Source organism: Benincasa hispida, chromosome 3 (genome assembly GCF_009727055.1).
Source record: "Benincasa hispida cultivar B227 chromosome 3, ASM972705v1, whole genome shotgun sequence".
In the NCBI taxonomy this organism is placed as follows: Eukaryota; Viridiplantae; Streptophyta; class Magnoliopsida; order Cucurbitales; family Cucurbitaceae; genus Benincasa; species Benincasa hispida.
This window is the reverse complement of record NC_052351.1, coordinates 31,137,575-31,204,839: the sequence shown is the minus strand read 5'-3', so window position 1 is coordinate 31,204,839 and position 67,265 is coordinate 31,137,575. Positions and strand designations below refer to the sequence as shown.

Genomic DNA, 67,265 nt, shown 5'->3' with positions numbered 1-67,265 from the left:
TTTTCAATTGCATCAATCTTTGCTTTGTCTACCTCCAACCCTTCTCGGGAGACCTTATGTCCCAACACTATTCCCTCCTTCACAATGAAGTGACATTTTTCCCAATTGAGCACCAGTTTCGTCTCTTCACATCTTTTCAAAATTTTCTCCAAGTTGGCCAGGCATACTTCATAAGTGTTCCCATAAATGGAGAAGTCATCCATAAATATTTCTACTGAGTCCTCGAGATAATCTGAAAAGATCGCCATCATGCACCTTTGGAACGTGCTTGGCGCATTGCAGAGGCCAAACGGCATGCGGCAAAAAGCAAATGTCCCATATGGGCAGGTGAATGTGGTATTGTCTTGGTCTTTAGGAGCTATCATGATCTGATTATACCCGTCATATCCATCCAAGAAGCAATAAAAATAGTTCCCTGCTAATCTATCCAGCATTTGGTCGATGAATGGCAAAGGGAAGTGATCTTTCTTTGTGGCCTCATTCAATTTGTTGTAGTCCATGCAGATGCGCCATCCAGTGATGGTCCTTTGCGGTATTAATTCATTGTTCTCATTTTGGACTACCGTCATTCCTCCCTTCTTCTGCACACATTGCACGGGGCTTGTCACACCCCGCTCCAAATTACCCTTTTAACCTGGATGGAATAGTGACTGCAGCAGTTACCAACCCTTTTGTAGGCACTTACTGCGTATCTAACCTGTTGAACATTCTCAAACCCTTAAAATAAACATATCATGAACACTCTGAACAATTAAATCAGAACTTAACATATTTATATTATAGGGTTTTGTAACATTGTTCGTACATTAATCTTACAATTTAGTGAGCCCCAACTGGAATACTAGTCACTAGACCGATATATGTGTACTAACTAAATACAGGTCTTCAATTAAGTTCTTTCAACCTGACTCTTCAAGTGGCAGAGTAGCAGCAACGAACTCTTTTGGGAACTGACCGCTACCTGAAAGGAAAACATTTGAAAACATGAGCTAGAAGCCCAGTAAGCGATTAACATTTAAACATAACGTTCATACATAAATTTCATATTTAAATTGAAAGCTTTTACTGAACTATAAACTTGGCAACTATTATTCATGTCATCATAACATCACATAACATTTTGTTACTTTGTTAGACTATACCTTAGTCTATTTGCCTAGAATGGCCCTTTTGCTCACTCTTTATCATCTTTACTGTATTACTACTTAAGTGGGAAGGAACCCTTTTTTGTTCTCTTCTTACAATCATAACTTGCATTTTTAGTTGAGAGAGAATCTTTACTCAATCCCTTAACATCAATTAATGGCTAAAATGGAGTGTTCTCGACACTATCATTCACAAATTTTCCCTTAATTGTACAATTCTAGTTCAAGTACCGTCATACCTTAGGTACTATTGCTCAGATACCTTCTCCGTGTCCTTCAGTATTGAGCTGCTCGGATACCTTCTCCATGTCCTTCAGTATCGAGCTATTCAGATTCTAAGGCAAGGCCTCAATACCTTTTCCATGTACTTCAGTACTGAGTTATTTATACTTACTTGCTTGCATAATCTTATCTCTTAATAACTTAGTTGCTCAACCACATTCCTTACTAACGCATCTTCATGATCATTGTAAAACATAGCATAAATATAATATTAATATGAGATGCGTTGCTACATAACTATTTGAGAATGATTATCATAAGTAGCTTTCAGTAAACATGCATTGCTAAACATTCATAAGCTTAAGCAATTTACTTAAAATATTTAAAGCATTTAGAGTCACTCACAGTCTTTGGCAATCTCCTTCATGAATATGCTTACTGTGTGTTGAACACTTAGCCAAATTCTTAGGCCTTAACTTGACTAGGTAGCAACTTCATTACCATGCGTCCAAGCCTTGCATCCATGCATTGCGTTAGACATTCAAGCCTTCCATGCGTCCAAGCCTTCAGCCCACGCCTACTGCCCATCGCATGGTCCAATGTGTAGCACTCTTTGTGTCCATCGCCCGGCTTATGTGCCCATCTGGTGGCACATCGACGCATGCCCCGTGCGTCCATCACTTGGCTTATGTGCCTATCTGGTGGCATATCGACGCATGCCCCGTGCGTCCATCACTCGGATTATGCACCCATCTGGTGGCACATCGACGCATGCTTATAGCTTCAATGTACGTTGCATGGTCTGATGCTTCTCAGTGCATCCTTGCACCCATTCAACCTCCAACGCATGCGCTCATCATCCTTGTCAANCATCTGGTGGCACATCGACGCATGCCCTGTGCGTCCATCACTCGACTTATACGCCCATCTGGTGGAACATCGACGCATGCCCTGTGCGTCCATCACTTGGCTTATGCGCCCATCTGGTGGCACATCGATGCATGTCCTGTGCATCCATCACTCGACTTATGCGCCCATCTGGTGTCACATCGATGCATGCCCTGTGCATCCATCACTCGGCTTATGCGCCCATCTGGTGTCACATCGACGCATGCCCTGTACATCCATCACTCGGCTTATGCGCCCATCTGGTGGCACATTGACACATGCCCTATGCATCCATCACTCGGCTTATGCATCCATCTGGTGGCACGCAACCTTGTACTTATAGCTTCAATGTACGTTGCATGGTCTGATGCTTCTCAGTGCATCCTTGCACCCATTCAACCTCCAACGCATGCGCTCATCATCCTTGTCAAGCCCTTAAAGCTGCTTGCTTGCTCAACACAAGCAGCTACCTGCTTGTTCAAGATTCCGGATTTAACTTTCAATTTTAATAACTAATTTTCCAGGCCTTTTCTCAAGGAATTTATTTCTACAAACATTCTCTAAATTTTCTTAGCAAACTTAATTTAAAATTTCAGCTCATAATTCCTCGTGGTTATACCGAAATCCTTAAATTATCAAGATTGGCCCAACTTATACGAGAATTTGACCTCCAGCCGGATTCTTCATATTCCAGCTCGATTCGGCTAGAATCTCCCTTCGACATATCAACCTCAACAACTAGACATATTTAGGGTTTGAATGGCTCTGAAATTACTTCATTTGCCCGAGTGAATTTCTCTAACCTTCTACTTGAAGTCGGGCTTCTTATTTTAAACTAACAATTGCATGCTTTCCTTTTAACATCAGGCTGCCACCTCATGCTCAGAGGATAATGTTAAACCTGAGTATGACCGCTGGCTTAGCTGACCAATCTCAAGATAATCTTTCCCTCTTAGCTAACAACGCAAGGGTCAGCTCCCAGGCCAACGCTTGCAACCTCATGGCCACATACCTCACTCTCAACACATTGACCAATCTAGCTAACGCATAGCTCATCTAGAGGCTTTTGCGTCCCTCCTTTGGTCATCTACTTCTAAGCCAACACATGTTCTAATGTTCTAGCCCACGCATGGCTCTTATCATATCAACCATGGGTTAAGCCTTTCTTACTTCGTTGCATACACCAAAGCATAAACTGCATAAAGCCAATGCCTAGGTTGCATAACACCAACGCATAGGCTGCATAGCGCCAATGCGTAGGTTGCACGAAACCAACGCATAGGCTTCATCCATCGCGTCCTATGCATCCAATGCGTCCAACATCGCATGCCTCCCTTGCCGCATGCCATCCATCGACGCACACCCTCCATCGACGCATGCCTCGCACCACATGCTTTCGGCTACTTACAAATGCATCATAACTTTCACTCATGCGTTCACCCTTGGTACCAACGCAAAGCTTATCCTTGCCCTCAAAACTTAGCCTCTATAAGCCTTGATTGCTACATATGCAACCTCATGCGTTCACTCTTCTCCATCAATGCATGTCTATACTATGCTTCCATACTTAGCCAAATTTCCATTTGTTATATTATTTAAACTTACACATCTAAGTATTTCTAATACTTAGAATTTTCTTCCTCCATCTTCCCATTTCCTTTATCTTCTTTCTCAATTTTACTTAACATGCTTGTTACTTACTTTTGTAGGAAAATAGAGTACGAGGTTGACAGGGCTGACCCACGTTCTATCTGCAATGGGATAGATAATGCCCCCATCTAGCCACTTGATTATCTTCTTTTTGACGACCTTCTTCATCGCAGGGTTAAGTCTGCGTTGATTTTCAATGGTTTCTTTGTGGTCGTCCTCAAAACAAATGTGGTGTATGCAGTACGCGGGGCTAATTCCTCTGATATCAGTGAGCGTCCAACCGATTTCTCACACATGCTTCTTGAGAATGCTCATCAACGCATTCTCTTGATTTGTGTTAAGTGCAGAGGAAATTATCACTGGCAGCTTCTCATTCTGCCCCAAGAATGCGTACTTCAAATGTGTTGGTAGGGTTTTTAATTCAAGGGTTGGTGGTTCCACGAGAGAAGGTTGCGTTATTTTTCTTTCTTCTTTCGGCTCTACTTTTTGCGTTGAGATCAATCCTTCTTCTTTGTTTGTTTTTGCTACGATCGCATTGCAGGTAGCTACGGATGCATTGGCATCCTCTTCTTCACACTCTTTATCAGACTTTTCTTCTTCAATCAAATTCAGGTCATCATCAAAATCTTGCAGGTCTTCCTCATCAGGAAATTTCACGGCACGAATTATATTAAACTTGAGCTTCTGTTCGTTTATGCTCAAAGTGATTTCTCCTTTGTGCACAGAAATTTGAGCACGACTCATTGATAGGAAAGGTCACCCCAAAATGATGGGCACATCTTTGTTGGCCTCATAGTCTAGGATGATGAAGTCAACTGGCAAAATAAATTTATCAATCGTGATCAGCATGTCTTCACCTTACCCTCTAGATGAAACAGAGATCTGTCGGCCAGTTGAGAGTCACGGATGTGGGCACAAGTTGCCCCATATTTAATTGTCGAAAGATTAACAGCGACATCAAATTTATGTTGGCCCCCAAGTCACACAGGGCTTGCCCAATATAGAGTCCTCATATGGAACAAGGAATAGTGAAGCTCCCAAGATCGCTCATCTTTGGTGAGATAATAGATTTGGAACTTTGCGTTAGTGCCACCGTGGCAAATTTTCCAACGCCTCTCTTCTTAGTTACCATGTCCTTTAGAAACTTGGTATAAGCAGACATTTCCTCAATTGCTTCACTGAAAGGAATATTAACATGTAATTGTTTTAACATAAATAAGAAGCGTTGGTACTGTACCTCTTCGTTTTTCTTCTTTCTTAACCTTTGAGGGAAAGGTGCTAACTGGACTTTCACAGTTCCTGTTTCATTTGACTTTGAGGTCGACGCAGCCTCAGGTTCCACTGCTTCATTCTCTCTTTCTTCTTCTTGCGTTACCGCAATCTCGAGTTCAGTTGCGATGCAAGTTGTTCTACTCTGATCCTTTTTTTCTCCCTCCACAGTCTTTCCACTGCGTAATGTCACAACCTGACATTGCTCCTTACCTGATCCCCCTGGGTTGCGTGGAAGCTCGGTTGAACTTGGAAACACCCCTTGCGGTCTACTTTTCAGCTCATTCGCAATCTGGCCCATTTGCAATTCAAGGTTGCGGATGGACGTAGCCTGACTTTGAAGCACTGCCTCGTTTTTCTTGATATATTACTTCAATAGGATTTCTAGGGAAGAAGATTGCAGTTGTTGTCGTGAGCTACTTGCTTGGTTGCTCTGTTGATCGTTGTTGCATTGGAAGAATCCAGTGGCCCTTCTTTTTGCACACAGATTGAAAATTTTGTTGCTGATTTTTCCAAGCAAAATTAAGTGTTTGAAAAGGGGTTATTCTTTACAAAATATACAGACTGGTGATTTTCCAAGCAGTCTTCCATCGCATGCCCATTACCGCAAGTCGCATACCTTGCGGTGTTTTGACTTATTGCATTGATTTGCCCACTTTGCAATGTTAGGCTGCTGATCGTCATTCCTTAAATCAAATTCATCATTGTGGTCATTTGGTTTTGCAATGAGACAATAACACCGTTAGTTGCGTCATAATCCTTGAGTCTTAATCTTTGGTCACTCTCCCTCCAGTCTTCATGATTCTTGGAGATGCGGTTCAGGATATTCTTTGCCTCATCATAAGTCTTATCAAGTAGACCACCAGCTGGTGCCACATTGGCAGCGGTCTGCGAAGCAGGATTCAAACCGTGGTAGAAAATTTCCATTTGCAAGCAATCTGGTAGCCCATTACGCGGATAGTCTTAGACCAACCTTTTAAACTTCACCCAAGCATCGCTGAGCAATTCGTCTATGTCTTGTTTAAAATTAGTAATAAGCTTTCTCCGTCTCACGTTCTCGTTAGGTGGGAAATACTTCTTCATAACTTCTCCCCCACTTGCTCCCAAGAAGTGATCTCTCCTAGTTCGAGCGAATAAGCCCATTTCCCAGCCTGATCACAGAGAGAAAATGAGAACAACGTTAGTCGAACTTCTTCAGCAGAGATGTTCGGGAATACAAAAGTATTGCAGATTTCAATAAAACATCGGAGATGGGTATGCAGATCCTCGCCACGCCTTCCTCCGAATTGACCTACAGCTTGGATCATCTGCAGCATCACTGGTTTCATTTCAAATCTACTTCCATTTAAGGTAGGCCTCATGATTCTCGGAGAGAAATCATAAAGGTTTGGCGATGCATAGTCCTTAATGGGCTTATTGCGATCGTTTGCCAACATAATCGAATTTTCCATGACATTGTTGTTGTTTGGTGCTTCATTCCTAGTCTACTTCACCATGTCTTCTTTATCAGATTATGGTTGTTGTTGGCGGTCTCTTAGTCTCCTTCGAAATGTTCTTTCAATCTCTGGGTCATAGTTTGCCAGAGATTGAGAGTTCTGCAAAGAAATCACAAAAATTAACATGAACAACTATTTTGTCGAAGTCCCCGGCAACGGCGCCAAAAACTTGATGCGTTGTTTTATTAGGTGGAAATATGGATGATATGCGTTGATGGATTGCATTGTGAACTCAAGTTTCCTCAGAGGAATCTAAGTGTAAATTCCTCTGAGTTTCCTGGTAAGTCCAGGGTCGAACACAGGGACTTGTGAAAATAGTTGCGTTGGAGATTTTTATGAAAACTTGCGGTAACCAGTTGAATAAATAAGTATTTGGTTGTTGTTGCATTGATGAAAATAATAACGAATGCGGCAGAGTTCGAAAAGAGTTGGTAAACGGGAAATACGATGAATATGCGGTGAATGGGTTGAGAAGGGTTTCGGTTAACACTCCCTAGGATGCGTTCATATCTTGCGATCATGCAACATGCATACAATAGTAAACCACCTGTCGGTGCGAATGCCACGGCTTCTAAGGCTAGAACGCATGCGATAAATATGTGATAGGTCTACAGGGTTTACACATAAACCTCTATCTCTATTTTTGCGATGACAACATGACATTCACACAAATATGCGACCACATAGTATCATTCCTATTCCTAGGATGCATGCGATGCAAGTTGACAAACAGAGCTTATCTCTAAGTCCCCATCTCTTGTTTATGCAAGCCTAATCTTGCTCTTTCGAGTCTAGATTCTAACTTAGCTCTCTCGAGACATTAGGTTCTTTCTTTAGATTCTCTCTCGAGTAACTCTAAAGGGGTATTTTGCACAACATAAAACAAGACAAGCGCAAGCAATGAACTTCCTAGATCATGTTAGCTTAGTTCTTCTCAACCTATTCAACTAGTTTAGCTACTCATGCGTATTAAGAGATTGAGCAGATGTAGAAATAGAACTTCCATTGAATAGATATAAGATGAAATACGGAATAACAATGCAAGTATATTAAAGAGCCCGGAAAAATTTCTTGCTGCTAGCGTTACACTGTTTCTACTCGTGCTCTAAAGATATTCTCGCTTTTGTGAGAGTTGGCCCGCTCTCTGCACTTACGCTCCAAGGTTCTCTCTCGAGCTGCCTTGGATGATCTCCGGCGTCACCACTCTTCTTTTGCTCCACTGTAAAATGGAAAAGAAAACTATGAACAGAGGTATTAACTTGTAATGGTGATGAGGTAATCGACTACTTAACCCCTTCTTTGAAGAATGTATTTGGTATTTATAGGGCATCAAGGTGAAAGTCGCTTCTCTCTCCTGGTTTTACAGATGGGACAACTTTAATTCCTGACTGATGCGCTGGATAATTATCATCGATAAAGCTGGATGTACTTTGTGACCATTATCGGCTGTCAACTTAATTTGTATCAGACTGTTGTCAGCTTTCTGTCCCATCGATCTTAATTGTCTTTTCGTCCGGATACATCCACCATGTTGCGGTGATTCTTCTTGGGTGAATGTTTGCGAACACAATCAACACAAAGTCTTGCGGTGAAGTTGCGCTCGACCAATGTATTCCTATGATCGAATTCTTTGCATTGCGTTAACGCATTATTCTACACAAAAATATAAATATTAATTACTTTAATGCGTTGGACGCATGCGACTGCAATATTATAGAGTTTATGCTTAATGGACGCAATATAACATATTTTATCAACACAATCCAACATTATTTAAGGATTTAGTACTATGATAACGTGCATTTTTGCCCGTTATCACTCATCTTCATTTTCATCTTCAGAATTTTCTTCTTCATTCAAACTTGGTTCATCATCGGATTCAATGAGGCCTTCTTCTTCCAGATATTTCATGGCCTTGATAATATCAAACCTGAGCTTCTGTCTATTCACGCTCAGTATGATCTCTCCTTTGTACACATCAATTTGAGTGTGACCAATGGATAAAAATGGTCGTTCCACTATGATGGGTACATCCTTGTCCGCTTCATAGTCCAGGATGATGAAGTCTACCGGTAATATAAATTTGTCAATCGTAACTAGAACATCTTTCACCTTCCCTTCTAGATGCACAAGGGATCTATTAGCTAATTGGAGAGACACTGTCGTGGGCGCCAGCTGCCCCACATTCAGTTGCTTTAAAATTGAAAGGGGCATTAAGTTGATGCTGGCCCCGAGATCGCAAAGCGCTTGACCAATATATAACCCGTCGATTGAGCAGGGTATTGTGAAAATTTACCAGTGGTTCTCTTCTTTGTCACCATATCCTTTAGGAACTTCGCATACTTGGGCATCTGTTCGATCGCTTCAGTGAATGGAATGTTAATATGCAACTGTTTCAGCATATCCATGAAGCGCTGATACTGTCCTTCATCATTTTTCTTCTTTTTAAGTCTCTGAGGGAATGGTGGCAGCTGTATTTTCACGGTTCCCTGTTCTTTCGGCTTCGAAGTGGATGCAATCTCTGGTTCCATCGCTTTATTTTCTTCTGTTTCTGCTTGAGTCAACGTAATCTCCGGTTCCATCGCAATTGGAGCAGTCCTACTCAACTCCTTCTTCTCCTTCGCCATAGTCTTTTCGCTTCGCAACGTCATAACTTGACATTGCTCTTTTCCCGTACCTCTTGGGTTGTGCGGGAGTTCTGTTGAACTCGGCAGTGCCCCTTGCGGTCTACTCTTGAGTTCGCCCGCAATCTGTCCTATCTGAATTTTAAGATTACGAATGGACGTCGCTTGATTCTGAAACACTATTTCATTCTTTTCAATATACTGCTTCAATAAACTCTCCAAAGATGAAGATTGAGGCGCCTGCGAACTGCTGGCTTAGTTTTGTATTTGATAATTTGTTCGCGGGAAAAATCTTGGTGGCCCTTCCTTTTGCACCACTGGTTGAAAATTTTGTTGTTGATTTTTCTACGAGAAGTTAGGGCGGTTTCTCCACCCGGGGTTGTAGGTGTTGGAAAAAGGATTATTTTTCACGAAATAGACAGATTGTGGGTTCCTCGAACACTCTTCCATTGAATGACCTTCACCGTAAGTAGCACAACTTGCGCTCGTTTGGTTGATTGCGTTGACTTGCCCACTATGCGTTCCTGGGCTACTGATTGCGATTCCTTGTATCAAATTCATCATCGCAGTCATTTGGTTTTGAAGGGATGCGATGGCCCCATTGCTTGCGTCACTGTCCTTTATTCTTAATCTTTGATCGCTTTCTCTCCAGTCTTCATGATTTTTAGAAATGTGATCAAGTATATTCTTGGCCTCATCGTATGTCTTATCAAGCAAACCTCCAGCTACTGCCGCATTAGCAGCCGTCTGTGATGCAGGGTTTAATCCGTGGTAGAAAATTTCCATCTGTAAACAATCTGGTAAGCCGTTATGTGGGCAATCTCTTACCAACCTTTTAAACCTCGCCCAGGCATCACTGAGCGATTCGTCAATATCCTGTTCAAAATTAGTGATCAACTTCCTCATTCTGGCATTTTCTGTCGGGAGGAAGTACTTCTTCATGAACTTCTCCACTACCTGTTCCCATGATATGATCTCCCCTGGTTCGAGAGAATAAGCCCATTTCTGTGCCTGGTCACACAACGAAAACAGGAACAATGTTAATCGAACCTCCTCAGCGGAGATGTTTGAGAACACAAACGTATTGCAGATTTCAATGAAACTCCGGAGGTGGGCCTGCGGATCCTTTCCAAGCCTACCGCCAAACTGTCCGATAGTTTGAATCATCTGTAGCATCACCGATTTCATTTCGAATCACAATCTGTCAAGTGTTGGCCTCATGATTCCTGGTGAGAAATCATAAAGGTTGGGCGATGCATAGTCCTAGATGGGCCTATTATGATCGTTCGCCAAGAGGATGGAATTTTCCATGATATTATTTGCGTTTGGTGCTCTATCTTTTGGTTGCTCCGCCATGTTTGGATCTTTCTTTTGTTGTCGTTGGCGGCAGTTTCTTCTTCTTCTTCGGAAAGTTCTCTCGATCTCTGGGTCGTAAATGAGCTTAGGAATTTGTCCTTCGCTCATACGACGCCCGCTTCTTCCTTTACCAAAGGAAAAGAGTGCATAGAGATAGAGAGTTTGCAAAGAAAATAAAAAAGTTACCATTAGCACAATGTATTGCCATAGTCCCTGAAAACGACGCCAAAAACTTGATGCGTGGTTAATGCGATGATATAATGGTGTAGAATGCGATGGTGGAGTATGCATTATGCATGCAAGTTTTCTTAGCAAGATCCAAGTATAAACCCTACTAAGTTTCCTACTAAGCCCAGGGTCGAACATAGGGACTATGGAAACAGTATGCGATGGTAAATTCTGATGACTTTGCGATGACAAATAAAACAATGCGTTAGTTGGTATGTTTGTTTAATGTATAAACTCTATGCGGCAGAATTGAGAAAAGAATCAATAACAATGAAAGTTACAATGAGTATGCGGGGAGAATGGGTTGAGAAGGTATTTAGCTAGCGCTTCCTAAGATTGCGTTCAAGCTATGCGATCATGCTACACACATACAACAACAATTCATCTTCCAATGCAAATGCTATAGTTCCTAGTTTTAGAACGCATGCGTGTATGCGATGATGTCTATAGGACTTATTCCTAAGTCTCTATTTCTTGCCTATGCGATGACGAATGATGCACACAGGTATACGGTGACCGTATACCATCATATCCTATCTCTAGGGTGCATGCGATGCGTTAATAGTAAACAGAACTTATTCCTAAGTTTCTATCTCTTGATTATGTGGTTCTAATCTGACTCTCCCGAGTCTAGATTCTAATTTGACTTTTCCAGGCCTAGATTCTATCCTCAGACCACCCTCCCTAACATCTCTAAAGGACGAATGACGCATACATAATACAAGATGATCGCATAAAATGAAGATCTCAAGTTATGCTAGCTAAGTGTTTCTCAACCCATTCGACAGTTTAGTTACTTATGCGTAATGTAAAGAGAGTGGACAAATATAGAGATGCAATTTCCATTTTATAAATAAAATCAGAATACAGTATGACAATGGAAAGTAAGGATAGAGAGCCTGGTAGCAATATCTTGCTTCCCAAGGCTTTACACTAAGTTTTCTCTACTCTGCCCAAAAGATGTTCTTGCTTCCGCAAGAGTCGACCCTCTCTCTGTTCTCAACGCTCCCCGGCACTCTTCCGAGTTAACCAGGACGATCTTTCAGCGTTGTCTATCTTTACTCACCTTCATCTTCTAAGTATGTAAAATCTAAGTATATGGTGAAGACAAACTCTAAATTCTGAATAGTGGAACCCCCCCACTCCTTTAACGAAGGTGGCCTTCGGTATTTATAGAGATTCAGGGTGAAGAGCTTTTCTCTCAAATGATTGCACTGATGGGATGTCATTAATTCTCTATCTGATGCATCGATTAATTGTCACCGAAAATTTGAGTATACTTGCTAGAGTGTGTCGTTAACGGCTTGTCAACTTAATTCAGAATTGTTCGTAATTAACTTTCTTTTCCATCGTGATTTATTAAGCTTCCACCTTGATGCGTCGGCTCTATGCGGCCACCTTCTTGAGCAGATCTTCGCGAACACATACGATCACATAGCCTTGCGGTCGCAATCTCTTATGCGCTCGGATGCTAATTTCCTTGGATTGCAATTCTGCCTTGCGCCAATGCATTTTCCTGCACAAAATACATAAATTACCTGCTTTAATGTGATAGACACATGCGATCGCAATATTCTAAACTTAATGCTTTTGGACGCGATTTTATATATTTTTGTCGTTGCAATCCTTCATTGTTTTGTATCTTGCATTGTAATAACGTGCATTTCTGCCCGTTATCAAACACCCATGATGCCATGAGGTGATGCACAAAAACTTTATCCAACCTAATGCGAGAGACCGAGGGATATGTTGTCACATGTCCCGCTCCCACTTACTATGAATATTCTCTCCATTCACCTTGGTATTGACCTACTCAAATGCCACCCGTAGGGGGACACTCCCTGGTGCCTCGAGGCTGAGGATAGATCTCACATTGTGAACTTTTAGGGAGAAACATGTAGAGGTAAAATTGAACTATCATATACTCCATTTTCCTCCCACTGAATGTTCTACTTAGGATTCAATAACTTAGAAAATCCAGCTACTGATTTTAATTAAGTGATTTGTTTAATTTTCTAAAAAACAACACTTTCTTTTGATAATTAAACAACTTTTATTCAAGTATTATTAAACTATTTAACAGACTTTCATCAAATTTGCATGCATGTAACAAATCTATCTAATTCACTTTTCTAGGTAAGTTCTCAGATAAGGGTGCGACGTTTCCATAGACATAAGTACCCTAGTCTAGCCAGAACTAGCCTTAGCCAAAAGGTCCCTTATAGATACATTTGTTACATATTTAATCTTTTATTAGATCAATTTAATCCTATTAAACCGATTTAAAAGATTAAACTTAGATTTCTAATCTTATTAGAAATGTGATCTTAGGTCTATCTCAATCAAATTTTAAAACACTTTTAGAAAATGATTAAAGCCTAAGGTTTGCATTCAACTCTTTATTATTGATTTTAATTCTAATTTCATTAATTATAACACTTATAAAAAAAATGAAACAATTAAAACCAATCATTGCAAGAATGACATACATAAGTTATTTATAACAATTATAAATTAACCTAAGGTACTGTCATGTTTTATGCAATGTTCATTCATTACCAATATATAACTTTTAAATGAACAAGTAATGAACTAAGCTATAGCATACATTCCGTATATACATACAACCTTATATTATAACATTTACAATATAATTGATGCATGGATTGTTGGGATTGGTGTCCTAATTCTCCCGGAGTCTCGTTGTTTTGTAAGGATATACATTGTTTAATGAATAAAATAAGTGTTATTTAATTCTGGCATTTACTCATATCCAATAAACAAAGTTTCTTGGTTATCTTATATGTACTTAAGCATGTATATGTGATATACAAGTGGATCATGCCTTAAGTGATAACCTAAATAGGTTTGTAGTATAAGGATTAAGGTGAGATACCTGATCTTAGTGACACTACAGATACGACCCGCTTTGTAGAGGTTGCAAATGTTGTAAACTACTACAGATGGTAGATCCTGACCACTCATGTAGAGACGTGCGAGCAGGGGTGTCCTATACAAAGAGTTTGTATAAGACTAGACCACGAGATGACTAGACTCTATATATAACGTAGTTGATACTGGAGACTTACATCTCACCTAAATGACCATAGGTGACACGACCTCAATCCTGAGTGTTTTGGGAACTTCTGCCTTTGAGGGCAGTCCTTTGATTAGTATGGATAAGAGTGGCCAGATTGCCAACTCAACATACCTACCTTTTTGAGGACTTGTCTGATCTGGGAGCTGGGAACTCAATCCACAATATGGAATTAACTTCTTTCTCGAAGCAAGGATAAGTAGAGAGATTTCTCTCTTAAGAGCTGATTTCGAGGCTTGAACATAGTGGCCACAACTTCTCTTTGGAAGAGAAGACTCAGTCATAGTAGGACTATGACTTATTTTCATTAGAGGGATCAATGGTAATTAAGAAGTTAGATGTAACTACAGAGGCATACCGGTTATTGGCCCAGCTGTACTTACGAGTGATCTGTGAAGGGTTGTCGCACTTCTGATTGATTAAGATGGACACATAATATATATGTGGTAAGGAGAGTTCAGTTGTCGGTCTTTAATGGAGTGTTTGGCAGTTAATAGATGGTGGATCCTATGACTAAAGAGTTTAGTCAATTATTCACGTATCGTTGGAGCTTAGTCAGTTATTCACGTACCATTGGAGCTTCGAGCTACAGGTCCATAAGGTCCCCTTGGTAGCTCAATGGATTCAGTTGAGGATCAGTTCTTGGTGTCGATTTGAAATGTTCAAATTGATAAGAGGTATTTTGATTATATATAATATAATTGATATGATGTATGAGATACATTTAGTGGAGGATTAAGTAAATGAGATTTACATTAAGTACCATGGAATAGAAAAAGAACTATGGTTTATATGTTTCATGAGATGAAATATTAAAACTATAGGTTATAAATATAGTATGATAAGTTGGTTATCATTTATATTTATAATAATATTAATTATTGGATAATTAAATTTTTTTCCTTTAATAACCAATTGAGTGGGAGGTTATTGGTGGTTCATGGTAACCGTGAGATAAAAGGAAAATTATTTTCCTAATTTTAGTAAGTTTTTGTCAAAAATTGTTTTGAGATTTCTCTCTCTGAAAAAAGAAACTCATGGAAGTTGTCAAGTAAATGCAGATTTACTAAACGACAGCTTGAGCGAAGTAAATGATCTTGTAGTGTTTTGTAGGCGACAAACACTGTGCTAAATGATGAGTTAAACGATCGCTTAGCTTTTGCTAGACGATTGCTTAGCTTTAGCTAAACGATTGGGTATCGACCTATGCGATAGGTTTTTGTCTTCTCTCACTTACCCAATCATGTACACGATTGTTCATTCCTCCTTCGTCTGCTTCATTTCAAGTCCACACAGAGCCCACCCTCTGGATTCTCATATCGAGAATACCAAGGTAACCTTCTTGGTGGTTTCTTACTCAACTCGACACCGTTGAGGATCTGTGAAGGCCGTTCGTGTTCTTGATGGAGTGTTCGTGATCGAGGCAATCGCTGAGGATGAGCGCGGAGTGTTCGTGCAGTGTTACAGTCGTGTTGTTCGAGCGTTCGAGGTTGCTGTGTTCGAGCGTTTGTGAGCAAAGAGCATGGAGACGAGTCGACAAACTTTCGTATCATTTTCCTTCTTTATTTGATTGTTCATGCTGTAATTTCTGTATTGATTGCATAACTATATGTTTTGTTTAGGACTGTAATTTGTAATGTTCATTCATGATTGTAATTTGAAATATTCAATTGTATTGTAATTGTAATTTGGAATTCAATTGGAATCCCCGCCCCTGTCCCCACCTTCAAATGACGACGACAGGGGGCGAGAATAGGGAAGAATTTTCCCTATGGGGTCGGGGACGGGGGACGTCCCCCCACCCCGGCCTAGCCCCGTTGCCAACCCTACATCTAAGTAGACCAATTGAAAGGTGTCACTTAAAGCATAGGAGGAATGACACAAGGTTAGTTTTTTTATTTTTGGATTGATTTTAAAAAGGAAATAAATTCAAAAAGAAAAATAATTTCATATGATATTATGTTTGTGTATAATGACTAATTTTGGATACATGGTGTGCTTTTGCTTTTGGTGGGTTTTTAAAAAAATGATTTTAAAAGATATATAATATTATATTATTTTTTGCTTGTGTCTAATGGCTAGTTGAGTTTAAGATCTTCACCATTGATTTTTCTTTTCCAAGATCCAAAGACCCAAATTAAATGTGGTTTTCAATAATTTTCCTCTCTATTTAAACTCATCTTCTTCTCCAATTTGTGACAACCATTTTTGTTATTTTTAATCATCCATAACTCATTAAGTCACTATTGTTGCTCTCTCTCCATGCTTCAATTTTCTTATTTTTATTTTCTTCTTGAGATAGATATTTTATGTTGTTAAGATTAATTCATTGAATACTAAATTTTTAAATCTACTCTTCAAGAGAGTTTTTCTCATATTGTTCTTCATTCCTAAATTCATTGTAAGGGTTTCTCTTGATCCCTAAAAAGAGTGGTTGTAACTAAAGGAAATCGATCATGAGGATTTCCATGAGTAGCGGAAAGATCATTCTAAATTACAATCATATATGAATTTTACAAATTACAATCATACACAGAAACATGCGCTTATGCATTCATTACAAAAATTACAGCATGATACAATAAATGATCAAGGAGAAATCTATACACATTTGTAGATTCATCGCCAAGGTTCTTGAGCAAGTGGGAGAAGGTTGAACCTATCGTATAGGTCAATGCTCAATCGTTTAGCAAAAGCTAAACGATCGTTTACCTCATCGCTTAGTTGCGTATCTGTCGCCTATAAACACTACACAATCGTTTATCTTAGTCAAGCTGTCGCTTAGTAAATTCTATTTATTTGACAACTTCCGTGAGATTATTTTTTGAGAGAGAAAATCTCAAAATCAATTTTTTCAACATTACTAAAAATAGGAAAACAATTTTCCTTTTATCTCACGTTTACCATGAAACCACCAAAACTTCCCACTTAATTGGTTATTAGAGAAAAAGATTTACTATCCAATAATTAATATTATTATAAATATAAATGATAACCAACTTATCATACTATATTTATAACTTATAGTTTTAACATTTCATCTCATGAAACATATAAACCATAATTCTTTTCTTATTCCATGGTACTTAATGTAAATCTCATTTACATTAATCCTCCACTAGATATATCTCATATAGTATACTGATCATATCATATATAATCGAATTACCTCTTGTCAATTTGAACATTTCAAATAAATACCAAGAACTGATCCTCAACTGAATCTATTGAGCTACCAAGAGGATCTTATGGACCTATAGTTCGAAGCTTCAACGGTACGTAAATAACTGACTAAACTCTTTAGTCACGGGATCACCACCCGTTAACTACTAGGCACTCCACTAAAGACTGACAGCTGAATTCTCCTTACCACATATATATTATGTATCCATCTTAACCAATCAGCAACGTGACAACCCTTCACAGATCGTTCGTAAGTACAACTCGGCCAATAATTGTTATGTCCTGTAGTTACATCTAACTCTTTAAGTATCATTGATCCCTCTAATGAACATAAGTCATAGTCCTACTATGACCGAGTCCTCTCTTCCAAAGAGAAGTTATGGCCACTATGTTCAAGCTCCAGAATCAGCCCTTAAGGGAGCAATCTCTCTACTTATCCATGCTTCGGGAAAGAAGTAAATTCCATCTTGTGGATTGAGTTCCTAGCTCCCAGAGCATAAAATTCCCCAAAAAGGTAGGTATGTTGAGTTGGCAATCTGGCCACTCTCACCCAACTAATCAAAAGACCGCCCTCAAAGGCAGGAGTTCCTAAAACACTCCGGATTAAGGTCGTGTCACCTATGGTCGTTTAGGTGAGATGTAAGTCTCCAGTATCAACGGCGTTACATATAGAGTCTAGTCATCTCGTGGTTCAGTCTTATACAAACTCTTTGTATAGGACACCCCCGCTCGCACGTCTCTACATGAGTGGTCAGGATTTACCATCTGTAGTAGTTTATAACATTTGCAAACCTTTACAAAGCGGGTCGTATCTGTAGTATCACCAAGATCAGGTATCTCACCTTAATCCTTATACTACAGACCTATTTAGGTTATCACTTAAGGCATGATCCACTTGTATATCACATATACATGCTTAAGTTCACATAAGATGACCAAGGAGTTTATTGGATATGAGTAAATGCCAAAGTGAAATAACAATTATTTTATTCATCAAACAACGTGTATCATTACAAACAACGAGACTCTGGGAGAATTAGGACACCAATCCGAATAGTAACAATTTGATCTTTAACCGTGGAAAGAGTCAAGTTCGTACTGATATACCCAAGAGGAGTTTAGGAAGTGGATATAGACCGGTTATGCCGAACCACTATAAGATTTTTTGTGTCAATTTCTCTATCCCTTTCTTATTTAATTTTGCAATAATTTGTTCTAATATTTTATTGCTTGAAATTAATTGCAATTTATATTATTGAAATTAATTGCTCATATTGGATTATTTTGATTAGTTGTTCTTGAATTTCTATATCCATTATCAATCTTGTTATGAGAACCAGTTTTTGGGTACTTTAAAGTAGTATTATTAACTTCTTGATTATTTTGAGTTGAATTTATTTGCATGAATTTATTGTTTAAACTACTTGTTAGCAAAAAAGTTTGTTAATTTGTTTAATTGGGCCCGCATTGTAGAAACTTTTAAATTACTTTTATTAAACTCTACTCACCCCTCTAGGGTTGCCATACCGATCCTAAGATCTTCAAATAAGAAAAACACATTTGATTATGATAAATCTTATACAAAAATCAAATTATAAGAACTACTTGCAGATCCTGGTCTATAGCCAAAATTTATGATTATGATTATAATACCCAAAATGAAACTTGTAGAACATACTTATGAAAAGATCTATGTTAGCCTCGAAATCATGGATCGATTTTTTTTTAATTACCTTTGTATATGTATGGTGCCCCCTATATAAAATTTATGGATCTATCATTTATACATTTAGACTTTTTTTTAGAAAAGTCACTTTGCTTCATCTAAAATCACTTGATAAGCTTATACTAAACACACTTTAAATTATTTTTATTGTTTTCAGATGTGTTTATAAAAAAATTGATTTTATATAAGGTTCTTTGGATTGCAGATACTGTTCCATGAGTATAGATATTAAATATATGAGATTTGAATGTCTGAGATAATTAATGTTTATGTTTGGATATGCATGATAATTAATTTTTGAAAGTTAAATATACGTGTTCAATTTATTAATTTTGTATATAGAACTACAATCAAATAATTACTCATTTAAATGTAAGAGGCCAATTTATATAGTCATCGATTAAATTTAATGTGAAATTTTATGAAACAAACCGGTCCTAAAGTAATTTTTTTTCCAAAGTTATTTCAAACGAGCCACAAGTGTTATAGAGTCCTTACCCTGAACAATTATAGGTGTAAAATATAAATTGTTAAATGAAAAAAATGAATATGAAGCATGATGCACGATGTATTTCGTTCTCTCTCTTAAGTTGACTATCAAAACTTAATCACGCTCAAAATAACATACGTAATACGGCATGTGCAATTTAATTAATTTAAGCTTTTCAAATTCATTAACAACAATAATTCATACACACTACAAAGTCATACCACCTATGTCACCAAACTAATATTGTTACCAGAAGTCTCCATCCCTACATGGAATGAGTTCCTTTTTTTTGTTTTTGTTTTTTATTTTTAAAATTTTTGAAGTGAACATTATTAAAATTATTTGGAAGGATAAATCAAAGCTTTTCAAGATTAATTGTTACTAATAATTCATAAGATAAAACTAAAAAATGACTCAATTTATCGTGTAAATGAAATTTGAACTATATCAATATGTTGATGCAAATGTTAAAAGAAATTGTTATTAAAAAAAAAAAAAAACGAATCCATTTCCTAAGAACATCATGACGAGGGCAAATGAGCATTGGACTTAAAGTACACTCATGGATTGTTTGGATCACAAATATTGTTTTATAAGTTTGGATATTAAATATTTGTGATAATTAATGTTTGTGTTTGGATTTGTAGGATAATTAATATCTAGAAGTTAATGTATTTGATTTACCAATTTTGAATATAAAAAACTAAAATTAAATAATTATTTAATCAAAGGTAAAAGAACAAGTAATATGGTCATTATTAAATTTAATTATTTAATATATTGTTATTATTTAATCACTTAAAATAACACTAAATGAATATTTTTTAACTGAAAATTATTTAAATAATTTATTTCGTTAGTAAAAATAATTATATAAATATAAATTAATTAAAATATTAATAATCAATAATAAAATTTTATATTAAGTAGGTATGATAACATAAAATATTAATGATAAATGTATAGTTGACATTTATTATGTCTAAATGTTATACTTATATTTAATAATTAATTAAAATTAATACTAATGATTAATTGATATTCATTTATTAATTAATCAGACTTTATTCATCTCCTAGGTATAAAAATTCTATAAATATAGTGATACTAAAAAACTTGTTGAATGGATTTTAAAGTTTCCTTAATAATATGATATCCTGAATTTTAAAAAGTAAAATAGTGTGAAATAAACAAGGATACCAAATGTCTGTATGAAATTTTATGGTAATATATGTGAAACAGACCCTTGGAAAGAAACTCCTTTGAATGTGTTAGAGGTGATCATTGAAACAACTAAAACCGAACCGAATGCTAAAATGAATTAGAACTGAATTAATGTGGTTCGGTTCGGTTTAATATATTTTTAAACCGAATTATTGCAGTTCGGTTCAATTTCAAATTTGAAAATTGATTTGAAACCGAACCGAACTAAACCACTTTTTTAATAAATATATCAACAAATAATATATATAATTTAGAAAATATGAACAAGCACAAACAATTTATATAAAAAAATCCGTAAAATTGAACCAAACCAAACCGCTTATAATTTAGAAAATACGAAAAAGTATAAAAAATTAAAAAAAAAAAAGAAAAAAAGAAAACTGTGAAACCAAACTGAACACACTTTTTAAAATTTGTAGTTTGCTTCTGTTTGAATCTCAAACCAAACTAAATCGAATCGTGAACAAATATGGTAGCTTTTGATATGTACATAGATAAGTGAGTCAAAACAACATGTAATTGACAATTTTTGTACCTTTTGAAACGTAATTATAATATGATAATTTTGAATCGAGTTCATTTAAACAAAATAAAAAAAGGTAATTGGTTGAAAATTTTAATTAAGTAAAACAAGAGTAATTTCAAGCTGAAATGATAGAGACATACAATGTCATACTTTTCTTTTACAAAACGTAGGGTGGATTCTAATATTAAAATACTGGATCTATATTGACGTTGGGACGTTAAATTTGGAAGTATAGTTGGTAGAATTAGAGCGGGGGTGGGCAGATGGGAGCATTGTAAATGCCTCAAAACCGAGAGCTAACCGATAAAACCGATGAAAAAAGACCTCATCCTGCGCTCTCGGTGTCGCTCTCGGTTTTGCCTCCTTCCAACCAAATTTACCAATCCCCCATCTCCACACCAACCCACTTTTCTTTTATTATTCTTTTTCTCTAAACCCCAACTTTTTTCTATTTCCACTTTTGACCTCTTCTTGGGCCCATTCACAACTAATTAATTTCTTTTTTCTTTACTTCTTAAAGAAAAAAAATCTCTCTTTTTTCTTTTCTCTTCACTTCAACAAATACAAGCTTATGTACACTAAAAACAACAACTAAAACTAAAAAACAAATACAAGCTTATATAAAGCAATAAGAGAAATAAATTCATTACAATATATATGCTATAGAGAGGGAGGACGACATTTGATAGGTAATTTAAAAATAAAGAATTCAATCAAAGTTGAGTTGTATTTCATATTTTTTATATTTGTATTTGGTATTACATTTAAAAATTGGATTCTAATTTGAATAATTGTTTTAGATGTGTTTCATACTGTATTAAAAAACCAGAAAAATCATTATAGTTACCCATCAAATATTAGGTCGAATAAATATAATTTATGAGGATGTTTTATATTGTTGATGTCAAATATTGGACACGAAAAAATGCATATTATAAATTAGTAATTTGAGGAAGAGAGGGTCTGCAAAATAAAGAAAAAAAGCTCTAATGCCAAAGAGAAGAAGTCATAAATAAATCTAGATCCTAGATCAATTTATCTCATGTGGAGTTTACGTTTTTTTTCCTTATGGATCTTTCCTGATCTTAATAAGTTAGGATTAGATTTGATAAGATAATTAATTACCTAACACTTGGACTTATTTGAATTAAGTCCACTTTATCTTATACTTATCTTTGGCATATTTTGTCAAGTCCAAATTCACCTACAACAATGTTATTTTTTTAATATAATTATTTCGTAATACTATATAATTTATAATGCATACTTAAATGATAACAATTGATTTGAGTTTATAATATGAAATACAATATTTCTAGGGGTAATTATTTTAAATGGTAAAACTGTTAAAAATATTTTCAAGTATAACAAAATTTCACTATCTATTAATGATAGAACGTGATAGATCACCATATAATTTTATCACTAAAACTAATAGATGTTTATCACGGTATATTGTAATTTATCATTGATAGATAATGACATTTGTTATATTTATAAATAAATTGATTCATTTTCATTTATTTAAAAACAACCCTATTTCGAAATATTTTTCTCTTTTCTTTTCACATAATTTTGCATTTTAAAATTTTAAACTCAAAATCTCATTATAAAAAATTAAATTTAAAATATAGATACACTAATAATATAAAAATGTTATTTTTAGAATTTGTATAGTTTGAATTACATAATTCAAAAACAATTTTAAACAACATAATTCATATAATTGGCTAAAACAAATTTACTAAACTCTTAAATCTGAAAAATAAAATAAAATTCAAATGGTAAACCAAATGTACCCCAATTATCACTGGAATACTCCCCACCATGTTCAAAGGGTTAATATGTCTTCTCCCTTCTAAATGGATCAATTCATAACCTTCTAAAGGGTTAAAAATGTATTTTAAGTAAAAAGTAAAATATTTTCAAACAAGTCTACATTATTAATATAAAAAAAAAAACAAGGTTAAAAGAAACTTCCTAACTTTGCCATTCGTTTTAATAATATTTTCATTATTTCAAATGTTGCAATATTATCTATAATATTTTTTTATAAATTTTCAAAACTTCTCTTAAGATAGCAATTCTTTAGAATTTAAATTATGTCGCAATGATCTAAAATGGTGTAGTGATCTAAATCATTGTTATAAGTCATTATCACAATAGTGTAACTTTTAAAAATATATGAATATTTTTTAAAGTAACGATAAAAGTGAGAAGTATAGTTTTTTATTATTTACATAAAGTACAAATTATCAATCTAAAAGTAAAAAATTCGAATCAACATTTAGGTTGAAATCGATTTTTTTTAATAATTAAAAAAAGAATAAAATGAAAGGGTAGAAATTTGGTCCAAGAGAAAGAAACATAAGCGGAGTAAGTGGACAAAGCGGGACGGCCCAACGAAGGAAGGGCAAAATAGTAAAATCGAGAAAAGGTTCGTTGGTTGAAATGTCACGTGCACATGATGAAAAGTCCGTGGCGATGCACATTTCTCGCAGTTTCCGCCCTCCTTAAAAACCCTAACCCTTTCTCCATCTTCGTATATCCCTTCGCCATTTTGCCGTTACCTCTCCTGCATTTTTCCCCAAACCACCCTTTTTCCTCTCTTACTTTTAACTCTTCGAAAATGTCTTGCTACAGAGGCAAATACGCTGGTAATCATCTCTCCTCTTTTCCTTTCATGCATGCATGTGGTCTTTAATCCAGATCTACTGTCCGATGTTAACTATGCTTCTATCGATCTACGTTTGTTTCTATTTTTTGCTTCTAATCTTCCCATTTTCGTTTATGGGATCTGTAGTTTTCTGCTCATTTGATGATCTGATCCATTGTTTTTGGCTTCAATTCATGCTATAGATTTAGATTTTTTTCTCGTTCCGGTTTATTGTTCATTAGATCCGTAGGATCGCAGTCCAGATCTGTGTTTTGAGATTTGTTCTCTATTAGGGTAAGCAAGAATATACCCAAAGAACTATACTTTCCCTTTAATGAAGTTGTTGACTGAGTGCGATCTACTTTTAGATTTTAATCTTATGACTTATGAGTAGTGTTTGATATCATGATTTTGAAATATGGTTCTTTTCTACCAACTGTCCATGTTTTTTGGAAAATGTATGTACTTTGAAAATGGCGTTTTGTTTTATTTATATCCTTTATGTTGAGTTTGCACTTTTTGTTTATGGACCATGTTATTGAATTTAGTTTTTACAAGAAGACAAATTCTAATGGGCCTTATGATTTTGTAGCTTTTGATATGGCGATACTTTTCTTAAGGAATTTTCTAAATGACCCGTCTCCCTTCTGATGTTTATTTTTATAATTTCGTATTTTCTGTCTTGTAGACGAGCTTATTGCCAATGCTGCCTACATTGGAACTCCTGGAAAGGGTATTCTTGCTGCTGATGAATCAACTGGCACAATTGGAAAGCGTCTTTCCAGTATCAATGTTGAGAATGTTGAAACAAACAGACGTGCTCTTCGTGAGCTCCTTTTCACTGCTCCTAATGTTCTTCAATACCTCAGTGGGGTCATTCTCTTCGAGGAAACACTCTACCAGAAGACAGCTGCAGGTATATCATCTAATCACTCCATTTCTTGTTTGGGTTAATATTTTCATGGGGTCTTCACTTTAACATTATACCTGAAAAGTTGTGGATAGACCATGGTTTCTCACTATTGCTTCCCCCTCTATTCCTTTGTGTAGGCAAGCCTTTCGTTGATGTTTTGAAGGAAGGTGGCGTTCTCCCTGGCATTAAGGTTGACAAGGGCACTGTTGAACTTGCTGGAACTGATGGCGAAACCACAACCCAGGGTCTTGATGACCTTGCCAAGCGCTGCCAAAAGTATTATGAAGCTGGTGCTCGTTTTGCCAAATGGCGTGCAGTGCTCAAGATTGGTCCTAACGAACCCTCACAGTTGTCCATTAATGAAAATGCCAATGGATTGGCCAGGTATGCTATCATTTGCCAGGAGAATGGTCTGGTACCTATTGTTGAGCCTGAGATCTTGGTTGATGGTCCTCATGACATCAAGAAGTGTGCTGATGTTACTGAACGAGTTCTTGCTGCATGCTACAAGGCTCTAAATGACCACCACGTTCTCCTTGAAGGAACCTTGTTGAAGCCCAACATGGTTACCCCTGGATCTCAAGCTGCAAAGGTTGCACCAGAAGTTATTGCAGAGCACACCGTCCTTGCCCTACAGCGAACTGTTCCTGCTGCAGTTCCAGCTATTGTGTTCTTGTCTGGTGGACAGAGCGAAGAGGAGGCCACCATCAACCTTAATGCCATGAACAAACTGAAGGGGAAGAAGCCATGGTCTCTTTCTTTCTCCTTTGGACGTGCCCTGCAGCAGAGTACTCTCAAGGCATGGTCTGGAAAGGATGAAAACATCCCCAAGGCTCAGGCTGCTTTGCTCGTGAGGTGCAAGGCCAACTCTGAAGCAACTCTTGGAACTTACAAGGGTGATGCTAAGCTCAGTGAGGGTGCCGGCGAGAGCCTCCACGTCGACAACTACAAGTATTGATTAGTTTTGGGACTCAAGATCTTGTTTTAGACCCAAAAAAAGAAAAGCAAAAAAAGGCTGAGGCCATATTGTGTTTTGAATTCTCTCTCTCAGGCATCGTAGGAGTAGCTCTCTTTCTAATCTCAATGCTAATATCAAGTTATGGTAGGCGTTGGTAATAAGCTTGAGGAGCGTTTGGCATGCGGGTTTTTTGCAAGTTTTTAATTTAATTTTATTTTTTACATTTCAGTTGAGAACTGAGTTATCTTCTGTTTTTAGTTGTAATTTTGAATTTTTATCGGTTGATAATACCATTCATGATGTGAGTTGTGTTATATTGCCGCACCTTTATGAGTTAGTAGTAATCAATTATTTTGAACGTTATGGTTATTTTACATTGCCTTGGTCTGCAGGGCAACTTGAGTGAACTCTTTATTCGAGAAATTTGTATGGTTTGGGTTAATATCTCATATTGGTGTTTGAAATAGGGGTGTTAAAAAATTTGATGACCAAAAAATTCGATCATTAAATTTGATTTAAGATAGTTCAATGTAACAACAAAGGCCTGGATCCCCATGTTTGAGCTTGTGATATTCAAGGTTCATGGTCTCATTTTATCTCAAGTAATGAGTGTAACCCATTTAGAACCTCAATATTATTATATATCATATTGTATAATGTTGGGGAATTTGATTAATATATTTTTCTTCTGAAAAAAACTCTCACCATGGATATCAGCTGCCTTCATTATTGGTTTAAAACATAACTTCTCTTCTACTTGTGTTTTTCGGAAAAGGGTATAAACCAAATAATGAACTGATGTATAAACCAGAACTGATGTTATAAGCTAAAAGTGATCTTAAACTTGTTTGATAAATGACATGTATTCTTTCACGTATGCTATATTCATTTATCAATTGGTCACTCCATTCTAGTTATATGGCCATTGGTTTGAACTAACGGAAAGTATGAGACTAAAATTGAACAAACAACAAACTTTAAAGTTTAGAAACCAAAATAATATTTTAACCTAAAGAGTACCAATCTTTTATCATAATTTCTTTTTCTTCGGTAAATTTAAAAACACAAAAGTTTTGTAAGATTATTTAAATATACATTATTAATAGCAAAAATCCTAGCTAAAAGATTACCAATAATAAATAAAGCTAAATTAGGCCAAATACCCGAAATGTTTTAAGAGTATTTTTGAACTTCAAAAGTTTTATTTGTAGGATCAATATGACAATCCTAAGGGCGGAATAGGATTTAATCAAAGTAATTAAAACTTTTTCACTAACATAACAAACTAACAATTAATCTAAAGTCAAGTAATTAGAACTAACACTAAATAGATTGGTCTGAGATATGTAAAGATCAATTCAACAAACTTAAATAAACATTAAGCAATTAATTTAAGGAATAAATATTACAATTAATTTCGTGCAATAAAATACAACAAAAAATTAATTGCAAAAATTAAAGTAGGAGAGGGGTAGAGAAATTAACATCGAAAATTTTATAGTGGTTCGGGACAACCGACCTACATCCACTTCCCAATCTCCTTTTGTGTATTTCGCTAGAATCACTAGAAGTATTTGACTCTTTCCATGGTTTAGAGTCGAACCGCTACAACATTCTTTCTTCGGGTGCAAGAACAAACCTGAAGAGTAAGATGAGAAAAACCCTCTTAAAGAGTAGATCTATAAATTTAAGCACTCGACAAATAAATCCTAAGAATAAGATGAAAAAAAAAACATAGACCTTTGAGAGAATAACTATGGTGGCTTTGAGGATGGTAAAAATATGTAATTGTTATATAAATGGAGAGAAAATGAAAAGATTAAAAAGAGATGACATATGTGAAAACCACATTTTATCTAGACCATATGATATTGGAGAAGGAAAATGAATGATGGAGATTTTTTCCTTTCTGAATCAACTAATGTTAGATAAAAAAAAAAAAAAAAAAAAAAATTTAAATTCATATTCTTTTTAAAAACCAACAAAAGAAATAAAAATACATCAAATGTCCAAAACTAGGGTTAGACACAAACGTAAAATAATATTAAAGTCATTTTTCTTTTAGATTCACTTCCTTTTTCAAAATCACTCTAGAAAAATCAAGGTCTACCAAGAATATTGAGAAAAATTCAGTCACGTCATCAATTCGAGATTTTTTTCGGTGATATCTTCTTCATTTGGACTCCGATTTGAGTGATTCAAATTACGTTGAAATATTTGTTCCGAGCTCTATGCAATAGACTATTCAAAACACTAAAATTGTTAGTGAATAAATTTAGGTTTGTTATCAATAAAATATTAATTAATTAATTAAAATTAATTAATTTGAGATTAAAGATAAAAAAAACAACGTCATTTTGACCCTTAAATTTTAATTTGTTTTAAAATAACCATTTCATCAACTTTTCCGTTAGAATGAGGACGAAAAGTGATTTGATGTTAACCTATAAACCAGTGGTAAATGTGGAACAAGTGGCAGATTTCTATTATGCCATTGAACTTTAAGTTAAGTTTTAGTTATGTTCTTACCATTTCAAATGTTTTATTTTGACCACCAACCTTTGAAATTGTATCAAATCTACCATTCTATTAGCATTTCTGTTCAAATGAAAAAAAACCAAACAAAAATAGTGTGACAATTAATTGAATAAGAGTTTCAAAATCTACCATTTCATTTAGTCTCTATTAAAGAGGAAAATTAGAGGAACATAAACATTTTTTTTTGTTTTTTTTCCTTCTTCCTAACGATGAGAAAACAAACTCAAGAGATAGAGTATTTGGTGAAATATGGTGAAGGAAGTCATATATTGTAAGAAAAGTCATGCATCGGTAGAAATTGAGAGTCTGTTTAACTAAGACTAATCTTTTTTATATCTTCATTTTAAATGGAAAAACTGACCAAATGATTGTTTTAAACTATTTCTTCAGTTGAGGGTTAAAACTTAAAAAAAAAAAAAAAATCATTTTTGAAAAAAGATATAATTATTTTAAAGAAAATGTTAAAGATATCCAAAGTTCCGGGATATAATGAAAGTCTACTATACTTATGTCAAGTATGTACAAATTATAGTTATTCTATGTGTCATCACATCATTTTTTTTCATTTTCCATTTTATCTAAAACATTGACGAAAGTGTTATTTTAAACAAACTTGAAGTTTCAAAATAGGAATAATAAGGTAAATAATAGTAATTACACTATCATATGAAAAAATAGCAAAAGGCGGAACACTTTTGAATTATAGCAAAACACATGGAGATCACGTAAGTCAATTTTTTGGAAATCCTAAAATGTCCTTACCATCTCTTTTAATTGCAGTGTAATTAATTCAACATTCGTATTATTGAGATTATAATTAATTCCTCAATTATATATTCCAATAGATTTTCAATGCCAACTAACTTGATTATTTCAGGATAATTTTCCTTAAATCTCGGGACTTAACCGTGTTATGAATATATGTATCAAATTTAATAGTTATTTTGAATTTTCAAATCTTCTACAACAACTAATTTTCAAATCTTGATTTGAAATTTAAATTATCATATTATATTAATTATCCTAGCTGAATTTTATTGTTTTTATTATACTTTCTATTAATCTTAATCAAGATTCACAGTTTTAAATTACTTTTGAACATTATATTTATTATCCTTTTGTTTCAAACATAAAATATTAGAATACAACAAGTAGTCCTACCTTTCTTCATTCGTTGGACGTTTTCTTCTTATGGCTATTAAACGATTAAAAGTTTTGTTCAATGGTAGGTGAGATGAAAATAAGTACTATCATGACTTCTGATTTATTGAAGTTTCTGTTGCTTTAAACATATCTTTTAAACATCTTGTCGATCTAATCCAATATAAGGTTTTTCCAACTTCTAAATATATTGAATGAATATGTTGTTGTAACTGAATATATGTTTTTAATACATGTTAATTTTTCTATCTATTATTACTATATTTTATATGTTGTTCCTCGTACTTTTGCAATATTTAGTTACACTATAATTATCACTATTTAATATTTTCACATCTCTGTGTTACAACATAATCATATATAACTGTGAATAAAACATTGCTTTTTAAATGCGCATGACACTCTAATTATCACTACTTTAATATTTTTCACTTCTGTCATGATCGTTGTGTTTCTATCTTTGGAAAGACTTAAACAGTAACACTTTTCTTGTTTTATATTTTCACTCAAGGAATCTATGAATAGAGTTTTTTTCCCTCAATGATTCATGTTTTTGCTCATTCATTCAATCATGATATGCATTTGTCGATTGTATTTATACATAATTTTAAACGACATGCAATGTTATAAAATATTGGCTATCATTCTAAAACTATAATGATATATAGTATTTGTCAAATTAGATTGTTTAATTTAATTATCAGTTTTGACTAACTGTTATTTATCTAATTCAAATCAACTTTTTATCCATATTTAGGAATGACTAGATATGTAAATAAAATTACCGACTTCAATTCGCTTCATTGGTAGATCAATTAAAAGGAAATTGTTATTTAATTATTAGTTTTGACTAACTGTTATTTATCTAATTCAAATCAACTTTTTATCCATATTTAGGAATGACTAGATATGTAAATAGAATTATCGACTTCAATTCGCTTCATTGGACAATTAAAAGGAAACAAAATAAAAGGACCATAAAATGCATTAACTGTAATTTAAAACATAAATTAAGAGGTTGGTCTAAACAAAAAACATAAATTCAGCAGTTCCAAATTTAGGAAACTTTAATCCAAAATAGTATATTCATTAGTGATCGTATTCTTTTATGCCTGACTCAAGTGAAGGTCAAAAGATGGACCATTCTCGTCAACATATTCCTTAGATTTTTGGGGCATTTTGCCCTTCACTGCATCAATCCATATACCAGTAATTGGTGTATTTGTAGCATCCTTCAATGGGGCTGATTTTGCAGCTCTACGTCGATCCATTTCCTCTCTTCCCTTCTCTAATTCTTCTATAGTCGTTCCCAACTATCAACCACAAATAATTAATTTAGCTAGTATAATATTGTTATTTATTTCTAGAGTATCATTTATATACAATTACACTTAAATTATGAAAGCTTACATGTCGTAAGATGATATTTGTTGACTTCAAGTTTGGGTCAATCATATCCAACCTTCTTTTGATCTTTTATTTTCAACAAATGGAAATTATATGTTAGTAGAGTACAAAGTTTAAAAGTTTAATACAGTGCTCCATTATACTTTACCTGTTTATTCTTGTGGACTATCGAGGTTTGCACCCAATCGATGAATGAAATCTATTGGTTGCACAAGTTGATGGTCTAACAATTGCATCTTATCGGTAGGTAAACCAAATATTTGTTTAATTAATTTTACATTTAGTAACATGTTTAACCATACAATTTTTGTTTTACTTAGATTGTTATTCCAATTCAGTTTTGTTAGTAAATGTTAATAAAATAGTTACTAAACATTCTGTTTTGTCTTCTCTTTTACCATTCCTTTTAATAACAAAAACAAGATATTATTTTTAAAATGGATTCATAGTTTCGGTTGGTGATCCCTTAAAAATTGGGCAGGATCTTATTATTATTTTTTTAAAAAAAATCAAAATAAATATTAGGTATTTTGAATATAAAAAATCTTTGCATGGAGTGAAGAGTATGTATGTTGAACCTTTGTTTTAGCGTGGAAGATTTCAAGAAAAGAGAGTCGTCGTTGAAACCCTAATCCATTAATTTGTTCAGTTCGAACACCATATACGGCTGGAACACCTCCTATCGACGATCGAAGTAGGAGCAACTCCAAGAGAATGATTGAATGAAGAACATTCAGATCACCTATGGACCTCAAAGTGCAGAAGCTTGAAGATGGAAAAGTCGGAGCACCTCCTATCGATGGTCGAAGCAAGAGCAACTCTAAGAGAATGATTGCATGAAGAATGGTCGGAGCACCTATGGACCTCCAAGGGTAGAAGGTTGAAGATTGAAGGATTGGAAAGAGGAAAAGTTAGGATGGGGAAGAGGGAAAGTTCGTGGAAAGAAAAAATGACAATTGGAAAAGTTGAGTGTAGGGTTAGGTTTTTGGGAAGATAAATGTGCAGTGGATTTTAAAAGCATGTTGGTACTTTTGGATGGGTATAATTAGAGTGTATCTAAACTTTTGTCTTATCAAGAATTGAATTATGTGGTGGGGGTAGTTTGGATTTTTAAATTTTTTTATTCTAGTTTGCTATTTTTACAAATGAAAAGTAGGTTTACTAATTGTTCAAATGAAAGGTTAAATTATGCTATTTTTCTTGTCACCACTTAAAAATAACAATAAAATTTTTCAAAGTCCGGAGGCGTTATTGAAACATACTTTAAACTTCCCAAGTATTTTATATACTTTAGGGAAAAAGAAAGGTGCTAGATTATAATGTTGGACTTGGACACCCCTATGAAATTGGGTTGTTGAAACTTCGAATGTAGTACATAGTTGTTTGTGTTCCATTATTATCAACTTTGCCCATAAAATTAATTTGGGCCAATAAGGAATCACATTGATTTGGGAATGTGATGGTCCAAATTACACTTTGTCCTCCTCACGGATGAAGGAAGATGAAGAGTCAGCATCCTGCAATGACATTGTTCCCTTCAAACTACCAATCTTCGGTTGCCACATCAGAAATGTTGAGAGCGACACGTCAACAAAAAAAAACATGTGATGGCCCACAAGTTTGGAAAGAAATAAGAAAGTAATCATTCTCTCACTTTTCGTATTTAATATAAGGAATTTATTAATTAGATATCAATAAACATGAAAAATTAACTTCCATTTGGCCAAATAACAGAAAAAAAATAATTGGAAAGTTACATTGCCTAGATAATAGATGGTTGTTCTAGGAATAAAAAGATACTGAAGCCAAGGCATTCACTAAAGATGGATGAGCTAGAATTTCTCTTTAACCTTACATGATAATTAAAATTACATATTTTTTAAGGGAATTCCCAAAGGGTATCTTGAGTATAGTTTGAAGGATATTCAAAATCATTTGAAGCATTCATGTTGAAGTTGAAGGATGGAGGAGTGAGAAGCATTCCTTCAGCCATGTTCATCAAAATATTTGGCATATCAAATATCATATCTTCATCTACAAATCCCCCCTCCACTAATTCCTCCCCACATCCTCCTCCATCTCCTTCCTCGTCTTCTTTTTCTCTACTTGCACTCACGGGATTACCGTCTAATTCCATTGTAGCCGCAGCTGCTCCTATAGCTGCTGCAGCAGATGTGGCTGCAGCCTGAATGTCACGTGCGGCGGTAGAGACTGGCACTGGTAAAGAAAATGCCAAATTAGGAAAGTTGAGGTCGGCACTGGGGCCTTTGAGAGCCAGAGCTGCCACGTCGTAAGCGATGGCAGCCATTTCTGGGGTAGGAAAAGTTCCCAACCAAATCCTGTTGGGCTTTCTTGGCTCTCGAATCTCGGAAACCCACTTACCAGAGCTCCGATGGCGGACACCTCGATAGCGAGGAGGGTTTGGTGTAGAATTAAGAGTTTTGGATTTGGAAAAAAACATAGTGAAATTAGAGTTATTAGTAGTAGTGGTGGTGATGTTATGAGGGTTTGGAATGGAAGGAGGAGGAGAGAATTGGGATGCATTTTATGGAAGGATGGAAATGGTGGAGACCAGTTGTTGATGAACTGCGTTTTGTGAAGAGAGGTATTAATGGTGGATAACATCTATGTTAGGGTTGGGAATTTGCAGCAAAGAAATGAATTAATATGGAAGATGATGATGGTGATGAGTTTCAACATCAATAGCACAGTGAAGTTTTGTGGTGGGAATGGCATCACTCACAACACAAGAGCTGCCTCATTGTGACAAAGATTTGCAATGCAATAATGAGATAAATGACCTCATGATGAGAAGGATATATATGTTATATTTTTTACTTTGAGGACTAAAAACAAAAATAGGGAAAGTATATATAACGGAGTATTATTGAAACCTATTGAATTTGTTTGATCCACTAGCGTCGCGCTTAACAAATTTATAGATATATTTTTGTGTAGTATTCTCACGTTATTGTTATGTTGACTTCTACCCTTATTTTTATATGTCTACAAGTTTGACATTGATCTAAGAAGTTAATCAAACATTATATTATAATATAGCACTAGAAACATGATACTAATCATACAAAATATCATATAACTTTTTTTCTTTTATATATAAAAAAACTATGAAAAGTACCTATTTATTAATTTTAATATTTATTTTTCTGTGAAATTGAGGAGTGAAAGAGGCACAATAAAAATACAAAAATTGATAAAATATAATATAAAATAATATAAAATATATAAAATAAATAACTAAAATTTAGAAAAGAAATAAATAGGATAATATGGAAATTCAAAGTGGAATTATGAAATGAATTTTCTCACCAATGTACATGAAGGGACTGAATCCTAATGTCGAAACGTGTAAATATTTTTGTCTTTAAATTTGGAATGGAAAAATAGAATCGATTTAAGAAAAATAAAGGTTAAGCATGCGATTAAGGAAAATTAGAAACAATACCTTTGAAGCTCAATTTCTTCAATAAAACTCTGTGAATTTCTTCTGCACTAAATCCCAAGAACACAAATGGCAAGACACCACCAAGAGGTTACCTGGCTATTCTCAGGGAGGATCAAGGATGGTGGGATAAAAAATCTACAAGGAAATTCTTCTTTTTCTTATGAAAGAGAACATAGAGAGATGTAATTGAGAGTGAGAGATCATAAAGAATAACAACAAAATTCTCTTTCTGTGTTTTCAACGCAGAAACTAACGTGAGGGAAAAGTAACCCTTTCATGTCACGTTCCACTCCTTGCATAATTGTAGAAGAGTTTTTTTTTAAAATAATTTTTTAATTAATTAATTAATTAATTTAATAAATATATATTAAATCATATTTAATAATTAAATAAATATTAATTAATTAATATAAATATCACATATTTATATAGTCATGCATTATATAAAAAAACATATCTTTCTCTAAACCTGTAGTTTTAATATGAATGCAATTCATATTAAATTTTACTATACAATTTTAATATGAATCCAATTCATATTAATTTAATATTCGAATTTTATTCAAACATTATTCTCTCATATTATATAGTTTTAATTATAAATCATATTTATAACTAACTATATACTATAATGTATCATACATTACACTTTATATTAATCTTTATTAATATAAAATTTTCTAAATTAATTTAAAAAATTCAAATTATTCCAAAATTAATTGATCATTGCATTACTTTTAATGAGCTAGCAGGGAGAACTAATGGACGTACATATTAGAAGCTCCAATGATTCAAGATTAAATCAATCAAACTCTTTAATTTATATAATCGACATTCATTAATTGCGAGTCACTCCACTAAAGGCTTACAAATGCACTTCGTACTGTAGATATATTTCTATGTCCATGGATAAAGCCAGTTATCAATAAATCGGTCCTTCACAAATTGCTCGTAATTACATATGGGTCAAAATTACCATTTTACCCTTGTAATTACATCTTTCTCCTTAAGTTTCACCGATTCTCTAATGAACAACCTGTTTATGGTCCTATCATAAATAAATCTCTCTCAAGCCAATGAGAGGGAGGAGCCCCTTGTTCAAGACTCGGAGTTACTTAAGAGAGTAATTCATCTACTTTCTCTGAAAGAAGGAATGAGAGAATTCCATCTTGTGGAATTATACTCTTAGCACCCTATTTGAATAAATCCCCAAAATGGTTGACTTATTAAGTTGGCGACTTAGGCCACTCATCCATACAAATCAAAGGACTGTCTTCATAGACTAAAGTCAATAACTCATTTTGGTTTAAGATCGAGTTACCTATGATCATCTTATGAAATGTTCATTTCTTCAATTAACGGTGTTATAAAGAGAGATTAATCATTTCTTGGTTCGGTCTTATACAAATTCTTTGTATAGGATATCCCCCACTCATATATCTCTACATGAATGATTTGGATCAAATCATTTGTAATATTTACAACTCTTGTAACACTTACAAAGTGGGTCGTATCTGCATTGTTACAAGGATAAGACACCTAACCTTATCCAAATACTGCAGACCTTTTAGGTTATTACTTGAACATGATCCACTTGCATGTCTACTACATACAGTTCAGGCTAAATAAAATAACATTGGGTCTTAGTTTATTGGATTGAATTAATGCGTTAGGAATGTCAAATAAGATACTGTTTATTTTATTGAATAAATAATTTGTATTTATAAATTACAAACTACAAGATCCACGAGATTTAGGACACTAAATCTAACAGTACATACTTTCAATATCTATTAAATGCCACTTTTTATAAACAAATGGTAAGTAGGTAGTGGGATTACATGGACACTAAGGATGTATAATTATAAGACATATGTACAACATGAATAATGACATATGGAGAGATGGAAGAGTGAAAATGGCTTTTAGGACACTATGTATTGAGCATCTTTTTTTGTAATATATATAGTACTCCCCCTTAGATACCCATTATATATATGAAATATGCCTTGTTAAAACCATACTAGGAAAAAACCCAATAGGAAAAAAAATCCTAGTGAAGAAAAATGTACATATATTTCATATAATTTAATAATCCTAAAAGAATAAACATATTTTCTTTCCCTCATGTAAACATCATTTGAGATCTCTAAATCACCGCATTCCAATTTTTGCAACAATTTTTCAAAGGTTATGATAAATAATGCCTTTGTAAATAAGTCAACTAGGTTATCTTTTGAACAAATTTGTTGTATAGTGATGTTGCCATTTTTTTTCGAGATCGTGAGTGTAGAAAAGTTTTGGTGAAATATGTTCTGTTATATCTTCTTTAATATATTCTCCTTTTATTTAAGCTATACATTCCGTGTTGTCTTCATATAATATCGTTGGAGGAATTTTACTAGAAGACAAGCCATATATTTCACGAATGTGCTGAGTCATTGAACTTAGCCATACACATTCTCGACTAGCCTCGTGAATTGCAAGAATTTCATCATGATCTGAGGAAGTGGCCGTTATAGTCTATTTCACTAATCGTCGGGATATAATAGTTCCTCCATATGTGAATAAATAACCTATTTGAGATCTAACTTTGTGTGGATCAGATAAATATCCAAAATTTGCATAACCAACTAGATCAAAATTTAATTTCTTTGAAAAAAAACCCTATTTCAATCTTCCTCAAAGATAAAAGAGTGCATGTTTAATTCCATTCCAATGTCTTTTTGTTGGAGAAGAACTATATCTAGCTAATAAATTTACTGAAAATGTAATATCTGGTCTTGTATTATTAACAAGATACATAACTGCACCGATTGCATTAAAATATAGTACTTTAGGTTCAAGAAGTTTTTCATTATCATCTCGAGGTCGAAATATATCTTTCTTCACATCTAGTGAACGAACTTCCATTAGAATGTTTAATGGATAGGCTTTGCTCATATAGAATCATTTTAATTTTTTTTTTTTTTTTTTTGCATAAATTGACTGATGAACAAATATCCCATTTGCAAAATGGTTAGTTTGCAAGCCAAGGCAAAAAAATTTTTTATGAGATATTTCATCTTAAAATCTTTCTTAAGATATTCTATTGCCTTTGAAAGCTCTGTAGGAGTTCCAATTATATTTAAGTCATCAACATATATAGTTATAATAGCAAATTCTGATTGTGATTTCTTTATAAAAACATATGAACGTATTAGATTATTTTGATATCATTCTTTCAAAAAATATCCACTCAAACATTTGTACTACATTTTTCCTAATTGTTTCAATCCGTATAGTGACTGTAACTTTATTGAATACAGTTCTAGGAAACTTGATTTATATATTTCAGGTATCTTAAATCCTTATTGGATTCTCATATAGATGTCATATCAAGAGATCCATATAAATATGTTGTGACAACATCCATAAGCTTCATGTACAGACTTTTCCAGCCATACTAATTATAAATCTTAGTATAATTGCATCCACCACTAGAGAGTATGTCTCCCTCATAATCAATACCAGGTTTTTGTGAAAAACCTTGTACAACTAATCTTGCTTTATATCTAACAAACTCGTTATTTTCATTTGTTTTTCTCGTAAATACCATTTGTATCTCACATGTTTAAAACCTTCTGGTATTTAGACAATTGAACCAAAAATTGATGTTTAGAAAGTGAGCTTAATTATGCTTCCATTGTTTCTTTCTACTGAAACATATTTTTTCTAAGTTGACATTCTTTAATAGATTTTGGACAAGGATCCTTATTTTCAGGTAGAATATCAAGAGCAACATTAGACGCAAAAATATTGTCAATAACTACATTAATTCGGTTCCATCTTGTTCTTGTCATGATATGGTTTATTGAAATGTCATTATTATCTTTAGGTATTTCACCTTCTCACTTTCAACTATCAGTCATATCTATGGTTTCTTCATAGATATTTACATCCTCAACCAAGTCTTTTTTACTATTGTCAATTTTTCTGTTTCAAGGATTTTTATCTTTGGAAACACTAGTCTACCACGATTTTGGTGTGTCCCAAACTCATTAATGACAACTTGCTGCGTTGGGATCAATTTTCATTGAAACATTTGTAATTGATATATGTGATTTAGTTACTTTCTTAGCATCTTTAAATGCATCTGGTAATTGATTTGCTATATTTTGCAAATGAATTATTTTCTAAACTTTAAATTCACATTTATCCGTAGGGGGATCCAAATGAGACAATAACGATGCATTCCATGTAATTTCTTTTTCTAACTTCTTAATTTCTCCCCCTAATGTAGGAAATTTGTTCTCATTAAAATGACAGTCAGTAATGAAAGAACTCTTATCAAAGAGAACCTATGAGCGAAGCGAGATCGTTCCAAACTTATTGTGATAGAATTAACGTATTTATAATCTAACAGAATAGATATGCATTTAACAACTAATTACAGGCGTGCTTTGAAACTTAAATAACAAGATAACAAGAAATGTACCAGTTGAAGAACCCTTCTTCGCCTTAGAACTCGTTCTCGTACAAGGACTGCTCCTCTCGTTCTCGCTGAGAACGCCCAAGCAATCGTCTACCAAATCGTCTAGCCACGAACGGACTCGTCACGTACACAGCAGTAGGGAGAACCACCACCACTTAAAACCTTTGGTATTCTCGGTGTGAGAATCCAGGAGGTGTAGGCTCTGTTGGATTTGGTAGAGGGAAGAAGGAAGAGAAGATCGTATACCATGAACAAGCAAGTGGGATAAGTCAGGCGTCTATTGTATAAACGGTGCTTGATCGTTTAGGAAGAGGTACACAATCGTTTAGTAAAAGAGCTGCAATCGTATAGACGATCATTTAGTAAACGCTCGAGCGCGCGATCATTTAAGAAAAAGTTAGACGATCGTTTAGCAAATCCTATGCAATCATTTAGTAAAGTGCGCGCGTGTATACGATCGTTTAGAAACGTTGAGCTATTGTGTAGGCTCTCGGTTTGCTATGCGATAGGTAGTATACACCAAACTGAGCGAATGTCTGACCTCTTGCAAAATGAAAATGATTTTCATTTTATTCTTCAATTACGAAAGCTGAAAGCAACCTTCCACTATCACACGGTTACGGAGAAAATTTCGGCATAATTATCCTATAATTGTCCAAATTAAATAATAAATATAATCATATTATATTCATTAACCTATGGTTTAATATCACATCAAATGCAACATATGAACCATAGTCTTTTTCTCCTCCACTAGATATAAATCATATTTATATCAATTTTCTCCAAATAATGTATCTCATACATAATGTCAATTATATCATATATAATTGACCAGTTCAATCATATCATATATAATCGAACTCCCTCTTGTCAATTTGAACACTTCAAACTGGCCCAAAAACTGATTCTCAACTTGAATCCATTGAGCTACCAAGGAAACCTTATGGACCTATGACTCGAAGCTCTAATGGTACGTGAATAGCTGACTAAACTCTGTATCCACGATCCGTTAACTACCAGACATTTAACTAAAGACCGACAGCTGCACTATTCTCACCACAAATATATTTATGTGTCCATCGGATATAACCAATCAACAGTACGATAACCTCACAGATGCTCATAACTATAGTTGAGCCAATTTACCGTTTTGCCCCTGTAGTTACATCTAACTTCTTAAGTAACACCGATCCCTCTAATGAACAATACAACATAGTCCTACTATAAGTGGACACCTCTCGAACCATGACAAGGTGTGTGGCGTCACATCGTTCAAGCCCCAAAATCAACCCTTAAGGGAGCAATCAATATATTTACCCTGCTTCGGGGAAGGAAAGAATTTCATCTTGTGTAGTTGAGTTCCCAGCTCCCACATCAGACGAATCCCCAATGTAGTAGGTTTAAGTCAGCGATCTAGCCATCCGCACCCATGCAAATCAAATGACCGCCCTCAAAGGCAAGAGTTCCCAACAATTTCAGGATTGAGGTCATGTTACCTATGGTCATCCTAGTGAAGTGAAGTTTCTGTCATGAACGACATTATATAACAGGACTATAACACTTCGTGGTCCGATCTTATACAAACTCCTTTGTATAGGACGCCCCCGTTCACATATCTCCACATGAATGATCAGGATCAGACCACCTGTAATAAGTCACAACACTTGTAACTATTTTACAAAGTGGACCGCATCAGTAGCATTACCAGGATAAGATATCCCTCCTATATCCATATACTACAGACCATTTTGGTTATCATTTAAGACATGATCCACCTGTATGTCTCCACATACATGCTTAAGTTACAAACGAAAACTAGAGATCTTAGTTTATTGGTTTGTGGTAAATCAAATAAACCTCCAATGTTTATAGACAGAAGTGAAGAGTTTAATTAATTATTCATGTACCGTTGGAGTTTCAAGCTATAGGTCCATGAGGTCCCCTTGGAAGCTAAAAAAAGTTTAGTTGAGAATCAGCTTTTGGATTAATTTGAATTCTTCAAATTAATAGAGAGATTTAATTATATATGATATAGTTAAATTGTTTCAATTATATATGATATAATTGTTATAATGTATTTGATATATTATTGCTTAATGAGACGAAATAAATATTTGAATGAGATTCAAATATATTTACTATGAATGTGATTTATAGTTGTTAAATTTAATTTAAATGAGATTTATATTAAATACCATAAAATTGAGAAAAGAAACTATAGTTTATATTGTATGTGATACACTATTAAAACTATGGGTTATGTGTTATATTTGATATAACATATAATTTAATATAATTTTAATATGATAAATTAGTTATCATATTTATTTATATTATTTTATTATTATTTAAAGTGGGGTGGTTATTTATTTTTGGCCAATAGGAGAATAAAAGAAAAACAGAAGAGTCCTGTCTTTTGAGTTTAGTGTGAAACACTCTTAATCTTCTTCCTCCACTTCAAGCTTTTTCCATCTAACCAAAATAGTTAGAGTCCACCACTCCTGGGTTCTCACCCCGAGAATACCAAGGACTCCAATGTTCTTGTGTGTCCAGGTTTTGGTTCGAGAAAATCTTGAAGAAGGTCTTCAAGAAGTTGTTGATTCCGTTCGAGGGAGGATTCATGAAGAAAAAGGTCTTCAAAGGTGAAATTCTTGAAACCCTTTTTCTTATATAGCATGCAGTAATTTATTTTAAATGCATATCACTTGTATTTTTACTGTAAACTTAGTATTCATAATTAATGAAATTTAGACGATCCGCTTTTGCTCAAGGTTCTCCTCATAAGAGTTCCTTCAATTAGTATCAGAGCCAGGTTGTTGGTTTCTGATTCCAAATTCCATTACTGTATTGAATCGTATACAATACTAATGGGTTTTATAATCTGCATTAAGTTTATGGATAAATGTTTGTGGATGGCTTTGTTGATGGATGTTTTGGGATAGAAATCTTAGTTTAATGCTTTTTTAAATTTATAAAGTTGGTTTGTAAAGGACCCCTGCGTTTTTGGGCATTAAATATTGTAATTAAGTCTGTATTTGTTAAGTTTTTAGTCACTCGTGGGGTTCTAGAGGCTTCAAAGAAGGGTTACAGATTGATGTTTCGATGGAGAAGACGAAACAGAAGTTATCGTATGGTGTAGCTAGAGCTAAACGATTAGATAGTTTTTATTATGCGATCGTGTAGAATAATAAAGTTTTTATTATTTGCTAACGATCGTATAGCTAATGGTACGCGATCGTGTAGAGTTTACTACACACTCGTGTTGCGTTGGCTACATGATCGCATAGGTGCTCGCTTGTTGAACGATCACGCTATATTTGAATACATGACGCATGCTTGCGTGCTACACACTTGCGTAGACTATCATGCTCATCGCGTAGTCATTCGCTACGCGATCACATAGTTTTTCATACTCGACGCATGGTGCATTTGCTACTCGATCAACTGCAAGGTGTTCTTTGAGGAGCGGTTCGAGTTGAGCAATTCAAGACTCGGTTCATTTTTTCCAAACCGCTTGACTCTAATTTTGTAATAGTTAGCCTTTATTTTTCTGTTTTAGAGAGTTTCTATCCTGGTCCATCAAATTTTAGTATAAATATACATGTGATGTTTTTTTTTTTTTTTTATTATTATATGTCATATAGTTTTAAAACCCACCATAGGTTATGCATTTATTTTCTTGCGTCATTTTATATTATAAATGTTATAATATACTAGTATGCATAATTTAAATTATATAAAGCATGCTCATGCATCATATATTATAAAAGTTATAGTATATATATGCATGCATTATAGCATATCCATGCATCATTTATATTAGAAGTGTTATAATATAAGGTTGAATGGTTATATGAAATGTACGCTATAGCATGGTTCATTACTTAGTTATATAAATGTTATATATTAGTAATGAATGAACATTACATGATGCATGACATTACCTTAGGTTAATTTATAAATGTTATAATTAACTTATGTTTGTCTAGCATGCAATGGTTAGTTTTAATTGTTTCATTTCTTATAGTTGTTATAATAAATGAAATTAGAATTAAAATCAATAATAAAGAGTTGCATACACACCTGTTGACCCCATGAACATTGAACCCCTAGCCACCATCTTTCCTATCGAGGCAACTTTTCTTTCTATTGCATCCCCTTCAAGTCTGCAACATACACCCTTTGACCCTCCCCCAGTTATACCACCATCACCAGCCGATCCACCAAGGCCCAATAATTCTGCGTGTTGAACGTCTTAAAGAGTCTCAGCCTGGATTTAGTAAGTTGGCTCGAAGAGATGAATAAGAGGTTTTTGGAAACAGTTTAGCCAGCCTCGACTAGAGACAAAAGTCAAAGGGTGGATGAGCCAATGCGTCGAGAGGCTGAAGTTTCATTGGTTGAAAATGAAGAAGAAAAAGAAAGAATTGAGAAGCGTCAGACCTAACAGAGGAAGAATTAGATTATGCTGACCGCTATGCACTAGAGCCAGAAGCGAAGATGGCTATTGAACAAAATGAAGAAGTGCCTCAAGGGTCTAACCTCTGACAACTGACCCTGATGCATCCCTATCATGAAAATCGGATGCAGATGAGGGTCTGTAGTGTAGACTTTAAAGAGGAAAAAAGGTTGATAATAGCAGAAGAATAAGAAGCAAAAGAAAAGATGAATGAAGAAGTTGCAACCGGTCTAAGCTCAACTGATTCGAGCGAGTTGGAGTGCAGGCTTTAGAAATATAAGCCTGTGAGATATGGACAGAAAAAGGGAGCCCTTCAGAGAGAGTTGGAGGAGGAGGAGAGAGTGTTGGCTTGAGAGGTCGAAGGATGCAAAAAGAAGAAGGAAAAGAAGCAAGAAGAGAAAGGAAAAAGGGTGGCATCTGCGTCATCTAAGCAAACAAGGGGGAAAAAGCGTCAGTTTACTGACATCCTCGTGGAGAAAGGATTCTTGCCATAGTGTAGTTCCCTATCAGAATATATCATAGACATCATTGATGCAATATGTTTGTGTTAGTTGTGTGTCAGCCCATCAAGAATTTGGCTCCACCCCATCCGCATGTTCTACAACAGAGAATTTGATAAAGTAAGGAATCGACATTGGTGGAAGATTTCCTATTACGTTTCTTCTCCAAAATTATTCATGAACTGTGCTCGACACCTAGGACAACCTAAAGTTGAGGGTAACTCTATCATTGAGCAACCAACTCCAAGCCAATTAGAAGAAGCATTAAGAGTGGTGGCAAAGCCCTAGAGTAGATGGAAAATTTTAAGAACGGGTGTCATGACCATGGCGTCGAGAAATATTCATCCCGACACAAACTTGTGAATATATTTAATCAAGAATCGAATCATGCCTACCATGCATTATGAAACTGTGTCGAGGGAGAGAGTTTTGGCCGCCTACTGTATTATGTAATGCATACCCCTTAATGTAGGCTAACTCATTGTTGATTAGATCAAGAGCAAGGGGAAGCCATGAAAGCAACTATTTTTTCCGTGGCTTATCTGTGCATTGTGTGAACACGCTGGCATCCCAATGGAGAATGATTTCGAGGAAGTTGATGGGCTGATGGATATTAAACTCATTAAGCGTTTACTAAGAGGACCTCCAATCAGCCCAACTTGCCTCCTAAGCCAAGAACTTTTAGGTTCTAGCCATCATAGTGTAGAAAGAAGCGAACATATGTCGAAACTTCTGAAGATGAACCAAGCAATAAAGCCTCACCTGATGAACACGAGGCCAAAAATGAGCTTGCGTTAGACCAAGAGGACTCTGGTTTTGTGGACTTCAACCTTCCTTCCTTTCCTAATGAGTCTGAACTTTGGGAGGATGACCTGTGAAGGATCTCTTATTCAAGAGAACCAATGAGTGAAAGCAACATCTTTCCAAGCCCATTGTGAAAGTATAAAAACATTCACAAACATACAAGAACAATTATGCATTATAGAGAAAATTACAGCATGCTTTCTGACTAAAACAAAGGGAATTGAGAGACATACCTTTGAACGAGAAGCAATCGTCTGGTAAATTCTCACTCTCGTCACAATTGTCTAGCAAAATCTCGCCCTCGTCGCAATCATCCAGCAAAATCTCGCTCTCGCTGTAATCGTCTAGCAAAATCTCGCTCTTGTTGCAATCACGAACTGTCTAATCCTTGAACAGAAACCCTTGACACTACCACTCGGTAACCTTGGTATTCTCAGAGTGAGAATCCAGAAGGTGTGGGCTCTGTGTGAATTTTGTAGAGGGAAGTGGATGTATACGATCGAACTACACGATCGAGTAAGTGGGAGAAAGGTTTAGTCTATCTTATAGACAGTGGGTACTCGATCATCTAGCAATCTCTCGCTCTCGTGAGCAATCGCCTATCAATCTCTCACTCCAATCGTCTAGCAATCTATCTCTCTCGTGAGAAATTGTCAAGCAATCTCTCGCTCAATCGTTTAGTAACACGAAAGAGCTATCATATAGCTTGATTAGAAATACGATTACGAAAAGATCCTTCAAAAAATGAATTCTCTTTTCATTTTATTCTTCAAAAAATGAAATATTCTCCCCTGCTCGCATGTCTCCATATGAATGATCAGGATCAGACCATTTATAGCACTTTACAACATTTGTAACATCTACAAAGCGGGCCGTATTGTAGTGTCACCAGGATAAGATTTCCCTCCTTTATCCATATACTACAAACCATTTAGTTTATCACTTAATGCATGATCCACTTGTATGTCTCTACCTACATGCTTAAGTTACAATGATAACCAAGGATCTTAGTTTATTGTTTTGTGGTTAATATAATTAAAATATCCCATATTTCATAGACAACAGTGACAAAAATATCTCATATTATTATATCACAAACGTTTGTTCATACACCTATTTACAAACTACAGGACCCTACGAAATTTAGGGCATCATCCTCAACAAACTGAACCTACCTCTTTTCCCTTCAAGCCTCTCAACCTAAATCCCTCCTATTAATGAGCCAACTGGTCCAAGCATCATGATGAAAGTAGAGGGACCTGATTGGTGAAACAGTGAGCCCTAGGCATTCTCTTCACCACTCTCCATTACCTCATATCTTTAACCCTCAAACATTCATTTATGAACCAACAAGATTGGGAACAAGCAACACTCAACACCGACCCCTAGTGCATAACCAACAAGATTCTAACAGTCCAGTTGCTGAGATGCTTAAAAACAACATCGTTTCCCTGGCTCCCAATCCAACGTACCCATACCTTCTTCATACCTGTCAACATGGATGAGCGCAATCAAATCATCCAAACCCAACACCGACCCCTAGTGCACCTATGGAAGCTCTTCATTTGCAACAAGTAATTCTGCAACGTCAAAATGTTATCTTGAGGGATTACCTACATCAACAAATGCATAGGAATTAGGACCAATTGGACTTCACGATGCAATACATTAATCAAGTCTTGATGGAAATGTTTGCCCCGCCTCCGCTTCCACAACACCTGACAGATTCCCTCAGATTCATGGATGAAGACCTTGCTCCTGAACATAGGGTCGATGCGTCGGCCTCGTAATCAAATTTAGGGGTGTTTGCTTTTTTATTGTGCTATTTTGTTTATTTTTGTATGCGTTTATCCAATTCAAATTTAATGTACTTATCTTCATCATGAATACTATATACATCATCTTTTTCCTTACATTTATCTTAAATATTCCTTCTATTCTGCCTTATTATTATTCATTTATCTTGCATCATGCTTTGATACCTCAATGATGACATTAATGTCTGATAACTCGAAAATATTTAGGATAGGCATTAGAAATCTAAGTTTAGAAACTTCAGTGAATGAAACATATCTTTGATTTCCCATGCGTGCAAGCCTCACCTCAAACATTATTTTAAGATTTTCTAAGGCATTCTTGTAGTTTTTTTTTTACCAGTAATGAGGACCTTGCCGACCTCCAAAATTGGGGGTGGGAGGGAAGGTTCGAGTTTATGCGTTCTCTCTTTTAGAAAAATCTTCACAATTTCACTCATTTCAACCAAAAAGAAAAAAGAGATTTTTTTTAAATAATAACAAACTCCATTATCAATGCAAGGAAAAACCTAACCTGATATGAGTTTAGTTAGAAATGACACTTTCTCGTAGTTGGAAGTCCGCATGACACCCGTGGGGGGCAAGCCAAAATGAAGGTAGGTAACCAGAACCAACACAATATACAAAAAACACCGTAATTCCACTATCTAAGCCTAAGAAAAAGAGAAAACATAAAGCTTAGATAAGAGTTTAGATGTGAATGGCACTTGCTCGTAGTTGGATGTCGCATGACACCCAAAGGGGTAAGCCAAAATGAAAGTGAGTTACCTGAATCAACAAATGAATGATCATCAAGAAGTAATAAGAATTTACACTGAAAAAGAGTTTTTATAAAGAGCAAACCTTCTAATGCATTCCTGAACTTGAAAGATGAGAATGTTTTAGAAAGAAAAAGGACTTTTGAGGAATGTGCTTGCCGCATAAGAGATAGATGATATATTTCTTTAGGAAAGGAGAAAACTTACATTTCTAGATGTTAATTTCAGACACTCTTAGGTTAAATGACATGATGAGAGGTTGAGATAGTTGTGTTGAGGCTATGTGAGTATGCTAATGAATTATTTTGGGAATGCTTGAGGACAAGCCTTGTTCAAAATTTAGGGGTGTGATAACTTGTTGAAATACAAGTTATTGTTCTCTTGAAGTTGGAATAATTAGGATTAAAATGATGTAAACACGTTCATAATAAAGGAAAAACGCATGGAATTGCATATATGTGATAAAAACATACAAAAGTGAAAATTTTAGTAGAAATTGCATCACTAACTCACTTTAATATAGAAATAAGGAGAATTTACTAAATGTTGCAGACAAAGCCAATGCAAGGAGCATGCATCCAACTAATCTGACGCATGGTAGATACATTTGACTCGTGCAATTAATGTTAAATCACAACGTGTAAGCATGGACAACTGAAAGGTAGCATCTGAATAAGGTAGAATTGAACGTGGCTAACTCGAGATATGGAATTTATGAAGAAAATTAAGAAAGAGAATTTCCATGAGCAGCGGAAAGATCGTTCCAAATTCCAATCGAATTGAACACAAAACAATTACAGTACAAGAACATAAACTAACAGGTCATGCATAACAAAAAATTACAGCATGCTAACAAGAGTATCAAGGGATAGAGTATGCATACCTTTGATGAAACATTCTTCCAGAATCCCCCGATCAGTCTACGAGCGTCCGCAATAACACTAACGCAACAAATAGACTGCTACCAACAGCACGAACACAACGAACAACCAAGAGCCCTCGAAACAAATCGAGTCACACTCGATTCACGAACTGAGTGAGGACACCACCACAATGGTTACCTTAGTATTCTCGGTGTGAGAATCCAGGAGTTGTGGTCTCAGTATGATCTTGGCTTGAGGAAGAGACTAAAGGACAACGATCGTGTAGACGATCAAGCAAGTGGGAGATAGGAAGCTATCTATCGTATAGACGATATGCTCGATCGTTTAATAAATGGTAGCCTATCGTATAGACTTAGCCACTCGATCGTTTAGTTACGATCAGCTGATGAACTATCGTATAGTCAAAGCTCCATGATCGTTTAGTCTCTGTCAACTATCACTTGGTGAAACTCTTTCTAAATGAGGCAACTTTTTTTTTTTTTGAATTTTAGGAAAATATTTTTTCTTTTATCTAACGGTTACCATAAAACCAACAATAACCTCCCACTCAATTGGTTATTAGAAAAAAGAATCAATTATCATATAATTAATATATTATAATAAAATATGAACCAATATACCATATTATATTTATAATCTATAGTTTTAATATTTCATCTCATTGAACATAGACCAAACCATAGTTCTTTTTCTATTTTATGGTACTTAATGTAAATCATATTTACATTAATTCTTCCACTTGATGTATCTCATACATCACACCAATTATATCATATATAATTGAATTTCCTCTTGTTAATTTGAACACTTCAAACTAACCCTAAGAACTATATCTCAACTTGAATCCATTGAGCTACCAACGGGACCTTATGAACCTGTAGTTTGAAGCTTCAACTGTACGTGAATAACTAACTAAACTCTTTAGTCACGGGATCTATCATCTGTTAACTGCTGGACACTCCATAGTGGATCGACAGCTACACTCTTCTCACTACAGATATATTTCTATGTCCATATTAACCAATCAATAGTGCGATAACCCTTCACAGATCGCTCGTAGGTTCAGTTGGGCCAATTTACCATTTTGCCCTTGTAGTTACATCTAACTCCTTAAGTACCATTGATCCCTCTAAAGAACAATAAGTCATAGTCCTACTATGACTGGGTCATTTCTTCCAAAGAGAGGATGTGGCCACTATGTTCAAACCCGGAATCAACCCTTAAAGGAGCAATCTATTTACTTACCCTTGCTTTGGAGAAGGAGTGAATTCCATCTAATGTAACTGAGTTCCCAGCTCCCCAATCAGAAAAATCCTCAAAATGGTAGGCTTGTTGAGTTGGCAGTCTGGCCACTTTCACCCATACTAATCAAAGGATAGCCTCATAGGCAAGGGTTCTCAAAACACTTAAGATCAAGGTCATGTCACCTATGGTCGTTTAAGAGAGATGTAAGTCTCAAGTATAAGACGAATCATCTCGTGGTTTGGTCTTATACAAATTCTTTGTATAGAACACCCCCGTATTAGGAATGTCCTAGAACTCGCAGTTCATGTTAAACATTATATTTAATCAATAACAATGACTTGTTGATTTTGCATTTTATTATGAAAATCCAATAAACACATCCTTGGCTATAGTCTGAATGTAGTAACTCTATGTAGTGACATAAACAGTCAAGTTGACAGTATATAGCCTAAATGGTCTAATAAGTATATGGATGAAATTGGGTATCTCATCCTGGTAACACTATTGGATGCGACCCATTCTGTAGTTGTTACAAGAAGTTGTAAGGTGCTACAAACGATGTGATCCACATATTGTTCATGTTGAGACATGAGAGTGGGGCCATCCTATGCAATGAGTTTGCATATAGACTGGACAACGAAAATAGTCACTTTTCTTTATAACGACCGTTTACTGTTAAAACTGACTATTTCATTTATTATATAACCTATGTTAACTCGATCTTAATCCTGAGCTAGCTATGAACTCCTGTTTGTTCGGGATTATCCTTTGATCTATAAATGATGAGAGTAGTCCAACAGCACTGCACAATAAGCTTACCATTTCGGGGATAAGACTGGATGAATAGCTGGGGATATAGCCTTGCAAGATGGAATTCACTCTTACCATATTTAGGGTTAGCAGATAGGTTGTTCTCTTAAGTACTGACTACAGGTCTTAAACAATCGGGGCCCGCCTTCTCATGATAGAGAAAGGATTTAATTCATAGAGATTATGAATAAGAATTTTTCATTAGAGGATCAATAGGAACTTAAAGAACAAGGTGTAGTCACAGGGGTAAAACGATATTTTTGACCTAGCTGTGATTACGAACAACCTGTGAAGGATCGACTTACTGATTATGGTTATTAAGTGGACATAATATATCTACAGTGAAGGGAGTTCGACTATAGGCTATAGTGGAGTGTCCCATTAGTTAATGAATGGGGGTTAGATCGGACTAATGAGTTTACCCGATTAATCTCGAATCGTTGGAGCCCATGATCTGTAGGTCCGCGAGGTCCCCCTACTAGCTTGTAAATGGATAAGCTTTAGGGTAGCTTGAGAGGTTAATTTGAAATGTTCAATTAAACGGAACAAGAGAATAAATATTTAAATATGATTTAAATATATAAAGATGATTATTGTGAAAAAAATAATTTAATATTTGATATTAAATTAATTATTTTTTAAAATTAATTTATTAAAATCAAATTTTTAATTAAACTGATTTATTATCATTTTTTGTTTTAAAAAGAAAATGAAAAATCGTTTGCATGTTCCACAAAAATGGAAAATGGGTATGAGCTGCAAGCCATGCACTCCATCTCTTTGCATGTTCATCAAATATATATAAAGAAGTTTGGAGTTGTTGGAGAAAAGGATAATAAAAGAATTTCGAGAGAATTTTTTTCTGAAGAAGAAGCTGTCTTTTTCAGTCAAGCTTCTGTAAGTTTCTCTGGTTTCTTCACATCTTCAAACTGTTCTTGAGTCCTACAACTCTACCTAAAGCTCCAAGAGCATAGTAGGGAAGGCTTTAAGGTGGTTCACGTTGATAACAAGTGAAGACAACAGCTGAACAGGCGTTTTCTTGGAGAGTTCATCAAACGTATGTTTAGAAAACCCACTTTTTGAGAAGAGCATGCTTTTGTTTTTGCTAAAGTCAGTGAATTAGAAAGCTTATAGATCCTTGATACGTCCGTTGCATGTTGTTTTACTCTTTCACCACGCTCACATGTCTTCACATGAATGGTTAGGATCAGACCATCTATAATAGTTCACAACACTTGTAAACCTCTATAAAGCGGGCCGTATTCATAAGGTATCCCTCCTTTATCCTTATATTACAGACCTTTTAGGTTATTACTTAAGGCATGATCCACTTTTATATCTCATATACATGCTTAATTTTACATACAATAACCACAAATCTTTGTTTATTTCATATGAGTAAATGAAAATAAAATAACTCTTATTTTATTCATAACAATGTGTACAAAGTGTACAAACTACGAGATCCGAGAGAATTAGGACACCAATCCCAACAATTTAATTCAATCGCATCACCAAGTGGCTGAGTTGATTGCCTATATAAGGAGAAGCTACCTACAGAAGTAAGAGCTAGACACTTAGATATTGTAGAGCTTAGAACATCTGTAAGTTCATCATCTCTGTCGATTGCAAGAAAGAAAAAGGAGGAACGATTGCTATTTCCAACCATTGGTAATGAAGTGCTACCGGAGAAAAGATCGAGAGAGACATCTCCTTCATCCCTTCTACGTAGTTGTCAATAACAAACACAAAGATGAGCCAAAGAGAACAAGAGATTGAACCCCATAACTTAACTTTTCTCCCTTACTTAGCATTTTCATTCATTGCCTTACTTGATTGAATTGTGATTTTATGTTTAAAAAACATATTTCTTTATTTCAATCTCGATTTCAACCATTTCCACATTTCCATCTGTCGAATTACTAAGTTGTTTGTGTGTGTGAAGTTTACTTGCTTGATATTTGCATAAAGTATATTGCTTGAATCCACTTGATCGGTTGATTGAAGTAAAAACACTTAGTTACTCGAGAAAGTAAGTATTTGTGGAACTCATCAAGTTAGGACGTTGAGTAACTTTAGACAAACCCATGCATCTTAGGGATAAGATAGATGTGGCATTTACATCGATAGGTGTTGAGCATAAATGATGCATTTTGATATATGCAATGATTAAGAAAAATATTGCAAAAGAGGTTTAAGATAAAACTTGCATGCATACTAACTTCAAGAAATGTTTTCTAAGGCAAAGCCCTAAAGCTAAGTACTAAAACTAATCCTACTAATCAATGCGTCGACTAGAACAAGTATCATCATAGAGGTCTATTTCATTTTTGATTTTTGTCAGAACACACTTACTAATCAATGCGATGACAAGTATACAAAAAAAAAAATATATACAAAACTTCAAAGAAAACACCCCCAAATTTAATTTTTGCCAACATCGTTCTTGTTATGATCCTGAGGCGGTAGATCCTCTAGGAATTGCAATGGAGCTTAGAGATGCGCGGGAATGGCTGGTCCAACCACCAAACGGGCAAGAACATCCTAGAAGAATTGTATCACAAATTGGAATTGTTCTACCTCTACGTCTATTAGCGGATATAGGTCCTAGTCAACATCTGCTGGCGTTGAGCCGTTTGGACTTATTGGGGGACAAATTCTCTCAAGTCGTTCTATTGAGTAACGAGTGCTTATTGTTGTCGTGCTAGTTCATTTAGTTGCTCTGTGATGGTATTCTGATGCCGCGACAAGTCGTCTAGACCTCCCAAGATAGGTTCTCGGAGGTCATCATGGAGAAATATGTATCGTTCATCATCATCCAGATGGGCTTCCTCTTAAGATAAGGTAGGAAGTTGATGCTGATTGTTTTCGCCAGCTAGGTGCAAACTTGCCTCACTAATGTCGAATCCTCCTCCTACTTTGAATGTGAGAATTGGTAGGCTTGAGTCATCTGCAACGAGCAAAAATGGAATGCTTGGGACCTTGGGCTCCTTAAGAACTAGAGGTGACGTTGTTTCTTTGAGAGATGGTGGAAGTGTTGGGATTTTTGCTCCAATTGGGAAAAGAGCGAGAAAGCATTCATCAAGAGGGGGAGGGTGCTGATTCAGATCGATGTCTAACCTAGGCAACTCCCTATGAGTTGGCGATGTAGTTGATTTTACATCCAAGTCGTCCTGATGTGAGGAGTGGCTGGTCTAAGCTTAGACGAAGGAGTTTTTTTGCGACAAAAGGGAGAAGTCTTCTCAACTTGGGGTGTTGCGGTCACCCTTTCGATATTCAATCTTCTTTCCTTTGCTTGAGAAGATTCTGGAGGTGATGAAGCTTGCTATAGGGACGATCGCTTCGCTGGCTTTTTGGGTTGAGACACTTCGACTTGAGTGGTAGTCACATGAGGTGGCAGAGATAATGATTTATGAGAAAACCTTTCACCACCAACTCTTCTTCTTCCTCAAAGAAGCACTAAGTTGTGCACAACCTAATGATCAACAATGGGAAGATTAGCTGCCACCTTGGGTTTGAGAATGACGTCCAAATTTGCCCGGCGATAAGGCGACCAACATCTATTGGAATGAGCCACATTATGCAATAAATTGCCATGACGCGATTTCTCGAAATTGAATGGTCATGCAATGTAGGGAGTAACTTTCTTTTGAGGAAGTAGAGCCACATATTTACCTCAGACATTAGGCTATGTGGTGATAGTGTCTTCATCCCATTGGTAGATGTTATCCACTTCGTCCATGGTGCTGCAACCACTCTCAGCACATCTTTTTGTTCTTCATTGGTTGGTTCTTCTATGACTCAATTGCCTTCTGCCTTAAGATTCTCCTCTAAATTGAACAAGTTATTGATTTTCCTAGTGCCAAATTCAATTGTCACATCCCTCACATCTGCTCTATACAGATTTGTATGCAGTGTTCCATCATAGAACATGTGAACCATTGAGGGATTGATTGTTCGGGCCCATTCGCAGAAGTCTCTCCATCATAATGCGTCAACAACGTAAGTGATGAAGGTGGGAAACACTACACTCTCTAGGAAGAATCCCATTTTCAACAAAATCTGGGCTTTTCTTTGGCTCTCTAACTTCTTCCTTTGTTATGGGCCCCTTGCCCTTATCCTCTTTTTTATCCACCTCCTTCTTTGGCGCCACATCTTTCCTTGTAGCTACTTCCTCTTGCTCGCCACCTTCTTTTTCTTGTCTTCCTACCTTAATGCACATTTTTCCTCTTGTACTTTCTTCAAACTATACTGAGCATTTCCCTTCAGTTTCCCTTCTCTTCATCACTCTCTTCCCTTTTTTATTTTTTAAATTCAAGTGTTGCAAGCTCTGCACTATCCATAGATTTTGTGGGCTGATCTTGCGTCATGGTGCCCACTTCTTTAATGTTCTCATTACACATTTCATGGTGAAACTCAGTCGCAGCAATGCGAACTTCCTTTATCATCTTAGAAGCCTTCTTTAACCCGTGTTGTTTCGACAGCCAAACAGGCGACGAACCGTTCTCCAAATAAGGTAGGCAATGCGACCATTTCTCCCTTGTTTAGCCTTCCTTCTTTGGAGCTCCTATGTTGCTGTTGGGATTGGTGTCCTAATTTTCCTGGATTCCTGTTGTTTTGTAAAGCTACACATTGTTCAATGAATAAAATAAGTGTTATTTAATTCTGACATTTACTCATATCCAATAAACAAAGCTCCTTGGTTATCTTATGTGAACTTAAGCATGTATATGCGATATACACGTGGATCATGCCTTAAATGATAACCTAAATCGGTCTGAAGTATAAGGATTAAGGTGAGATACCTGATCTTGGTGACACTACGGATATGACATGCTTTCTAAAGGTTTGAAAGTGTTGTAAACTACTACAAATGGTAGATCTTGACCATTCCTGTGGAGACGTAGAGCGGGGGTGTCCTATACAAAGAGTTTGTATAAGACCTAGACCAGAAGATGACTAAACTCTGTATATAATGTCGTTGATACTAGAGACTTGCATCTCACCTAAACGATCATAGGTGACATGACCTCAATCCTAAGTGTTCATTAAAGGGATCAGTGGTACTTAAGAAGACAGATGTAACTACAGGGGCATAACGGTTATTGGCCCAGTTGTACTTACGAGCGATCTGTGAAGGGTTGTTGCACTGCTCATTGGTTAAGATGGACACATGATATATTTGTAGTGAGGAGAGTTCAGTTGTCGGTCTTTAGTAGTGTGCCTGGTAGTTAACGGATGGTGGATCCTGTGACTAAAGAGTTTAGCCAGTAATTCACGTACCGTTGGAGCTTCGGATCTACAGATCCATGAGATCCCCTTGGTAGCTTGGATTTTGTTGAGGATCAGTCCTTGGTGTTGATTTGAAATGTCAAATTGACAAGAGGTATTTTGATTATATATGATATAATCGGTATGATGTATAAGATACATCTAGTGGAGGATTGATGTAAATGAGATTTACATTAAGTATCAAGGAATAGAAAAAGAACTATGGTTTATATGTTTCATGAGATGAAATATTAAAACTATAGGTTATAAATATAGTATGATAAGTTGGTTAGCATTTATCTTTATAATAATATTAATTATTAGATAATTATTATTTTTCTTTTAAATAACCAAAGTAGTGGGTGATTAATGGATCATGGTAACCGTGAGTTTAAAAGAAAATTGGTTTCCTATTTTGAAAAGAAGTTTTTTACAAAAGATTGAAAAGAATTTTGAGTTTTCTCTTCAGCGAAAAGAAACTCACGGAATCGTAAGGTAGATACAGATTTACTAAACGACGGCTGGGCAAGCTAAACTATAGTGTAGTGTTTACTAAACGATCACATAGCTTTGCTAGACGATCGTTGACCCAAGGTACACGATCGTGTAGAGTCTATACACGATAGACCGAGCGAGATGATAGAGCTAAACGAACGCATAGCTTTTGCTAGACAATCGCATAGGTTTATCTAAACGATTGGGCATCGACCTATACGATAAGTCTCAGCCTTTTCCCACTTGCCCAATCGTGTACGCGATCGTTGTTTTCTCCGTTCGTCTACATCACACCAAGTCTGAACAGAGCCCACCCTCTAGATTCTCACATCGAGAATACCAAGGTTGCCTTGTTGGTGGTGTCAGACTCAACTTGACTCCGTTGAGCTTTTCCATAGGCCGTTCGTGGTGTTGTAGAGGCCGTTCATGTTGCGGAAGAGTTCATAACCGAGGAGATCGTTGAGAACGAGCGCGAAGTGTTCGTGCGGTGTTGCAGTCATGTATATCGGTGTTCTTGGTTGCTCTTGTTCGTTCGATTAGAGTCGCACATCGAAGCGTGAAGACGTTTTTGTCGATGTGCGTAGAGTTTGTCTCCCTTGTTCATTTGATGTTCATGCTGTAATTTCTGTATGATTTGCATAACCATTTGTTTTGAAGACGACTGTAAATGTATTGTTGATTCATGATTGTAATTTGGAATAGTTTTGTTCCACTGCTCATGGAAATCTCAGATTCGATTTCCTTTAGTTGCAAGGGCTTCTCATCCTCTTCCACCAATTCTACATGCTCTGCGATGGTTTTCTCAACACTATTGCCTTATTTCATGGTCGCCTTCTTTTGCTCGAATGCGAAAAACATTTTTTTATGCGGCAAAACTTTCGATCCAGCGCTCGCTTTGCTGGGTTGGATGATAATGCATTCGTCATCAAAAGACTCGAGTGACTTTAGGTTTTTCAAGATTTCTCCGTAGACTTCTCGCTCGTCTCTTCGTTGTGCCTCGCTGGTATTTGAACTTGGTGGTTTCATTTGGTTGTGCGATGATGTTGATTGAGATAGTGCTGGTTGCTGACGGGTTGTGGGGTTAGTTCAAGTAATGTGGGGCTGAATGGTGTGTGAGCCATTGCATTTGGTGGCGACACGTAGACTGGTGCAAGGACCAACCTAAAAGCAAATTGGTTAGAAACTCGTTGACGGCACCACCACTTCGTAAGAGGTGGAGGTAGCCGCAGGAGTGGAGGAAGATGAGTCTTGGTGGGCCATTTGTGTAACAAGAAGGGCTAGGGGACTGAAATGAGGGTTCGAAGAAGAAGAAAGTTACGACGGAGAGATTGTCAGACGGACCCAAAGAAGCTCGAAGGTAGCAGTCGAATGAAAAAGAAAGGCGGCAAAAGCAAGGAAGACTCTTAGTTGTTGAATGTGAGCATACCGGTTCATGCCATCAATCCTCCTTTGCTTTTTCTACTGAGATGGTCGTATCTCTTTTCTGAATGTGGTGTCTAGGTTCAGTTTATTTGGAAAAATCTTTGTATTAAATTTGTTTATAACAAAGAAGGATTGTACACGTCGGGCCCTTTGGGGAATCCTATTTCGGCTATTACCTTCTCCATTACTATGTTCTCATATGCAGGAATACCCACCCGCTATTTTTTCTTGAGATGTTCACAATAAAATTTGGAAAAGAATAGGTTCCTTCGAAAGCGTAAGAAGAGAATTGAGGAGGAAGAATGGGTTTACATAGGCATGGTGGGGAAGAGGAAATGGTTGGATGTTTTTTTTCAATGATTGATGTCATCGTGATAGGTGCACAATAAATGAAAGTTGATGTGAAATCGTGTCAGACGACGCTCATGCTTACATCCTTTTAGAGACCCCAACGATCAAATTTTTTACGTTTGAGGTTCCCTCTCCTGCGATGAGTCATGCTTGGATGTACTGAGCTAAGTTTTCAGTGCATCCAAAAACTCATTGCACAACTCATTGCATTTTAAAAACCCTATTTCCAACTAATCTTAATCAGAGAACATAAAAGAGAACATAAAAAAGAAAAAAATCTAAGGAAAGAAATCAACAAAAAAGTAAAAGCGAAGTAAAAGAGAACATAAAAAAAGGATAGAAAAAAATATATGATATGTCCGTGAAAAGATGACAACTTTCTGAACGTAGGGACTATCCATTCAGCATCATTCAGGTTTTTTGAGGTCAATGGAGGCTTTTTCTCGATTAATATTACCTGCACAATATGGTTTGATCCGCTGGCCATTGACTTTAAATGCATTTGATCCATCCTCATGCACTAGCTCCACTACTCCATAAGGATAGATTTCTTTGATAACCAACAGTCTTGACCAATGCGACTTTAATTTCCTTGGAATTTTTTTCCAGATTTATAAATTTTTCTTCCTGATGCGTTGGTCATGCAAACGCTTCATTCACTCCTTGTAGATTTTGGCATTTTCATAAGCTTGTAGTCTCCATTCCTCCAGCTCATGTAATTGCAACTTCCTTACTTCTCTAGATGCGTTAGTATGAAAATTGAATTTCTTGTGGCCTAGAATGCCTTATGTTCATGCTCCAAAGGCAAGTGGCAAGCTTTACCAAGTGCATATGGGGACATCCCAATAGGGGTTTTATATGCCGTTTAGTAAGCCCACAACACATCATCTAACTTTTCTGCCCAATCCTTCCGAGTTACGTTGACAACCTTTTCAATTATGGATTTAATCTCTCTGTTGGACACCACAACTTGTCCATTAGTTTGAGGATCATAAGCTGTCGTAATTTTATGATGAACATTGTATTTGATCAGAAGCATGCTAACAATCCGTGTAATGAAATAAGTTCCCTCGTCGCTTATAATAGCATGTGGTGTGCCAAAGTAGGTGAAAATGTTTTTCTATAAGAACTTTGATACTGTTGCCGCATCGTTTGAGGCACATGAAATTGCTTCAACCCATTTTGAAACATAATCAACAACTACTAAAATGTAATTTTGTTCATTAGAAGGCGGAAATGAGCCCATGAAGTCAATTCCTCATATGTTAAATAATTCAACTTCTAGAATAATGTTCAACAACATCTTATTTCTTCTAAAAATTTTCACTGTGCGTTGGCAGCTGCCGCATTTCATAACGTAGTCTTTGGCATCTGATAACTTGTAGAAATAAAAGCTATTTTGCCTCTTCTATCTAAAACAATTAGGAAAAAGCTCTAAAAATGCTACAATTTGCGAAGGAATTCATAAAAATAATGACATCATGTGATCACACATACTCAACGCTAATCTGTCTATTTTTAAGTTGAAATCACTTTGTTGAAGTGCATAATGTTTGTTGATGTGATCGAATGAGAATTCTCAATGCTAACACATGATCGCACAACTAGCTAAATATGTGACTCCAGGCGATGAGACATGACATGACACGTAGGCAGTGGAGGTCAAATCAAAGATTGAGTTAGTGGATGATAAGAAAGCTACGCTGCAGAGCCAATGAACTTCTGATGTGCAGCAGACGATGCATCAGGGCATAGAATTTAATGCACCTTATCAGCACAATCCTGAGCGGAAGAAGAAAAGCTATCCTCGGACGCCTATAAATAACCATAAAATCGCCATGCAAAACACGAACTTTCTTAGAAGAAAAAGAATTAAACTCTGCACAAAATTGTTCTCTTACATCCATTCAGAAAACCTTAGTGAGAACTTCGGTTTCTCGTGGAATTAGAAGAGGGACTCCATCTTTCAACACTTACAGTGAAGCAATCGTTGAGGAAGCGGAGGAAACAAGAAATTGTGCACCACAACTTGACTCTCTATCCCTATTCCTTATCTTAAGTGTATTTGTATTGTTTAAACATTGAAAAGACTCCTTTCTTGAATAAGAATACATACTCATTTCATATTTTATCCATATTCTCCATTTTTATTATGAGTAGATAAATTATTTATGGGTTGTGAAACATCTAGCTAACATGAACTAAGCAATATTTAACCCATGCATTTTACTTGTTTATGTATTTCTGATGAAATACTTGGATAACTCGAAAGATTACTCTGAGTAGATTAAATCTCGATTTGAAAAAATTAGAGATTTAGAACTCATAAAATAAGAAGAGAGCTTCTCTAGAAATAAGTAACATCTTTTGCATTATACACTCATTGCGTTCATCCTAGAGATAGAATAGTGTGGCTATGTACACTGAGAAGTGTAAGTTAAAATTCGAGCGCACATCTTGAACGCATGATTCATATATTTTCCTAGGGATTGTTAGTGAATATTCTTCTCAACCCTATCATCGCAAATCTAAATTTCACAACCATTGCATACACTATTTCATTCAACGTATAAATCCATCGAACATAACTTAGTGGTAGAGTAGTGCCAAAATCAATCATCTTATTAGTATTCCAATCGTGTCAAGATCAAAGCGTTAGTTTTCATCGCATATTTGTGAAACAATACCTGAGTTCGACCCTGGACTTACTAGGGCTCTAGTTGAACTTGCATTTGGGTTCGACTAGATAAAAGAGTGCATTATTGAAGGAACTCTTATACAAGAGTACCTATGAGCGAAAGCGGATCTTTCCAATTCATTGTGAAAGAATTTCTACATAAACATTCACACATGAAAATATGCATTAACACTACTAAATTACCAGCATGCTTAAAAGATAAACAACACAGAGAACAAGACACTTACTAGTTGAATACTTTATTTTTGGCAACACTCGTTCTCACACGGACGGACTCCTTGCGCTCTTGCTAGAACAACAAGCAATCGTTCAGCAACACCCCAATCTTCTACCACGAATGGCTTCACATGAACAACATAAAATGGGGACGACACCAGCATTCGGAGCCCTTAGTATTCTCGGAGTGAGAATCCAAAGTGTGGGCTTTGTTCGGATTTGGTAGAGATGAGGAAGAAAAGAAATCGTCTACAACGATCCTGCAAATGGAAGAAAGCAACGACTATCGTATAGTCGAGATGCTTGATTGTTTAGGCAAGGTACACGATCGTGTAGGAAAAGCTAGGCGATCGTCTATACGATCTTTAGTAAAGCTCAGGCGCTAAGTGATCGCTTAGAAAAAGGTGGACGATTGTTTAGAAAAGCGCGCGCACAGGTGATCTATCGTTTAGTAAACTGATGTGCTATCGTACAGGCTTTGATTTACTAAGCGATGATTGGAAAACTCACCGTGAGCAATTATGTGTGCCTTCTCGATCTCTTTGCAAAATGAAAATAATTTTTATTTTATTCTTCAGTTACTAAAACCGAATTGAACTCCCACTAACGCATGATTACTGAGAAAACATCGGGCAATTATCCCATAATTGTCCAATTAATTAAATAATAAATATAATCACATTATATTCATAACCTATAGTTTGATATCATATATCAACCATAGTATTTTCTCCTCTACTTGATATAAATTATATTTATATCCATTTTCCTCCAAATTAATGTATCTCATACATTTAATCAATCATATCATATATAATTAACCAGTTCAATTACATCATGATCGAACTCTCTCTTGTCAATTTGAACATTTCAAATTGACCCAAAAACTTATTCCCAACTTGTACCCAAGCTACCAAGAAGACCTTATGGACCTATGGCTCGAATCTCCAACGGTACGTGAATAGCTGACTAAACATTTTAGCCACGAGATCCACCATCCGTTAACTGCTAAGCATTCCACTAAAGACTGACAGCTAAACTATTTTTACCACAAATATATTTTTGTGTCCATCGGATATAACCAATCATCAGTATGATAACCCTTCACAGATGCTCATAAATACCGCTGGGCCAATTTACCATTTTGCCGTTGTAGCTACATCATACTCCTTAAGTACCATTGATCTCTCTAATGAACAATACAACATAGTCCTACTATGTGTGAACACCTCTCGGGCCATGAGAAGGTGTGTGACGCCACATCGTTCAAGCCCTGAGATCAGCCCTTAAGGGAGCATCTATCTACTAACCTCTGTATTGGAGAAGAAGTGGATTCTATCTTGTGTAGCTGAGTTCCCGGATCCCAAATCAGACGAATCCCCAAAGTGGTAGGTTTGAGTCGGCGAACTGACCATTCGCACCCATGAAAATCAAAGGACCTTCTTCAATGGCAAGAGTTCCCAACTCACTCAGGATTGAAGTCATGTTACTTATGTTCATCCTAGTGAAGTGAAGTCTCTATCATGAACGACGTTATATAACGAAACGTTAACACTTCGTGGTCAGGCATTATACAAACTCTTTGTATAAAATGCCTCCATTCGCACGTCCCCACATGAATTATCAGGATCAGACCATCTGTAGCAAGTTACAATACTTGTAACCATTCAATAAAGCGGGCCGCATCTGAAGCGTTATCAAAATAAGGTTTCCCTCCTATATCCATATACTACAGATCATTTTGGTTATCATTTAAGACATGGTCCACTTGTATGTCACCACATACATGTTTAAGTTACATAATGACAACCAGGGATTTTAGTTTATTGGTTTGTGGTAAAGCAAATAAAACATCCAATGAGGAAAGTCAAGAAGTGAAGTAAATATCATATATTATACATCACAAGCATTCGTACAAACTATGTTTACAAACTACAGGACACGAGATTTTAGGGCGTCATCCCCAACAATTACTCACAATTGATATTATTTCAACGCATGGTATTATCGCATCAGCATCCTTGAACAGTGTGGGCCAATAGTACCTGCTCTAAAGTAGTTTTGCTACTGTGCGCTGACTTCCAAAATGGCCATCGAATGGTGTTTGATGACATTGATATAAAATGTGATAAAAGGATATTTCTGGAATGCATTGCCTTAGGATATGATCTAGGTCTTGTTTATAAAGGTGTGGCTCATCCCAGTTGTAAAATATACATTCATGCATAAGTTTCTTCTTTTGTTGGTTATCAGGTATTTAGTTACTGACTAATCTGCATGAATAATCACTTTTGATCCTAGCAAGTATGGTCTGAATTTTTCCACTGCAAATACAATCGCAAGCAACTCTTTCTCTATTGTTATATAATTCTCTTGTGCACTGTTGAGAGTCTTGCTTGTGTATGTGATAGGATGCAACAAATTCTCTTTGCGTTGTGCCAAGGCTTCTCCCATCGCATAATCACTCGCATCGTACATCAATTCAAATGGCTTTGAACAATCTGGTGCGATCAGAATAGATGTTGTCACCAGTGCGTGCTTTAGTGTTTTAAATGCTCTTAAAAAGCTTTGAACAAATTCACAAGGTCTATTAACTTCCAATAACAAGTTCAAAGGCCTTGCGATTCTAGAGAAGTCTTTGACAAATCTTCGGTAGAATCCAACATGACCAAGGAAGCTTCGAAGTATCTTCACGTTAGTAGGCAATGACAATTTTTCTATGGCTTCAATCTTAGCCCTAGGCTGGCGTCTTCACAACTTCCAACCCCAATTTAGACACTTTGTAACCAAGCACAATTCCTTCAGTTACCATGAAATGACATGTTTCTCAATTCAGCATTAGGCTGGCGTCTTCACATCTTCTCAAAATTTTCTCAAGATTAGCTAGACAAGCATCATATGTCTTTTCATATACAGAGAAATCATCCATGAAAATATCAACTGGAGAATATGGCCATCATGCACCTTCAAAAACTACTTGAGGCATTGCATAGCCCAAATGGCATGCGCTCAAAGGCGAATGTCCCATATGGACAAGTGAAAGTTATCTTTTCTTAATATTCAAGTGTGATCATAATTTGATTATATTATGTATCTGATAGAGTTAACATTCAACATGCGAAAGCAATTAAGGATCAAAACACTCAAACTACATTAATTTTAGCTAATTAGCATGCATGTTCAAGAAGAAAATAGAAATAGGGTTACTAGCATACAACCTTTGTAGATTCCTCCAAATCGTGTCCTATTTCCACGAATTTCTTCTTCAATCTTTGAAGTAGACTATCCCAGAAGTCTTCTCTACTAAACTTAGGCCTTATATTGGAGTGTGGTCTCTAAATTGAGTGAGAAAAGGATGAGTTTTTTGAGTTAAAGATGTTAAAAACCAGAAAGAACAAAAGCTGGAAAATTTTGTCAAAATGTGGAATTGCATGATCCCTACAAATCAGGAAATAAGTTTAATTTAAAGAACTTCTTTATGCACTTCAGAACTAACCATTTGACACTCATTTTCCATTTAAATTAAGTGGATTAGGTGTAATGAAAGTTGAAAAATCACACTTTCTTTTCTCAATTTTCCAATTAATTCATTTTGTAATAATAAAAACCGAATTAAACTAATTTCAAATCTAAATTTGAAATTACCAAATTGAAAAAAAAAAAACTTATTTTAATTAATTAATTAATTTAACAATTAATTCAATATCAAATATTAAATTAATTAAACACCTAATTCAAACATGAATCCCTATTCATGTAATTAATATTTAATCCAATTTAAATACCTTCAACTCTAAAAAAAATATTTAATTTGTTTGATTTAAACGTTAATTATATCAAATATAATTATACAAACCCGATTCCGAATTTGAAAGTTTCAAATTCATTCAACACTCTATTCTAAGGTTTAATTCTTTTTACGAACTAGTAGAAGGACCTAATGGACCTACAGATCATGAGCTCTAACGATTTGAGATTAATTGGCTAAACACTTTAAAACGAATTAATCAATATTTGTTAACTACTGAGACATACCACTATAGCTTAGTAGTTGCACTCTCCTCACTGTAGATATATTTTTGTCTACTTGATTTAACCATAATCAGTAAGTTGATCGTCCACGGGTCATTTGTATTTACAGCTAGGTCAAAATGACCTTTTTACCCCTACATCTTGTTACTTAAGTCTTCATTGATCGTCTAATGAAGAATTAGTTTATAATCCGACCAATAAATCGAATCCCTCTCATCCACATGAGGGCGGGGCCCAATTGTTTAAGACTAGAAGTCAGTACTTAAAGGAATAATCTATCTACTAACCTTAAAACGGGTAGGAGTGAATTCCATTTTGCAGAACTGCCAACTATTTATTCGGTCTTATCCTTAAAACGGGAGACTTATTGAGTGGTGATGTTGAGCCACTCTCACTTATGAAAATTAAAGGATAATCCCGAATAAACAAGAGTTCATAGTTAGCTCAGGATTAAGATCAGGTTATCTTAGGTTATCAAATTGAAATAGTCATTTTTAACAGTAAATGATTGTTATAAAGAAAAGTGATTATTTCGTGGTTCGGTCTTATGCAAACATCTTTTGCATAGGATGCCCCCACTCACATGTCTCTACATGAATGTCTTTAGGATAACAACGATTGTATCAATATACAAAGCGGGCTGCATCCATAGTGTCCTCAAGATAAGGTACCCAACCTTATCCATATACTTATAGACCTTTTTGGCTCTATACTAAAACTTGATCCTCTTTTATGTCTCTACATAAAGTTTAAGTATTCATATTATATCCATGGGTTAGTTTATTGGATTTATAAAAGAATGCAATTCAATAACACCTTTATTGATGGAAAATTTCAATAATAACTTTATTGTGAATAGAATATGTTTAATGTTTATAAACTACGAGTTTTTAGGACATCCCAGTAGCATAGCCATCTAGAAAATAGAATAAGTCATTTCCAGCAAATCAGTTCAGCATCTAACCTATAAATGGTAGGGGGAAGTCATCCTTCTTTATTGCCGCGTTAAGCTTCCTATAATCCTAAATATTTCCCAACCTATGACCGCGTGCGTCGAAATAAGTTTTTTATTTTGGTTGGGAACTATTGTCATGGCTTCTTTCTTAGGAACGCAATGCACGAGACTGGCCCATGTACTATCTGCAATAGGGAAAATAACCCCTACATTTAACCACTTGATAGTTTTTTTCTTGACAACTTCCTTCATCGCAGGATTGAGCCTGCATTGGTGCTCAATAGAACCTTCCTTTCCTTCCTCTAGTCTAACTTTTTGCATTAAATAAAGTGGGTTGATTTCCTTGATATCAACTAAGGTCCACCCTATCGCCTTGATGTATTTCTTAAAAACTATCAAGAGAGCATCTTCTTTTTCTTTGGAGAGTGTTGCTGATATTATCACTGGCAGAGTATTGCCTTCACCAAGTAACATGTATTTTAGGTGATCTGGAAGCGCTTTCAACTCTTAAACTGGAGATTGCTCAAGAGAAGGCTTAATCTTACCTTGGCTTTCTAAACCTAAAGGTTCAAAATTCCTTTGAATTTCTCTGATCGCATAGCTAGATTCAAGAATTTTACAATTTTTCTCATCCTTTAGTTCCTTAATCACCTCATTAGCTTCGAATTCGTAGGACCAATCCTCTTCTAATTTAACGGATTAACATGTGCTAATCCCATTAGGATATTCCAACGCCTAGAGAATATTAAACTTCATATCTTGACCATTAACTTGCATGGTTATCTCACCTTTGTACACATCAATTTGGGTCATCCTAGTAGATAGGAAAGGTCTTCTCAAAATAATGGGCACATCCTTGTCAACTTCATAATTCATTATTATGACATCGATGGGTAAGATAAACATATCCACCTTTACAAGAACATCCTCCAAATTTCCTTCTGGATGTACTAAAGAATGGTCTACTAACTGCAAGATAACAGTTGTACGTGTTGGGATTGGTGTTCTAATTCTCCCGGAGTCTCGTTGTTTTGTAAAGATACATATTGTTCAATGAATAAAATAAGTGTTATTTAATTCTCACATTTACCCATATCCAATAAATAAAGCTCCTTGTTTATCTTATGTGAACTTAAGCATGTATATGTGATATACAAGTGGATCATGCCTTAAGTGATAACCTAAATCGATCTATAGTATAAGGATTAAGGTGGGATACCTGATCCTGGTGACACTACGGATACGACCCGTTTTATAGAGGTTTGCAAATGTTGTAAACTACTACTGATGGTAGATCCTGACCATTCGTGTGGAGATGTGGAGTTGGGGTGTCGTATACAAAGAGTTTGTATAAGACCTGAACCACGAGATGACTAGACTCTATATATAACGTCGTTGATACTAGATACTTGCATCTCACCTAAACAACCATAGGTGACACGACCTCAATCCTGAGTGTTTTGTGAACTCCTGCCTTTGAGGGCGGTCCTTTGATTAGTATGGGTGAGAGTGGCCAGATTGCCAACTTAACATGCCTACCTTTTTGGGCACTAGTCTGATCACTCCTTTTTGGGCATTAGAGCTGGGAACTCAATCCATAATATGAAATTCACTCCTTTCTCGAAGCAAGGATAAGTAGAGAGATTGCTACCTTAAGGGTTGATTCCAGGGCTTCAACATGGTGTCCACAACTTCTCTTTGGAAGAGAAGACTCAATCATAGCAGGACTATGATTTATGTTCATTAAAGGGATCAGCGGTACTTAAGGAGACAGATGTAACTATAAGGGCATAACGGTTATTGGTTCAGCTATACTTATGAGCGATCTGTGAAGGGTTGTCACACTGCTAATTG

General features: G+C 35.6%; 2 protein-coding genes, 1 long non-coding RNA gene and 1 other non-coding gene across 4 annotated transcripts; 2 read left to right on the top strand and 2 right to left on the bottom strand.

Moving 5' to 3' along the window:
• Positions 1 to 10,096: 10,096 nt before the first annotated feature.
• LOC120074857 lies at positions 10,097 to 10,203 on the top strand. Its single transcript, XR_005481134.1, has one exon. It is a non-coding gene; the product is annotated as a small nucleolar RNA R71 (small nucleolar RNA).
• Positions 10,204 to 23,622: 13,419 nt separating this feature from the next.
• On the top strand, positions 23,623 to 25,965 carry LOC120074074 (fructose-bisphosphate aldolase 6, cytosolic-like). Its single transcript, XM_039027060.1, has 3 exons — positions 23,623 to 23,781; positions 24,469 to 24,696; positions 24,831 to 25,965. Exons 1-3 carry the CDS (start codon positions 23,754 to 23,756, stop codon positions 25,649 to 25,651), a joined length of 1,077 nt encoding a protein of 358 aa, XP_038882988.1. The 5' UTR covers positions 23,623 to 23,753; the 3' UTR covers positions 25,652 to 25,965.
• A 4,484-nt stretch (positions 25,966 to 30,449) lies between these two features.
• LOC120074357 lies at positions 30,450 to 34,375 on the bottom strand. Its single transcript, XR_005480963.1, has 3 exons — positions 34,224 to 34,375; positions 30,761 to 30,823; positions 30,450 to 30,663 (listed from the first exon to the last, which is right to left on the bottom strand). It is a non-coding gene; the product is annotated as an uncharacterized LOC120074357 (long non-coding RNA).
• On the bottom strand, positions 32,479 to 33,824 carry LOC120074356 (ethylene-responsive transcription factor ERF024-like). Its single transcript, XM_039027450.1, has one exon. It carries the CDS (start codon positions 33,216 to 33,218, stop codon positions 32,637 to 32,639), a length of 582 nt encoding a protein of 193 aa, XP_038883378.1. The 5' UTR covers positions 33,219 to 33,824; the 3' UTR covers positions 32,479 to 32,636.
• Positions 34,376 to 67,265: the final 32,890 nt, after the last annotated feature.

Coding starts and splice junctions, on each gene's coding strand:
- LOC120074074 (XM_039027060.1), top strand. CDS start 23,754: ATGTCTTGCTACAGAGGCAAATACGCTG. Junction 23,782..24,468: donor CTACAGAGGCAAATACGCTG/GTAATCATCTCT, acceptor TCTGTCTTGTAG/ACGAGCTTATTGCCAATGCT. Junction 24,697..24,830: donor CTACCAGAAGACAGCTGCAG/GTATATCATCTA, acceptor TCCTTTGTGTAG/GCAAGCCTTTCGTTGATGTT.
- LOC120074356 (XM_039027450.1), bottom strand. CDS start 33,218: ATGTTTTTTTCCAAATCCAAAACTCTTAATTCTACACCAAACCCTCCT.